General features: G+C 33.6%; 1 protein-coding gene across 1 annotated transcript; it reads right to left on the bottom strand.

Annotated features, from left to right (window-relative positions):
* Positions 1-21,620: 21,620 nt before the first annotated feature.
* On the bottom strand, positions 21,621-45,906 carry LOC110115579. Its single transcript, XM_020848842.2, has 2 exons — positions 45,635-45,906; positions 21,621-22,196 (listed from the first exon to the last, which is right to left on the bottom strand). The coding sequence occupies exons 1-2, from the start codon at positions 45,777-45,779 to the stop codon at positions 21,913-21,915; spliced, it is 429 nt and encodes a 142-aa protein (XP_020704501.1). The 5' UTR covers positions 45,780-45,906; the 3' UTR covers positions 21,621-21,912.
* Positions 45,907-72,089: the final 26,183 nt, after the last annotated feature.

Genomic DNA, 72,089 nt, shown 5'->3' with positions numbered 1-72,089 from the left:
GCCCCTATTTAACCCATCTAGTCACCTAGCTCATTCTAAACTATTTTAGCATTGATTTTCATCATTTATTAAAAAAATTAAAGGTAAATTCTACATCTCTTTGAATATTTTTAGTCAATTGAGACTTTGTCTATTAGATTTCATTTAAAAAGGGTATGCAAATTGCAGTGTTTATTGTTTTTTATTTTATTTGTTTAGATTTGAGTTTGTCTTTCACTTAGTGTGTTCTCATAAGATTGTACTCTTATTTTATATTAGATTTACATTTTTATCATTTATATAAGAAATGTGTATTTTTTAATTTGTATATTCATTTTTTATATTTATTATAAGAATATAACATTTTCATTATTGTTAGATTTACTATAGGAAGTTTGTGTTAGAAAAAAAAAAAAAATACATGTCTTAGGGGAAAAATTGTATATTCATTTAGTTTATTAGTGCATGTTTATTATATGTTTCTGAAAAAGAATTTTTCTAGTGAAAAAGAATGCATTTAGCTAATTTATGAATTTAAATTTTGACTATTTATTATGTTTCAATGTATATATTGATATTTATACTCAAATGTTTTAGTTGTATAGTAGAATATTAACTGGCCAAAATAGTCTAATAGATCAAGGGAGTCAAATATTTCAGTCACATGGCATATTAATTGCCTTCATTTTATCAGATGGAAAGTTTAGGTGCCCTTGTGCAAAAGCAGAAAAATCAAGTGTACTGTAAACCCGATGAGGTTATGCTTGATTTATACTATAGAGGCATCTAATCTAATTATTAGTTTCGGACTTCACATGGAGAGCATGAACTACATTTCAACTCTCAATATAGTCCTTCAACAAGTTATACTATAGTAAATGCAAAAATAACTAAGATGTAAGAAGAACTGGAACTCAATGCAGCTCACTTGAAATTTAAAGAACATATAGAGAAGTTGCCTAATACCAATGCACAAAAGTTCTAGGAATTACTACATATGGATTAGAAACTAATCTGAGATGGGTGCACCACTCCTTCTAAGTTAGCTATCATTGTTAGGATTCTCCGTATTAAGACAGAATATAATACTCCTTGTGATTATTTCAAATAATTTAGTAGACTACTGAAAGAAACTAAACCAATAGATAATATAGTTTTGTTAGATTTATATAAAATAATGAAGTTAGTATCAAAATTAGGCTTGACTACTAGAAAAAATAGATTATTATATTAATGGTTGCATGTTATATTACAAGGATTACTTGACAAAAACTACACGTCGCCATTATAATGCACCATAATTCAAACCAAAATATAGGAAGAATGAAAAAAAAAAAAGTTTCATTCAGCTGATTTCTTTACTTACCCATTATTCTGAGGCTTCAAAAACTTTACACATCAATGAGCTATGATGCAGACCTTATAGATTTATAATTTGTTATTGAACAACATAGATGTGTACTTATGACCACTGATTGATGACATTAATATTTTGTGGGAAGAAAGTGTGTTGCCATATGATATCTTAACTAAACAAAACTTTCAAATGTAAGTAGTGCTATTGTGGGCAATTGGCAACTTTCTATCTTAGAGAATGTTATTAGGTTGGAGTACTATTGGTAAGCTAGCTTGTCCATACTATATGAAGTTAGACATTTTATTTTTCTAAAAATAAGCACATGGACAACAACCCACTATATTGGAATTATTCACACACACACACATCAATTCCAAGAGGATCAATAATGGTTAGATAAAAAAACTATGAAAGCATATATAAGTATTACAATTTCCATTGAAATTATGTGTACAAGTTATTTATTTATTACATATGTTTTGGAAGGACTACATAAGTCTATGTGATGCACAAACATATGCTTTCTTTATTGAACATTTGCGAGATCAATATAGCATTCATATTATAATATTTTCTCCTACTCAGTTGAAGGAATGCATAGAGGGAGAGTGTATGGATTAAGCTCACACGTCTTTCAATGTTTCTTATTGTATACCTACAGGATATACTACTAAACATTGAAAAAAAAAACAAATTAAGTAAATAAATATCGACCAACAAGATAATCAAACAATAAAACTTACTTTTTTTATCAATTAAAGCTCGAATAAAACCAACAATCACATTTAAAGATAAAGAAATCTTTGAGTTACCACAAACTATTAAATATCTTAACAATTATACTGATAAAGAAAAAAAATATAAATAAACCTATCTAATCATCATCTGTCTCCTCCTCCTATCTCTCCTTAGTCTTCTAGGCATGTTGTTGGTGATGCTGCTCCATAAATGTTCGCAACTCAACTTGCATTTGAGCTTGTTACATTTGAGTTTATAACATCTTTTTTTAATTCTTCTATTAAACTAGTGACCCTTCTACTGACTATCTCCTCATGCTCATTACCCGTGAAGGATGTTGAAATTAGATGCCTTAGTCTCGTATGCATTGGTGCTTCTTTTCTTAACAAGTATGATCCTTTTTTAAATTTGCATGTATCTTTTTAAGTTATTTGATGATATCATGCATTTATTCATTAATAAAAAGTAAATGTTATAAGAATGTTCATATACCTTATTGGGGTTGTGTTGTCCTCATTTGTGTCATGAGGTTAACAAAACTCAAATTCAAACCAAATCCAATTTTTTTCAAGTAGTGGTCACCTACTGACCACCACTTGATTTCCCTTATACAATCATCAACAATCACCTAATTGATTTTCATTGATATGGATAAATCAAATTCAATCAATAATAACAAGAGTCTAGTTCAAATAAAAAATTCCAAGCCAAAATTCAAGGTTGAAGGCCCATGTCCTATAACCCTTTTTGGGTGATTTTTCAATCACCTCAAAACCCAAATTAAATGACAACCAATTCATGATATGTCAACTGCATATTGATTAGGCATGTCTTTAAGGTCAACCCTCTAATTTTGAGGCCCATCTTAGATCTCTAATCCCAAAAACTCAATTGAAATTCAAAGGCTGTAAAACATTCAAATATTTACAACTTATGCCACTTCACCTTGCATCTTGTGGAACTTAACCTTGTGACCTTCTCCAAAACCTTTGAACATATCCATATTCTTGTTATAACATGTTTAATAAAAACTACACTTTACCAGACCCTAGTTGACTCAGAGTTAACTAGGAGCCCAAATGACCAAAATGCCCCTTAAGGAGAAAATTGAAGTTATCTCCAAATTTTAACACAGATCAATCAAAGCAACCCATGAAATATATTCCAATGCATGTTAGACATCCTTATAAGCCCATTGGACTTAAACTCAAACCTTTGTCAAGCATGGTCGACCAAGCCAACCCATGTTGACCAAATGCCCCCTTAAGACTTTTAATCGGCTTTTCATACTAAATGGCCTTTACATCACTTGAGACCGCCTCTATTGCTCTAAAATCATCAATCCAAACTTATTTGATTCAACTTCAGACATTATATCAACTTGGTTGACCAAGTCAACCAAGTTTGACCAAATGCGCAAACACTTGAACCTAGCCCAAATCTATTGACCAAAGTATTGCCATGCTAACCTAGGGTCCGACGGTCACCCATTAGATCCCTAAGGGAGTGCCCTTAATGGACCAATATTTTGGTCCACTTGGGTTAGCCATATGGCTTAACCCAAGTGCCCAAAGACAGCTCTTCATGGGCTAAAACTCAATCTAGGTCAAGTCTAACCAAGCAAGCACTTGCATTGGGTCCTCCTTGACCCATTGCATTATCCCATGGGTCAACTAAATAAAATACTTAGGCTGGCCCAAAGTGTCCAAAAATTGCTTAGGTTGAGCTATTTTTAATCTTATGCACCACCAAGCCAAACTAATGCTTGAATTAGGTACACCTTGACCCAATGCATCTTCCCTAGTTAGCCCAACTCTTGGCTTGACCAGGGTTGCACCCAAATCAACCCAAACAACCCAGCTTTGAGTCAACCCAAGACATCTTGGAAAATTGGGCCTCCCTATGCCCAATTGAGCTCAACATGCCCCTAGACTTCCTTTCTACCTCACCCTGACCCGAGTAGTGGTCGGCAACAATCAGAGCGAATAAAAATGAGCTCAGGAAGTCCCCTCAATTTAGAGCCATGTCCAAATCCTTCACAGGGCTTGAGCTCCCCAATTTAGGCTCATAAGTCTCAAGGTGTTTTCCCCTTGTTGTTAGAAAGCATATAATTGTCCCCTTAAGCTGTCACAGCCGTGTAAAGCCATGTCCGAGGTCTTAATAGAGGACCCTTGTCCAAACCTCCTCATTTATACTTGGCTTTTCAAAATCATTCCAAGAGCTTCTTGAGTGTTTCACTAACTTCCCCCACTCTCCATCCCTCTCCATAGGCCATTTTGAGTGAACTTCAATAAACTCTCTCGCCTCCACTCGAAGTCATACCCTGGTGCTCCTTCAATTACGATGTCTGAAGGAGAAGTCTTTTCCACTCTTTGTGAAGTAAAATCCCAACTTGAGCACCCTGCAAAATTAGGTGAATTTCTACTAGCGGGATGTCTCAGATCACACAGAAATATGTTCACGGCTACAGGGACATACAGGAGGTAGAAGAAATAATCAAAGCCATTGATCCTAGTTAAATTCTATAGTCTCAAAGCATGGTTAATCCTGGACATTTGATCTCATATCAGATTTCCCCGATTAATACAATGTTATGAAATTTGCTACAAATGATTGGGCCCATCAATGAAAGGATTTCGTGTGTTAAATCATGCTAACTGGGTATTTGGCATAATTAAGAAATTCCAAAAATTGTAAGGAACTTCAAAAATCATAATTCCTCACACACTTGATCAAATAAGTTATTCTTAGACTCATTGGAATGGTCTTGCAGAGACCTACAAAAGCCCTATAGTCTCTGGCTATGAACCTGCATGAAACTTAGTCAATTATAGTAATAATCCTAGGGGTATTCTTGTAATTTCTCTTAGGATTGAACTCACCATGGATTGGAACCTTGGGGAATCAATCTTGGACATGTCTTTGACATGTCCACAATTTTGTTTGTTTGATTTGAATAAGGGCATGTTTGGGTTAGTTTCAGCCTAGGGTCACTATTTGACCCCTAAATTCAAATTAACCTAATGACATATCAAATGGGAATTAGGGATTTTATTTTGGTGTGCTAGTTGTGCCTAGGGTAAGGGTTAGAAATCCCCATTTCCCCTTAATCCCTAGTCTAGGAAGACTATAGTAAATTGATAAAGGTGGCCATATGGTTACTTTAAGGGATTAGGTTAATCACCTTGGAGGGTCCACCATGGGGCAACAATTTATGGTTTTGGACTATGGGATCCGATAATCCTATGGTCCAAATTTCCTTGAATTTGGAATCTAGTTGGCCCATCTTCTAGGAAACTAAAACTTCACCTTAAAAAATGAATTAAGATTTTATTTAAATCACAATTAATTCAATTTAAATCCTAAAAAAGAAAAATAAAAAATCCTAATTACTCATAATTGAATGTATAATCATAGAAAATTGAAAGCCCTAATATATGGAATTAAAATGAATTTAAAATTAATAATAGTATAAAAATATTAATTAATCAATTAAAATAATTGAAAATACTTAAAAATCCCAAAATGGTCTCAAACACTTGGAATCACCTCTAAAGTAATTATTGGCATTTGGGAGAGATTCCAAGAAGTTTGAGATTGATTTGGTACCAAAATCTCTAAACCTCTCTATTTAAGCAATTAAACAATTAAGAAAAATACACAACATTTCTAAAAATCATAATTAATTCTAGAAAAATCCAAATTGAGGAACAATAATATAATTTTGTTCATCTTAGGGCCTAATATTTATAAAAAATATCAAAATTCTAGAAATTAATTAAAATAAAAAAGTAAAAAAATGGACTCATTATCTAACAAATTAAAATAATTCTTAAAATCCAAAATTTAAACAAATGACTAAATTTATAGTGAAACATCAATCTAATTAAAAAAAATCAGATGACCAACCTCAAAATATATAATTAACACTACATTAATGAAGTTTTTAGGATGCACTACCTCGATCTACAGGGCTACGTGTTCTAAGGAGGCATGGTTCCTCAAGCCCATTGTGATAATGCCACGAACAAATTTTGGAGTGCAAAACTATATAATCAACTAATTATTAATTTGTTAACTAAAATTAAATAATTAATACAAGTACATCAATCAAGCTTTTAGGATGGACTATATCGAGCTGTAGGGTTATATGTTCTAAAGAGGCTTGGTTCTCGAGCCCGTTGTGACATCGTCATGAACCGATTAATGGAAAACAAAAAATTATTATTCTAATGAGTCAAATTAGTAACCAATTAATTAAAAGTTATCAACCATTAATTTAAACTAATTAAATTAGTTAAATAACATTGATTACTACTTGGTAACTCGGGTCTACAAGGCTATTAACTTAGCCCCAAGAAGGATGAAACAAATCTCACGTCCTTAGTATAAGCAAACATAATCACTCAATAATTAAATTTCATCCTAAAATAAACATCAAGGAACTAATACTTTAACTTGAACTAAATCCCCTTTGGCCCACAACAAATAAAAAACATTAGAAAACTTCATCAACGATTCAACATAAGACAAATCCAAGTCTCACAGCCTGATGCACACATTTTAGATTATATTTTAGAACAAATATTTCTAGTTTTAGGTTAGGACAGTGTTATTTCTTTTTTTACTACTTGTGTGTCGAGGTTTTTATTGATTTCACTGCATACTGGTTATAATGATTTAATGTCTTATGATGTATTGATTTTATTATATTATCTGTGAATTGATGTGATGTGTGTTAAATTTCTCTTAGATTAAAAATGATCTGTTTGCTAACAATGTTTTCTACAGGTGTCCATGCTTATGCATGGCTATAAAAAAAGGGGGTACTAAATTAAAATTTAATTAATACATTTTATGCAGGTGTTAAATATACCTAGCCCTCTAAAAATCTAAAGAGCATGGCCAAGTGATTATGACTGGCCCAAATATGAGTAAATTAAATTATATAACTGCTTGAGATTATTTTAATGATTTTGATTATTAATACTTAGGATAACATGCAAGTTGTCTAACGTCTTTTAAATTTTTGATATGTTATTTAAATTATTGAGTTATAAAAGTTAATTTTAAATGAGACTTTATATATCCAATCTAAAGTCCAAAGATAAGGAAAACATACCTTTGAGGAGAGCTCCTTCCATTTGGGGTTTCAAATTAAGATAATTTTAAAATCAAAAGAGGAAAGAAACACTCATTCGGATAGTTCTTTTCATTTGGATACTTGGACCCGAAGAATTCAAGGAGCTTGCAGAAGGGAGGAAGACGAAGAAATGAAGACTTAAAAAATATCCCATTTTAAAATGACTTGCATTATTCCTAGGATTAGAATTCGAGTTATTGTTAGTGGTACTAGACCACTTTTAATTTCTATAAACCTCAAGTTTTAATTAAGTGGAATTTGCCACATGAACTTTTTAATTTAGTTGACATATTTTGATTATGTGATTTGATTGATATGTTTACTTCTATGTATTAGGAGTTTCATAAATCTTTATATGTGTTTTACTCAGCATGCCATTTTTAGTTTAATTTAGTCTGGATAAAATTAGGCTCTTTAAGGATAAACTTTTCTACTCATAATTAAAAAGAAATTAGGCCAATATAGAAAGATAAATAATTCTAAAAATTAAGCTCGAGCTCGTCGATGGTCTTTTACATACATATTATAACTTCTCTTTCTTGTTAGGCACCTTCTGACTTATGGGTTGTGGAAGACCACTTTGCCTATTAAGATGTAGCTCTATTTTGAGGATGTTGTATAATCTCTAGGAATATATTTATATATATATATATATATATAAGCTAATTTTTTAAATTGCTTCATATCATTTTTGCATACAAGGTCAATCAGCATATATTACATTAAAAAATAATTAAATTATTAATATTTTAATTTCTTTCAAGCATAATCACCCTACATAAGAAAATGGGCAAGTTATAACATTCTTTAGATGCCTGCCTCAATTTCTCAAAACTTAAATAATAACTCTACCCATATTTCAAAAAGACCAGACTCATGATTTTGAAATGTTAGGAGGTTAGCTGGCTCCCCAATCCAGGCTGTGATAAGTCTATATTTATATGTCATTAGCTAGGTTCAGGTCACTATGGTTTAGTGCTCAAAATAAATTTAGGATTCGAGGTGAACCCAAAATCATAAGTCTCCAATTTTGAGAATATAATCCCAACATTCTAATAAATTTCCAACAAATTAAAATTTTCTCTAAATCAAATGTAAAGTCAAACACATAAAATAAAAAGGGGTATTTTTGAACTATTTTAGAATCCCAAGACATCTCCAACCATTCCTTTATTGTCCTCCAAAAATAAGTGTTGAAAATTTTATCCAATCACATTTTGAATTATAATATCATTCCTTTGATGTCACTCCTTGAAATCTCAAAAATAAGACTTAGGCCATTATTTTGAATAAAGAGTATTCATATGAAATTTAAATTTTCTATGGTGTAATTAAATATAAAGACTTGCCTTTGTAGAAGATTTAAAGACCCCGGATCAATTTAAAAATTAATTAACTCTCTTTAAGAAAATCAAAATCAAAGACGATCATTATTATCATATTCAAATGATTGATAATAAAATATATTTTCTTTTCTTAGGAAGATATATCATTTATTATCATGACTTTAATTTAGAATTTAATGATAAAACATCTAGATTATCATAGATAAATACTCGATTGAACATGTTTTTTATTCCTGGGTGTCATATGTAGTTCATTCGTAAATTTGAATATGATAATCATGATAAAGACTTATATTTTCCTACTCTGAACCTATTAGGAAATGATATTGTCACCTTCCAAGATGATATATCATTCATAATGATGAATTTGATTACAAAAATATAAGAAATTCAAGATTCTATTCAATTTCAAAAATTTCCAAAGAAATTACAATCTCAATTTCTTTGCATCTTTCCAAAGCTTAAAAACAAAAGTGGCGACTCTGCTGGGAGTAATCTTTCTTTCCATCTTTAATAATGGTAGAAATTTTATTACATTGATAGTTTTGAATACTTTTCTTCCATTGGTCTCTCTATCAATTTCTTCCTTAGGTGAGTGTAGCCAACATCAAAAATAAAAAATAAAAAGAAAGGTGAGTAAGGAAACTTCTAAGAAAATTCACATCTCTTCCCAAGTTAATTGGTAAAATGAGAGAGTCAAGCCCAACTCCTGAAATTTTCATGTCAATTTTGTAAACCCTCATGTTGGGTGAAAACTCAATATGTTAAGTTTTAAAATTTGAAAAAGATCCATCATGTTCAGAATTTAAAACCCCTTTCAGAAATTAATAAGATAATTCTTGGATATCATCTCCATGAGTCACTCCAAAATATCTCATTGTAGCCTAACACATTCAATGAAAATCAAAATCTCATCAAATCACAAATGAATTTTATATCTTACCCCCATATGTTAAGTTATGCTTCGTATAACTTAGTGAATGTGACAAGAGTTAAAATAATTTATGATTTTCAAATTCCATTTCAAAATCAATTAATTCAAATCATCTCTTAATCTCAAAAATATCAAACACATTGAAATAGCTAGAAAGTTAATCTTCTCATTGGACCGTGACATGTATATTGAGGAATTGATCTACAATAACTCAATCTAGTTCGAGATGGGTTCCTATAATAATTTGATTTTTTTTAGATTTATTTTAATTAAAAAATATGAATTTCAATGTCGTTCCTTGTCGAAAAGGAGTGAGATAAGAGAGAGAAGGTTGATCGAGGCTTTTTCATTTGTCAATTTTGTTCAGAGATTTCTTTTATTTATTGCAAGTAATAAATCTCATTTTAGCTTTCAATGATTTTGATTATTATATAATTTTTTTTTATTGTAAACATAATTGATTATTTCCTACTGCATTTTGATTATGACATTTGCATAAGCAAGAAAGGGTGGCTATTAACACTATAAAATGGGTTGACTATTAAAATATAATATCCTAGATAAGAGGGTTGACTGATAAACTTTCCATTAAATATGGTTTATGGTATTTTCTCGATTGTAATTTGTAACAATGATCGATTATGCCAACAGGCGTGAGTGACAACTCTTTACTGATTTAAAGAAGCCACCTATAATGATAATTGATTAATTGGATAAAAGGTAATTGCTATGATTGATAACTAATTAGGAATAAGTTGGGATAAAAAATTTTAAAAACACCACATTAAAGCTGGATGCCTTGCCTTGCTAAATCATACATTGATTAATGCATTTATTGATAGCCTTGATGATATATATAAATATAAATATATAAATATTATATATTATATATATATATATAATATATATATATATATATATATTTATATATTATATATATATATATTATATAATATATATATATATATATATAATATATATTATATATATATTATATATTATAATATATATATTTATATATATATATATATATATATCATTGACAATATTGGATGTATTGATATATACAAGGTTGTGAAAACCGGAGGACAACGAACCGGAAGAGGGAGAGGTTCAAGGATTGACCGGTTCGACCGTCGAACCGGGGTCGACCCGGATGACGTAATAAATAATTTATATTATTAAATTTAATAAATAAAAATCAGATAATATAATTATATGAGCATTTAATATATTTATAAAATTTTTATACATATAAATATCATTAATATTAATATATATTTATAAGAATAACACTAATATAATATATAAATTTATAATATAAAAAATTTATGATCATTAATATATTTAAATAATTGAATATATGACCATTTAATAATATTTATAAATTTAAAAATATATATAATAATAATATATACAAAATATAAATATAAATATCATTTAAAAATAAATATTTATTATTTATAATTTAATATATTTATAAGAATAATATTTAAATATAATATATAAATTATTAAATATTAATATTTTAACATAATTATTTATATATTATAATGCAAATTTATAATACATATTATCCAAATTGTAGCCCAACTAAGTAAAAATTTAAAGCCCAACTAAGAAAAATGAGGCCCAACTAGCCCAAATAAGCCCAAATTCACATTCTAAAGTATTCATGCAAGTATGTAACTTTTTTAGTCCCACTCATAGGGGGAGGTGGAAGATCCTTCCTTGAACCCTTTATTAAAGTGAGAAGTACACTCTATTTTGGCAAAATAAATTATGTGAGATATTTAAGATATCTTGCATGAATTATGATGAAATTATTCATCATATTTAATAAAAATATTTTAAAAAGTTTAAAAATTTTTAATAAACTAAAATATATATTTAAAATTTTAATTAAAACAAAAAAAATTATTTTTTACAAACCGGCCGGTTCTTTCCAACCCGGACCGGTTCAACGGTTCACCGGTTTAACCGCCGGTTCAATCCGGTTTGATCCGGTTCTATGCAGAGCCGATTTTGAAGTCGGACCGGCCACCGGATCAGTTCACGGTTGAACCGGCCGGTCCGGTCCGGTTTTCAAAACAGTGGATATATATAAATAGATGATGCATATGAATATATAAGAAAGATTCATTTAGTGATTTATTAATGATTTTTGCACCATTATTTTACCAATTTATTGAATTTTATACAAATTATTAATTTTTAGATTCATTATAATAATTCCCTACATTTATTATTGATCATTTTGAGTTTTATTAATAATATTTGGTGATTAATTATATTGATTGATGATTTATAAAAGCTATGAATATTCTTTAAATTATAAATAGACGATTCTTCAAAATTTAATTCTACGACATTATAAATTGTTATCAGAGCGGTTGTAAGAAGAACTAGATTGTAACTAGAGATATATGAATTGATTTATGAGTGGGATAGAAGTTGGGTAGTATAGATTTGTCATTTCGACATTTAATTGATTGAGTTTCACTACAGGTAACTCAGGCAAAACCGACAATTTTTTTCGGCGGCTTTTCTGCTAACACCGGCGGTATTAAAAAATACCGGCCACTTTTCGGCGGTTCTTAAGCCGCCGGTAAAATTGGCATAGGAAACCATTGTCCGCAGTCATTTTCTGGCGGCTTTATTAGCCGACGGCCTTCCGGCAGCCCATACCGCTGGTTATTACCGGATTGTGTACCGGCGGTGTTCCGGCCGTTGCGTCGCCGGCCATTTTATCGACGGCTAACCGGCGATCCATTCATCGACGGCTTGCCGGCGGTTGCATCGGCTGGCGTGCCCTAGATTAACCACCGGCAAGCGTTGGTACACTGTCGGTACACCGCCGGTAAAATTAACAAGCCCTCTCTCTTGCTCTCAGATACACTTGCTTGCTCTCTTTGGCTCTCTATATCTCTCTCCCTCTTTCTAGCTCTCTCTCTTGCTCTCTCTCTCTCTATCTATCTATCTCTCTTTCTCTCTCTCTCTCTCCCTCTCTCTCTCTCACTCTCTCTCTCTCTTTTCTCTCTCTCTCTCAATCTCTCTCTCTTGCTATCTTTCTCTCACCCAGTCACAATCAACCCATTAAATCTATCATTACTAAAATTAAACTTAATAAATTTAAATTTAGATCTACTTAAACGATTACAAGATTACAACATCTTGCAAATGTCTAGATTACAACCTAAAGCATACACTAAATTACAAACTCTTGCAAATGTCTAGTGAGAGCAAATAATCATAGAAAAACATTCAAGTTTACCTTCAAATCCCAGTTTTCCTTCAACTCCCATGAAGGGCGGCCGCTGTGAGATCGACGGCGGCAAGAGATCTAGCTTCGAGGGCGGTCGGTGTGGGGTCGGCGGCCGGAGAGAGGAGAGGTCGTCGGCGTTGTCAACGCGCTCGTTTGAGCGAGAGGAGGGCGGAGGCGATGGGGGAGCTCGGCAGATGAGAGAGAGCAGAAGAAGAGAAATGAAATGGGAGGCTCGGGCCTGTTAATTTTAGGGTTTTTACCGGCGGTCTAGGCCGCCGGAACGGAAATAACTTAACAACGGCGGTCTGCACCGCCGGTAATATTGATGTCCGACGGTTTATCCTGCAGTTATATGACCGCCATTAGTACCGACAGCCTAAACTTAAATAACCCCTGGTGATAGCCGGCGGCCAAACCGCCTGTGAAACCGCCGTTATTACTGGCGGCCATATAACCGCTGGTCAAGGCCGCCAATAATTGGTGATTTTCCTGTAGTGTTTGATGAGTTTTAATTCTTGATTTATTTCGATTTGTTTTGAGTTTTGATTTTACGAATTTTTTTTGTAGTGATTTTGTGCCTAAATACTTAAGGGAAAAGTTGGGAATGATATTTTTCTAAGGTGGATAGATTATAATAATCTAAATTTTTTGAAATGAGATTTTTAAAAATAAAAAATCTAAATTTCATTGTCTTACCTTGTCAAAGAGGAGAGAGTGAAGAGAGAGAAGGTTGATTGGGCCTTTTAATCCATTAATTTTGTTAAAAAAATTTCTTTTATTTATTATAAGTAATAAATCTCATATTAGTTTTTAATAATTTTGATTATTATATATATTTCTTTTAATGAATAGAATTGATTATTTTCAACTACATTTTTCTTGTGGCATTTACATAAGTAAGAAAGCTGGCTATTAACACTATTAAATGGGTTGGTTATTAAAACATAATATACTGCACAAGAGGGTGGGCCGATGCACTTTCCATTAAAGATGGTTTGTAGTGTTATCCCAGTTGTAGCTTATAATAGATGATCGGTCAGAGAGTGACAAAATTTTATTAATTTAATGAAGCTACATGCAATGATAATTGATTAATTAGATAATTGGTAATTAATATAATTGATAACCAACTAGGTTTTATTTGGGATAAAAGATGTTGAAAATGCAACATTAAAACTGGAGGCCCTACCTTGTTAAATCATACATTGATGTATACATATATTTATAACACTAATTATATTGATAGATACAATTATATCATTGACACTATTAGATGAATTGATAATACATAAACATTTGATGCATATAAATAAATAAGATATACTCATTTAGTGATTTATGAATGATTTTTGCATCGTTGTTTTACCGATTTATTGAATTTCATACCAATTATTAATTTTTAGATTCATTATAATAATTCTCTACTTTAATTATTAATCATTTTGATTTTTATATAAATTATTGATTTGGGTCATGGAATGGGTTAGGACCAGTTGGAGTGAGATTATCAGAGATCCTCATGTTTTCTTTAAATTTTAGTTCTATATTTTCTTTTATTCTTTTATAGTGTGATGTCGTCTCTAGTGTAAATGATATTTTGGGTGAATAAATAGCAAAATATCTTGATGTATATAATTTTAGTTTCTTTCATTGGTTATTATTTATATTGATGATTTATAAAAGTTATAATATACTCTTAAAATGATAAATAGACAATTCTTCCAAATTTGAATATAAGGCATTATATTTTTAGAGCCTTAAGTTGATAGTGAATGGGGGAGTGTTAGTAGACTTAGCTGCAAAGGATTAAAATGATTGCCCATATTTGAGATTGCCATTAGGTTTTGGATTAACTCCCCCGTTCCTAAAATGGAGGCTGTTGTCACCCTCATACCCACTGCATCCTCTATTGGCAGGATAATAAATAGAAATCTATAGTCATAGTTAAACCACAATATTTGTATGAGATTGGGAAAAGTTCTGGGATTCCCTTTACAAGGAAAAATCAGAGAAAGAATTATCTACGAAGAGTCAGAAACAAGATCATTAGGTCTAAGAAGATTAATGAATTAGAAGCTCTGAGTCAAGTAGACCCTGAGGATATTGAGGAGCTATCTATCTCTGCCTTCTCTCCCCTTCTAAAAGGGAGTCATTTCCACCCCATTGCTATTGCTGCTATAGGAGAGGAGAGAATTAGAAGGATAACCTACTCTCCACCATGCCCGATTAATTACTATGTTTAAAAAACCCCCTAAGGAGAAGAATCTCCAAAGGAAGAGGATGTTAAGGAACATCATTCATACCAATGCTGCACAGGTAGGTAAGACTAAAGAAGAATACATAAAACATCTAATTGGGATGATTTCAAACGTTTGAGAAGGAAATCTTAAAGAAAGAGAAAACTAAAGAGAGAATTTTGATACCTCAGTTTGTCAGAAAGAATAAGAAGTGTGTAAGGTAGCCAATTACATCCATATTAGTGGACGTCTACCATTAGGTGCCTTGCCTCCCATCTACCAAGACTCAGAAGATTATTCTTGTTGGATCGGGAAAAGGCCACCAACACAATGGTAGGCCGCTGGTCCATCCTTCAAAATCCACAAAGTTGGCCTAAGTTATAGTTAGGCCTCAAGATAAGGGAAAAGAAAAGATACTAGAAGTTTTTGCGACTTAAAACCTTCTATGTAGGAGAATGGGGTCTTAGTTCTTCGGAGTCCTATCTTAGTGCACCAAAGATTGGTGGGAAGTTTGAGCTAACATGAGAAGGACCTATTTCCATAGAGACAGTCTATGAAGGAGGTTTCTATCAACTAGTTGATTGTAAGGGAAATCACTTAATGCTTTTGATCAATGGGCATTTCCTTAAGAAATACTATGCTTGAAGTAATCCTAATTTTAAATCAATGAGAAAATCCCTAAGTTTTGAATCAAATTGAGTCAAAACTATCTAAGTCTCGAATCCCAAAATTAAATCTTTATGATTCTTAAGGTTAGGTGTGAGTCATCATCCTTTCTTCCCTTATGATTAGATCCACTAGTAGTGGAGCATGCCCTTTGTGGCAACACCCTAGTTTTAATTCAATTTTGATCCACTATGGTTAGGTGTAAGTCCCCACCTTGGGCTTCCTTTCCATATGATCATCTAGTAGTAGTGGAGCACACCCTTCATGCATCACTCTAGCTTTACAATCCTTAAGGTTAGATGTGAGTCATCGTACTTTCATTCCTTAGGATTAGATTTGCTTGTTATGGAATATGTCACTCATGACACCATCCTAGTTCCCTTATTTGGGAATTGATCTCCCATTCAAGTTTAGATCTACTAGTAGTGGAGCACGCCCTTTGTGGCACCACTCTAGCTTTAAAATTCTTATGATTATATGTGAGTCATCTTGCTTTCTTTCCATAGGATTATATCCACTAGCGGTGGAGCAAGCCCTTTATGGCACCTAGTTTAATTTCAATTTTGATCCTCCATTGTTAGGTGTGATCCCCCACCCCAGGCTTCCTTTCCATATGATCAATATCTAGTAGTGGAGAACACCCTTGTGGAACCACTATAGCTTTCCAATCCTTAGGATTAGATGTGAGTCATCATTCTTTCTTTCCTTAGGATTAGATCCACCAGTGGTGGAGCATGCCCTTCATGGCACCACTGTAGTATTAAATCAATCTTGATTCTATAAGGTTACGTGATGGGCATTGGATGGTGGTTGGGGTCAAAGAAGGAGATCGGTTGGAATACTAAATATTATTCCTGCTATTCATTAATAGAGATTAGTATGGGTGGTTAACAATGGCTCTATGTGGGATGAGGCTTGGAGAGATTAAGCTCATGGTGAGTTGGGGGACTATGAGAGGGGATAGCATGAGAGAGAGAGAGAGAGAGAGAGAGAGAGAGAGAGAAGTGAAAGATTTAACATGAGAGAAGATCAGCTTTGTTTGAGAATGAGAAGAGTGGACATTATGAGGGTGTGTTATAGTTGCCAGAGTGAAAGAGAGAGAGAGAGTGCAAGCTGGGAGAGATAGATAGGAGTGTGAAGTGTGTTTGAATGGAATATGAAAGAGAGTGAGTGTGTGACATCCAATATATATATATATATTATATATATATATATATATATTATATATATATATATATATATATATATATATATATATATGTGTGTGTGTGTGTGTGTGTGTGTGTGTGTGTGTGTGTGTGTGTGTGTGTGTGTTGTTTCAAAATAAGATATGTGGTAATATAAAGAAAACTATGCACAAGCCAAAGTAGTACACTAGTTAAGCAAAGTGATTGTATTTACTCAACTACTTAGCATATCCATAATTAATTAAGTATATCAAAAAATGAAGATGGTGGCATATGTAAATAGAAGCTCTACAAAAAAAAAAAAAAGCCGCCCTAAACGAAGCCTATGTGTAAGGAAGCCTCCACTTCTAAACAATCTAGTAGCAATAAAAATAATATGTATATATATATATATATATATATATATATATTATCAAAACTCTCTGAATTTTTGAGGTGAGTCAGTGGCAACATCTATAATTATTATGTATATAATCAAGGAGCAATATAGTTGTAAGTTATATAATAAGAGTGCAATAAAAATAATGTAAACTAAGGCTTCATTTGGGATGACTTTTGTACTGCTTCTTAAAATAGCTTTCTAGTACAAAAATTAAAATTTTTATGCTAAAAAGCTGCTTTAAGAAGTAGTAAGAAAGCCGACCCAAACAAAGTCAAAGAATGAGAAAGATCACTTTAAAAAAAAGTTGAAATTTTTTTGAGTTGATGATGCGCAATTTGAAGCTATCTCTAAATTCTAGTCATGAGATCTCATAATATGAGCAAACTTTATCATAGTTTTTGCATTTTTTTTCTTGTAAAACTCTAATGTATGCATAGTCATTAACACTATTAAAAATGTGATCAACCAACATATAAAGTTAAAGTTGTTTTTATTAATAAATATTAGTCATTACAACAAAATCATCCAACATTAATCAATTTCATATAGATCATACAATCAATTAGAAAATTAGCATATTTTAATTTGAAATAATCATCTCTCTTTAACATGTTATCTAAATATTTTCTTAAAAATATTTGAAATGAAAGTGGATATATTTGTACACTAAATTTGAAACGAACAATATTAGTAATTTGAATTTAAGTCTTCTTATAAGTACTTTTTTAGCCCATCTCGAAGTGAATTAAGCACCAAATTGGTCTGATACACAATATCATATTCATAGCACTTTTTATCAAAAGAGTTACTGATATAATCACCACATTAGATGGCACACTATATAAGATTTGTAATTATTAAATAAAGAGTAAACCAAACATGAGTCATATATTTGTGGGATCATAAATAAATAAATCGAATATCCATCCTTATGATGTTTAATTATGTTGGAATGAACCATCATTGGATTATTAAGAATATGAAAGACAAAGTTATAGGGCTTTTTTCTGTTAATCTGCTCGCTATAAAAAATATTGTGAATTATCTCTTCGTGGCGTTTGATTTAGGTATCAAGTTGGAGGATGATCATCCTTCTACTAAACCTAGGTTTGTTTACTAGCTCAACCTCCTAATAACTCTTATAAACTGAATGTGGATGGTGTTGTTATGGGTTCCAGCATGGGGTGTGGTGGGGTTATTAGGGACAGTCATGGGAGTTTTATTATGGCTTTTGCGGGTCCCTTACACAATTGTGATGTGAACCTTGCCGGCCTCTCTGCTATTCTTCGAGGGATTAGATTATGCATTTATCTTGACATTTCTAATATTGGAATTGAAGTTGATTCCAATTATATTATTCACTATTTAAATATTGTTAATGATATTGTTTGCTATCCTACTATTCGTTATCTGGTGAGGGATATTAAGCTTTGGTTGATCTTTATGAACTTCTCCTTATCTCATGTTTATAAGGAGGGGAATGCTTGTGTCGACTGGCTTGCTACCTTGGGGTGTGGTTTGGATGGTTTTACTAAATTTTCTGCTTCTAACCTCCCTGCCCCTTTAAAAGGGTAAGATTTGAAAAAATTGGTATACCCTATGTTAGAGTTTAAGGCTGGCTGGTGGCTGGTGCTTGTGGTTTTTGGTTTCTTTGGTTTAGGGGTTGCTTCCTTATTAGTGTGTTGGAGGTTATTTCTGCTGTTTTATTACTTTTTGATGTTATATTTTTGTTTGGGTGCCAACAATGTTTTTCTATGGTGCTCTATGTTGCCTGTTTATCTATGATGCTCTATGTTGCCCATAATTCACTGTTTATCTATGGTTTTTATGGGTACTTTTGGGGCTTGGATGGTGGGCATTTTCTAGAACTTCTTGGTTGGTTTGGGGGCTGCCTCTTGGTTAGTGTTATGGAGAGCTTCTCTGATATTTTATTTTTCTTTGTTGTTCTGTTTTTGTTTGGGTGCTAGGATTGTTTCTCTGTGCAGCTCTAGGAAGCCCAGTATTTTCTGTTGTTGTTTGCTTTTAATGGGGCAGGTGAACTTTTCCTAAAGCCTCTCGGTGTGTGCTGATGCTAGATTTTATGGCTTTCATTTTTGTAGCTTTATCCTTAGTATTTTTAGGGGTCTTGTTTATTCCTTGATGTTAAGCCTGACTGTCTAGATGTGTAATCTGGTTATTTTGAGCTGTATTTGGGTCAATGGATCCCTTGTGCTCTATTGGGGTTGCCTCTAACTTGGACTGCCAGGTGGGGTATCTTATATCCACCAACTTCCCTTCTAATTATTTTAGCTGGTTTGGCTTTCTTCCTACTGCTCTAATGTTTCAGACTTATTGTTGTTCTATTGGGTTTATTGGTGCATGGTATCGTTGGTTAATTGATGGTAGGGCTATCTATGCTAAGTTGGAGGTGAACATGTGTTGTGACCCTTCTAGCTTTTCTTGTGTCTTTGTTTATGAGGATTATGGAGTTGATGTTGCATATCCTGGTTGCTTAGCTGATAGTGGTTTGGCACTTGTTATAGCCTCTTTTTGCCTCCTTTTTATATGTTTTATGAATATATGCTAGAACTATCAACCAGCTAGCCTTTGTTTTTATTTTGCCTCTCTATCTTGGGCATCATCCTTTTTTGAAGAATGTTCTTAGTGCAGGTGTTCGTTGTGATGCCATTTTGGATGGGAAGCTGGTGCTAAATGCAGTTTTTTGGATTCTTTCTTCTTTTTGGGTTCTCTTTCTTGTGCACCGTAGATTGTACCTATGTTTGATTGTATTTTTCCTTAGTAGGGAACTGAGCTCTTAGAATTTTTTTGCTTTCTTTTTGTAGCTCTTCTGAGCATTAGTGAGCTTGAGTCCCCTTTAAAGACTTTGTAATTTTTTTTTCTTGAATTAACGCATAGGCCTCTCAGTGGATTTTTCCCAAGAAAAAAAAAAAAAAGAGTAGAACCATTTTTATTCAAAGGATAGAGGTTACATGCTATTAATAGAATTATATAGGAGAAAAAGGCACATAAAGGATTACTCTCTGATTTCCGGAAGTGGCATGAAATATTTTCCTTACTACTACAAAAATTTGTCCTTAGACACCATATAAAGACTTCATAGCAACCCTCAAAACAGTTTATGGCAAACAATTAGATATTACAAACCATTATTTGTTTAATGATGTCCCACAAACTTTAATCAATAAAAATTATTATTCGGCCATTCCGGCACATGGAAGCAATAATGGTAGCCCACTAGAATAAAGGTAGAGTGTTCTATAACAAATTAATTTATAATATATTTATATAATAGAATCCTAATTAGAATTTTAATTATTTGAAAATATTTTAAAATAAGTTTCCTTACGATTAAAAAAATGATTAATGAATAACAAATAGTTTTTTATATTTGAAATTTATGTTTATCATCCTTCACAACTTTGGGATAAACCCCACTCAATCAAACAATAATTATCAAAGACAACATAATTCACTTAACATAATTTCAACTAAGTTTATCTCCATAAAAGATGAGAAGATTCAATGCATAATCAACGGATGCACATATTGATATACACAATTAAATAACTCATTAGCATTTCTATATTTTAAGCACAGGTGCACTATTTTAAAGAAGAACCCTAAGAAAACTCACAAAAACTACCTCATCATCTTCTATTCAAATGCACTTAATGCACATTAAGTAACTGTTTGCAATAAATTTTTGACTGCTTTGTTTTTCAAATAGTAATCATAATTTAATTTAGTTACTGCTTTCTATTTGTTTTTTAAAAATTTATATAATTGAAAGCTGTTTTTTATAATCATAATAATTAAGTTGCTTGCTCCACATCAACTTCACATTCAAATTTAAAAAACGTTATAACTGTCCCAAATATATCCTAAAACCAACATCAAAAGTAATTTTAACACCTAAAGGGCACTTCCAAATCCTTAAAGAAACAAATGGCTTAACAAACATTCTGAAAGAATCCCTCTTACAGTGCAAGAAGAAAAATGCCCAAAGGAGGGGATGTCCAAATCCTTGAGGCCTGATTCCTAAGGAAACCTAACCCTTTATGCATGTAATCCTTGACTACAGCCCTAAAATAGATGAGAGATTATTCTGTGCTGTCACCGGACGATTCAGAGACGAATCAAGATGCGCCACATCACTCGGCACACAGCTAAAAAATGGCGTGGCACACTCTGATTCGCCTCCGAACAACATCCGGTGACCGCACAAAATAATTTCACAAAATAGAGACATCCATCCCAAAGCATCCCAATTTCTAACATATTGTATCACATCTGAATTTGCAAATTTCAAAATAATAATCTCAATCGTCTGATTTCTTGATTTATAAACAAAAAATATTCATGGCAATATAATTCTCACTTAGTCAATAATCAACAAAAGAGTTGCTCGTCTCCATCCTTTTTCATTTTTCAAAGCTCACAATCAGACGCATTACAATATGATAAAAACATCAGTGAATAATATCATAAAATATGTACAAGCAGTACAGTGAAAGATATCATTAACATTCTCATGTATCATATAAATGTCTTTGCCAGTCACCATTCTCAGTCAAATAGTTTACTATTTGAAGCATGCAATTATAAATTTTATATAAATATATATATATTGATGTGGGATCCATTTTTGAATATAATACCGTTGTAGAAGGTGGATGCATTAGATGCAGTAAGCAGGAGCAGAGACGGGCTTGTAAAGAAAGGTCTTGACGGCATGAGAATTTCCAGAAGGTTGATTGTAGGTGAACTTGAGCCCAGAATAGGTATCACCCCTCCGAGTACAGTGCTGATGGAAGCTGCTGATGGGCCTCGCTAAACAAGAATCCCAACGATCACTCTCAGGCATCGTCTCAGCCACCTTGTAAACACCTTTAGAGTTGGTAAAAGCCTGATAATTCAATACTTCCTTCGACTTAGTTATGCAAAGCACAGCCACCTCCGCTCCTGGACATAAAAAATATTATGACTTATGAGTTTGGAAATATATGAAGTTAAGATCAACAACAGAGCGCATCGGTTTTGTTACAGAGAACCACGCAAAATGGATGACTTGATCTTGCAAGCTCTCTAATTACATAACTTCTACTCAAGCTATTAAAAAGCCTGGAGCAAAAATGTTGCAACAATTTCTCCAACATTGCCACTTTCAAAACGACAAGTATTTAATTTGCTCTTATGATTGGAGTTTCTTCTTGTTTTAGGGTCGAACGAATCTACAAAACTTCTGCCTTAAATGCTAGGTTTGAAATTGAATTAGAGACAACCTTGAGAATAATAGTGACGGTGACTCTAACGCAAATGGATGTTTTCTGCTCCGAGGGGGAGATATAATCTTGCGAACTCAACTTGTTTCCTTATTATATTTACTTTCATTATTCATACCTTTTGATTCGCTATATGTGTTGATTCCATTTATATGGAAATTTTTTATTTCTAATTATCTTTGAGCAGAGAAATTTCAAATCATGCAAAATTAAATTTCATACTTGTATGAATCTTAGAGATAGGAAGATTAGGTATTTAATACAAGTGAAGGTGAAGTACATTAAGTATGAAGATCAAAAAGGGATTTTATTAAAAGAGGATATTCAATATAAATGAATAAGATATTTTGATAAACCTTATACGACCGACTTTAGTGATCTTAGCATCCTAAATAAAATAAAATAAAATAAAAGATTTTTATTTTTATCGTCGTATTAATAAAACTGAAATTGGAGAGACTTTAAATAAAATTAACTATAGAAAAATAGCAAGACCTAATGATATTTTAATAGAAGTGTGGAAATGCTTAGGAGAACCAAGAATTTCTTATCTTACTAAAATATTTTATATTATTTTCAAGAAAAAAAAAAGCAAAATAAGTAGAGAAAAATTATGTTGATTCCTAGTTTTATGAACAAAGGTAATGCATAAGAGTGTGAATTATAAAGAAATTAAGTTAATATGTCATACATTAAAATTATGGGACAAAGTAATTGAGCATAGCTTACAACGTGGCACAACTGTTTATTAATATCAGTTTGGATTCATGCCAAGTAGTCTACTATGAAAGCTATAAATTTGCTGAGAGATTTAATGGAGAATTACAAAGAGAGTAAGGAGGATCTATATATGATATTTATTGATTTAGAGAAAGCATATGATAAAGTTCCAAAAAGAAGAGCTCTGGAGAGTTCAAGTAAAGAAAGGAGTTAATTATACTTATATTTAAGTTATCAAGGACCCATTACTAGTGTTCAAACACAAGATGATTTGACCAAGTATTTTCCTATTTCAGTTGGATTACATCAATGATCAGCGTTAAGCCAAAATCTTTTCTTTTAATCGAGTATGTTCTTACTAAACATTTGCAAGATGTACCTTGCTGTATGTTTTTTGCTGATGTTATTATTCTTGTGATAAGGCTGGATAGCGAGTTGATGAAAAACTTGAGTCAATCATAAAGTTTAAAGGTTTTCATTTGATTGAATCTAAAACCGAATACATGAAATGTAATTTTAATAATAATATATCTAGTGGTGGGATAGTTACATTGGGTGATTAAAAAGAGAGCACATTTTAGATATCTTGGATCTATTGCTCAAAGCGATGGAGAAATAGATGGGGATATTATTAGTAGAATTCAAGTTGGATCGTTGAACTAGAGGAATGCAACGGGTCTATTTTGTGATAGAAAAATACCCCTCAAATTTAAGGAAAAAAATTATAAGATCGTAGTGAGACTTGCAATGCTTTATGGCGCAAAATATTGGTCATTAAAAGAGAAGCATAAAATTAAGTTTAGTGTTGTTTAATGAGGATGCTTAGGTAGATGAGTGACTTTATACTTTGAGACAAAATGTGAAATGATTATAGGCATATAAGATTAGAGAGAGTCACCTTAGATGATTTGGTCGCATAAAACATTGGCCTTTGGATGACCAAGTTAGGAGAATAAATGTATTAGATCTGGCCAATATCAAGAAAGATAGAGGCAGACCTAAAAAGACTAGATTATAAAGTATTAAAAATAATTTATTTTTTAAATTTAAATGAGAATTTGATTTATAATAATACAATGAATAAAAAGGATTCATATAGTCGATACCACGTAGTGGAATAAAAACTTCTTCTTCTTCTTCTTGTATGAATTTTAGAAAATTTGTTTATTTACTAGGGAATAATACTTCTTTATTTGAAGATCATTTCTACAGGCTTCTATAAAAAGTTATTTGAATTCATATGAAATAAATTGTTCACAAAAATAATTTTTTAATTATTATATTAAGAAAATATAATATTCTCATGAATGCTGACATTTAAATCATGTTCATGTTGCTGTACTAATTATTTCAGCGGTTGATATTTCGATGATTATGGAGCAAATCAGTGGACATCAAATAAAGCTAAGTAATTAATAAGGTAATGCTTCAATATTCTTCTGAACTAGCATGGTTAAACTTCCATACTAGGCTCATGGAGATTGTTTTAGCCCATATATTGCTTTTTTTGACTTTACACACCTTTTGTTCTATATTTGAATCAAATCATAGTGATACCTCTACATACACTTCCTCCTATAGGCTATTATGTAAGAAGGCATTCTTAACATCCAATTCTTATATGGTTTTAGTCCATAGTAGCTGCTAATGAAAAAAAAAAACTCTAATAATGTTTATTTGTTATTTTAAGAACCAGAGTAAGAGTTACAAGACAATCAATCAAATACACTTGACTGCAGCCTTAAGCAACTAATTTTATTTTATATCTTTCTAATAAACCATCAGATTTGTACTGTAAAGTAAAAATACATCTACATCCCAATAGATCCTTTTATTTAAATAATTATACAAAATCATATATATTAATTATTTTAAAGAACTAAGATTTCCTCTTTCATAGCATTATTCCAACTTTTATTTCTTAATGCATCAATGGGGAAGATTGATGATTAATAAGAATGATTTTTTAATGGTTAGTAGTATTTGTATCCTTTTTTATAGAAGAATAGCTAATTAAGACATTTAATTGCGCATGGATCAAATTATTCTATGTTTTGGAAATGTATTTGAACAAAAGAATATTCCAAATATTTTGGTAACAAAAATGTTTGAGGGGCTGAATTGAAAAAAAAAAAAAGTTAGAACTAGTATATAGATCCCTTGAACCCAAATACTTTTGTAGGTAACCATATTATCATGAAAGCATTAATTAATATAACCATCTAATTAATTATAATGGGAAATATATAAAAATCACGGATTGCTTCTCACATGAGTGATCCACACTGGAGCTACTCCCCTTTAAAAAAAATTGATATTGTTATGTTTCATGCATTAAGCAAACTCATTCACGTGGAGATAGTGTGTGAATTAACCACTTGAGCTTTGCTAGAGCATGATGGAAATAGGGATGCAAGTGAACCGAGCGTTCGTTGAGCTACTCGTGGCTCGGCTTGATAAGATCTCGTTTATGTTCGTTTGATAAGGTAAATGAACAAGCTTGAACAAATTTTACAATACTCAATAGCTAAATAAACAATCTTGAACAACCTAGCGTTCGGCTCGTTTATGTTCACGAACAGTATCGTTTAAATTTCGTGAATATGCTCGTTAATAAGCTCGATTAGATTTTAAAAAATAATAATTATTAATTTAATAAGTTATATTTACTAATTTAATTAATTGAATTTACTAATTTTAAAACAAAAAATATAATTAAAAAAACCTGCTTACATCTCCAATAGCTCGGCTCACATTTAAAAATAAATATTAATTGGTTTGTTTATGCTTACATTTCCAAAATAGTTCTCCCGCTCCCACATTTTCCAAAAAAAAAATTCCCGCTCACGTTATCCTGCCCACGCCTATTCTACCGCCCGCTCCTATTCATACGTTAGTCCCACACCGCAAAAATATTATTTATTTCACTCTATAAAATGGAACAACAAAACATCCATTTGAGCTGGAGCGGAGGCGGGAGGGCGGGGGAGTGGGAAGGTTCAACAGCTTCTTGTTCGCGAGCCTGCTCGAGTTATCCATTGGAGGTGGAGCGGAGGCGGGAGGGCGGGGGAGTGGGAAGGTTCAACAGCTTCTTGTTCGCGAGCCTGCTCGAGTTATCCTTAATGAGCGGCTCGATAAGGTTTAGTAAATGAGCCAAATTATTAACATGAACCGAGCTTGAGCATGATTTTTTTAAATGAGCTCGAGTTCGAACAAATGTTCAAAATGTTCGTTGCTTACCGAACCGAGCTCGAACACGTGCCTAGCAAGTGAGCTTGAAATCGAACAAGCTAAAGCTCGGCTCGGCTTGGTTCATTTGCAGCCCTAGATGGAAACAACCAAGACCTTTGAGACCCATACACTACATGAAAAACCTCACAACCAAAACATCAGCTCTAATGCCAAATCTGAAGAGGATGGAACAACCTAAGTTAAGCACAATCTGTTCATAGATGGGCACCTATGAATCTAAAAACTTAAGCCAATGCACGAGGACAGTTATAAGTATATATAAGAAACTCAATTATTTTCATTACTAATATGCTACTATTTTTCCACGCTCACGTAGATCTCAATGCATATTTGAGGATTTTTATTTTATAAATTAATCTCTCAAAAAAGTACTTAACATATGATTATTTAGGACAACTACGCTAGACAAGTTTTCCTTTCGAACGCTCAACTGATCCTTATTTTTTGAATTTACATTTCCTTTTGCATGATAAAGAACGAAATTATTTTGGTTTTGCCACTTCATTGTGGATTATCGAAGATCTAAGAACTCTGTTGTAATTGATGTAGAACAAAGGAGATCTCTCACTTGATTAATTTCAAAGGCTCGTTGTCTTGATAGTTATTATGTACTATTAATATTTTATTTTATTTTTATTAAGAAATAAAGGGGCCAACCATGTGAGATTTTGACGGAATTTTTTAAATGATCCAAGTTATTAATTCCTAATAACAATTGAAGAATTTAATGAAACCTTCATATTTGGGGTGATTTATTAATTTCTAAAATATGAGCCATTGTGGTGGCTGCCATTATAGTCATTATAGCCCAAATTAAGCAAAAATATGAGTTCAATAATGCATCACACTAGGTGGATTAAGATACATTAAACCTATGATAATTGATGATCATATGACATCGAAGATCAAATATTAGAATGAAATATCTAAAAATAAAGGCCTTGATTGATCCTTAAACTGATTTTAATATATCAAGTAAAGCTTTCATTAATTTGTATTAACCTCTATTTTCATTAAATCTATTGAGGATTTAGCTCAAATCCAATAAATATATCCTCAAGTCACTCTAACCAAGGTGATTTATCAAATGATTTTATGAAAAAATAGACCCCACAAGGAGTACAATGAAAAATTAATAAGTAACTAAACACACCACCATTTGGATAAAGTAATCATCTAACTTCTAATAACTTTTGGTCCTCACTACACCAATCATATTTATTTTTATCCTTTGAACCCACTAATCTAAGGAACGCAAAAGGAAGGATGCACATCACCATAAGGATGGATAATATCATCATGGAACTTCTAATAACTTTTGGTCCTCACTGCACCAAATCATATTCATATTATCCTTTGAACCCACTAATCCAAGGACCGCAAAGGTAAGAATACACCTTTTAGTGGTTTTCATATAGCATTCCATGTAGTGATCCACTTTATCACTTCTATTAATACACGCATTAGAGCTCAAGTTAGTGGAGTTATATCAAGCAAATCTGGACTGTTCACCTCTAACAAACTAGCTTACACACACCTTACACCTGTAAAGCCATGAGTGGCTGTATGCACTCACTGTACACTCTACACGCCTTTATATACAGCCAAGGTACTATGTAATAGCAGACCTTTTCTACTTTATCTTCTAATTTCCTCTCACCGATGAACACTACAGGTTTTCGCCATGTATTTTCTTCTGCATAAGTAAAGCCGAAAGTTCTCTTGGTTGTTTCTTCATTGTCCTGTATTTTACATGGTATCAGAGCAGTAGAATACCTCACGGTATACCATGTATCGAGCAATCAGATACTCATGCCGAATCTTTCCCTAACCCTCAAATTTCCTCCTCTTTGAAATTTGTCATCTCCAACATCAAAACCATCATTCTCACCCAACTCTCCAATGATACATATCCTACTTGGAAATCACAAATCCTTAAGCTCTTCTCTGCAAATGGTTTTTCTGGTTTTATCTATGGCACTAATTCCATTCCTCCTCCCAACATCACCACCTCTAATTCAACCATTACTAAAAAACCCATGTACAAACAATGGCTCCTGATAGATCAAAATCTAGCGGCAGCACTATGCTCTACCCTCACCACCTCAGTTCTTCCCTATGTCAACAATCTTCACACCTGCAGCGAAATTTGGAGTATTCTTGAGCGACGCCTCCAAGCCACAAATTGCTCACGAGTTATCTAGCTCAAGAATGTGATGCATAGCATTAGTATGAAGAACTCTTCTACGAGCCAATACCTCACTGAGGTTAAAACTCTTGTGGATCACATCTCCGCCTCCGGATCCACTGTAGACCATGAGGATATTATTTATAAATTCTCAATGGCTTGCCACCACAATATCAATCCTTCAAAACTTCTATCCGAACTAATCTCAACCCAATGAGTCAAGACAATTTCTATTCATTACTCATCAGTGAAGAAATCAAACTATTGGCAGATTCCACCAAAGCCCAACTTACTACAAACCCCTCCTAAGCTCTCTACAGTACTCGTGGACGTGTATCTCGCGGATGAAGACGAGGACGATTCCAAAATAACACCCAATCTCATCCTCAATCACCGCATTCCTTATCATCTCCACTAATATGCAAAATCTGCAATAAACGAGGTCATTCAGTGTTCAAATGTTGGCATCGTCTCAATGCCAATTATGTTCCTCAACTCCCCAATCAGCCATCCTCTTCCAAAGCCACAATAGCCCTCCTTACTTCTTCTCCTACTCCCATTGAATGGATCCTCGACTCTGGAGCTACATCTCATCTAACACCCCATCTTGACAATCTCAACCAACCTACAAAATACTATGGATCCGATCAGGTCACCGTCGGCAATGGAACCAGCATGCCCATTACTCACTCCGGGCAGGGCTTACTTCCACTTTCAACTGGTAACGTACTACTCTTACAAATATTTCATACTCCTCAGATTTCTCATAACCTCTTATCCATTCACAAATCAACTCAAGACAATAATGTTTCTATCCACTTTGACACTTATGGCTATAAAATTCTGGATCAGTTCCACCACTGCATTTACTAGGGACCAGTCCGTAATGGTCTCTACCCGCTCCATCATCCGCATCAATCCACTCCCACAACCCTCTCCACCACCGTCACACCCAAGCTATGTTGGCACCGACGCCTCGACCATCCCCACAAAAGAGTTCTTAGTACCATATCAAGCTAGCATCTAGATCTTAACAAACCGCCTATGTTATCTTCTTGTTTATCTTGTATGGCCTCTAAGAGCCACAAGTTAGCTTTCTCTTCTTATAACAACCACAAATGTAATCCTCTTGCTTTACTACACTCAAATGTATGAGGACCGTCTCCTACAATTTCAAATCAAGGTTATCTTTACTATCTATTGCTCATAGATGATTTCTCAAGATATGTATGGTTGTTCCAAATGAAAGCTAAATCAGAAGTTACATATCTTATTATCAATTTCAAATTAAATAGTGAAAATCAACTCAAAACCAAAATACAATGTATTTGAATTGATTGTGGAAAAGAAAACATGAATCATGCTATTCAAACTTTCCTTCAATCCAATTGAATTCTTCACTAGGCGAGTTGTCCATATATGACGAAGCAAAATGGTCTTGCTAAACTCAAGCACCATCACATTATAGAGATTGCTTGCACTTTGCTCAACGAGGCTCACATTCCTCATCAATAATGGTCAGACGCCGTTCTCACCTCAGTTTACCTCATCAATCACATGCTCTCGTCAAACACCCACCACAAATCCCCATACCAACTTCTCTTCAATCAACAACCCACTTAAAACCATCTTCGCATTTTTGGCTGTGCCTGCTTTCCATGGTTCCCTCCATCCGCTCGAACAAAATTACAATCCAAATCTTCAATGTGTATTTTCCTCGGCTACTCTGATACTCACAAAGGCTACAAGTGCCTTAAACCATCCTTCGACAAGCTCATCATCTCTCATCATGTACAGTTTGACAAATCCATATTCCCTTATCAACATCATCCGCCCGAACCCTCTTCAGATCCTCCTCCCTCTAACCCATTTCTACTTACGCCAATATCTACCTTATCGATACCACCCTCCACCACTCCCAATCAAACAACCATTCCCACCCAACCTCCATCAATTCCTGTAGAAACCACCCCCAATTCCCCTTCTTCCTCGTCCACACAATCTATCCCCACAATATCACCTCCTCCAACTACTCACCCAATGCTGACCCGGTTCAAAATCGGTCATCTAAAGCCTCGACAATCATTAAATCTTCTAACTTCTCTCCAACCACTCACTGAACCTACATCTTTCCATGAGGCCTTTACCAATCCTGATTGGAAGAAAGCCATGGAAGCATAATTTACTTCTCTCCAACGGAACAATGCTCTCCAACGGAACAACACATGGACGTTAGTTCCCAAACCGCCCTCTACTCAAGTACTAAGTTGCAAATGTACATTTCGCCTCAAAAAGCATCCAATCCACTCCTCTCCCACTTACAAAACTAGATTGGTTGCTCTAGGAAATTGTCGAGAGCTTGGCCTCCACTTTGCCGAGACGTTTAGTCCGGTAGCAAAGATGTCGTCCATCTGCATCCTCCTCACCCTTGCTCTTAACAAAGGCTGGCCAATACATCAGTTAGACATAGCAAATGCCTTTCTTCACGGCCCTCTTGACGATATCATCTACATGAATCAACCAAAAGGTTTTGAAGATTCGTGTTTTCCTCATCACGTATGCCTCCTCCAGAAGGCCATTTATGGCCTTAAACAGGCTCCACGATAGTGGTTCACCACATTTTCTCATCATCTGCTTTCTCTCGATTTTCAGCCCGGCAAAGTCGACCCCTCCTTGTTTATCATCAACTACTCTACCCATTCCACATACCTTCTTATATACATCGATGATATTCTCATCAGCAGTTCATCCTCCATTTGCATTCACCAAATCATTCAAAATCTTAGCTCCACCTTCTCTATGAAACACATCGGAACTCTCTCTACCTTTCTAGGCATCCAAATCAATCACAAGTCCAACACCTTATTCCTCTCCCAAGAAACATACACCCTATCTATCCTCACTAAAGCTGGCTTCATCTCTTGCAAACCAGTCTCCAATCCCAGCTCTTCTCACCGTCTCACATCCTCCACTCCCACTACAATCTTCATCTCTCCTAAGATGTATCGTCACTTGACAGGATCGCTCCAATACCTCACTATAACCCGACCAGATATTGCATATGCTGTAAATCAATTGTGCCAACATATGCACAATCCTCATGTCGAGCACTCTACATGGATGAAGCATCTCCTTTGCTATCTCAAAGGAACAACTACATATGGTCTACCCATCACCAAAAGTTCGCTTCAATTTCACTCCTTCGCCGACTCTGATTGGCCAAGTGATCCCACCACTCGTCATTCCACCATCGGTCACATCTCCTACCTTGGATCTACTATCATCTCCTGGGTCGTCAAGAAACAACCCACCGTCGCCAGATCATCCACTGAGTTAGACTATCGTGCTCTTGCATCCATAGCTGCTGACATAGTCTGGCTCCAACGACTTCTACAGGATTTTAATATACAGGTAACTCAACCAACTCCACTTTATTGCGACATTATTCCCCGTCTTTCACGCCATAACAAAACATATAGAGATCGCTTACCACTTCATCCGAGAAAAGGTTCAAGCTCGTTGCGTTCATCTTCTTCTGATCTCTTCCCAGGATCAGCCGACAGATATTCTCACCAAACACTTACCCATCACAAAGTTTCAACAATTGAGAACCAAACTCAAAGTTCAACCACCATGAGTTTACGGGGGGATTAATACACACATTACAGCTCAAGTTAGTGGAATTATATCAAGCAAATTTGGACCTTTCACCTCTAACAAACTAGCTTACACACACCTTACACCTATAAAACCACGAGTGGTTGTATGCACTCACCGTACACTCTACATGCCTTTATATACAGCCAAGGCATTGTGTAATAACATACCTTTCTACTTTATCTTTTGATTTCCTCTCACCGTTGGACACTACATGTTTTCGACATGTATATTCTTCTGCATAGGAAAAGCCAAAAGTTCTCTTGGCTATTTCTTCGTTGTCATGTATTTTACAGCTTCTATAGAGACACATATATGTGTATAAGAAAAATAATTTACAAAATATATATGCATTTCAAACTCCCATGTAACAAGGATATCAAAGCAATTTGATTTCCCTTTCCATCCAACTCTTGCTACATTTCTTTATTCTCCAATATTCACACGACTATAAGCTAAGGACCAAAATTAAGATGTCTCCATGATATCTTTACCTTTAAATGGATAGTTTCGTCTTTATCTTCATTTTATCTTAAATTATGTTTTTGCCTTTTATATATTAATCAGGACATTCCTTGTGATTCTTTTGAGTATTTTTTCCTTATATGATTATACTATAATGATTTTTTATATTAGAACCCTTCCACAAAATCCCCAACTTTTAATGTCGACATATTGTGACAAATCTGCATATAAAATTCATAACTTCTAAATACACATCAATTAACCTACAATCATCATCATTTGTTAGCTAAAATGTCAAAACTTTGATCTAGAGATTCACGTCATTTTTCATTAAAGAAAACCCAACTTACTCTTAATAACATATTAATCAAAAATATGTCAAAAAATCGTAACTTTTTACCTTAGCCTTCCACAAACCTTAAACCATCTACTGCCAGTCCAAAAGTCCTGGGAACAACTTAACCACATCCCCATTATTTGATAATTAGGGCCAAAAAAATACAAAAACCCAAATGTTTTTTTACTAGAGGGAGAAATCTATCCTAAACTATATGTGGTAGATTTTCACTATCGTAAACAAGCAGCTACTAGTATAAGCTCAATATTTAGCAACCAAGTAGCATCAAACAAATGTTCTATCTTGTGATCGGGATGGGCTTAAGCCTATGGGAACCTCAATCCAGAATATAAAGTCCTCACAATAATGAGTGGTTCCTTCTATCTTCATAACATTTGAATTGGAACACACAAGTATCATAGGAGAGTCTGGTGCAAAGTTTCAAAGCCCACTTGGGTCAACTCATCAAAATTCACAAAAATTGGTTTAGACTTTGATCTTGTGATTTGCCAAACTTAACACCATAACGTTAAAAAGTTGACAGCATGCATTCTTTTTTCATTTTACCACCGCTAGTAGTCCTACTGAACCCTATCAATACTGTTGCTTCGACTTCTACATCTTCTACATCGTATAATTCAACACACCACCAGAATGCAATAACCTTTGATGGCTATAGAGAAGATTTTTTTAGCTTCCAATAAACTTAAATATTTACCATACCACAGGATTCAAAACAACAAAAGAATAGCGACCCAAGCTATATAATGAAACACTAGAAGCAGATTGAAGGGCAGATAATTAGGGAAAATAGTATATAACAAAGTAAAGGCGGACAATACAGGAGAAGAACGGCTGATGAAGTCTTATAAAAAGGGAAAAAAAAATACCGGAGAGAATAGATGAAGGTGAAACTTAGAAGAGGTGGAGAAAAAGAGGCTAGGTTTAAAGAGAAGCGGATGGAGGGCAACAAACTAATTTTAGGTACAACACTTTCATAAATGTGGTATCCGTATATCAAGACCGCTAAAACTCAGAGCCAACATAGTTTGACACAAGGATTTATCTTTATTACCTACATATAATAACTAAATAAAAAACAATCATTTCAATAAATAACCATGTCCATTATAAAATGGTGGGATAACATCCACTTGATCAGGCTTCGGATATCCTAATAGTTATTAAACTTGTCAATAAAATGAAGGGCAACATAACCCCCAACACTTCATCATGCTAGGTGTAGTTTTCTATGGGTTTATCCAACAATCGTTGTAAAATAAATACCTACAAAATCACCAAATTCTCTTGGTTTAGTTTTGTCCAGAAAACTTTCAGTTTGCTTGTAATCTAGTTTAATACGTACAACAATTGAAACCGACAAAAGAAAACTAACAAGGGGTAGAATGCCATGCTTTACTGGCACCAACATGAACCCCTTGCTTCCGCATCAACCTTCGAACACTTCTGGGATAATGCCTAGGCATCCATGTAGGAATTCTCTCTCTATAATCAATAAACTCGACAAGCCAATCAAAATCCTCTTCTTGACATTCTCCGAATTTGTAGAATAAACTCCCTGGTCTAGTATTTCTACTTAGAGGAGGTGCATAAAATGTTTTGAGTTCTTCAACATTGTGCACCTAGTGAGGAATAATTTCTTTAAAATGTCAGAGAGGGAGAGACGTAACCAAGAATATGTTTTCTAAAATCGACAAGTCACTCATTCTAGGATACACTGCACCTTGCTCGCATAGATAGACTCATAGTCATAATTAGAATCCAGTCATCTTATTTCACTTGACTAAAGGCTAACAGGCTTTCTTGTATTCAACAGGGGTAACGCCTTCTTCTTCTGTGTCATTCCTCGGGTGAGGCATAATTCTACTTGATTTGGGCATAAGAGCTGGTTTAGGACGAGTCGATGTTGCCTTCCTTCTCCCTACCTGCTTCTTCATAACTTATTGTTTGGGCCGCTTTGTAACTTTTGAGTTTGATGCCTTGGCTTCAAAAGAGTTTGATTGTTTTGACTCCTTTGGAATGAAATATTTTGCATCTTCATATAATTTTACCTGATGAACTGTAATGGTTGTATAACACCAAAGACCCTAAACTCCTCTCCATCTCGAAGATACTTCATGCATTGGTGTAAGGTTGATGGGATAATGTCATACTCATGCAACTAAGGTCGACCCAGAAGCGCCTTGAATGAGGTGTATGCATTAATCACATGAAATTAGCTGATGTATAAAGTTCACCAAATACGAGAGAAAACATGAATGACCCCAAAATCTTTTGTCCCTTCTCGTTAAAATCATGCACCATCAACTTATCTTGCTCAAGGTGTTGCATGTTCAAGGTTTAATGATCTTAGTGCCCTCAAGCTCATGAGATTTATGGAGGATCTGGGATCAACCAATATCCAGCTAATTATGATGTCATTACTCTCTGCACTAACATACAGAAAGTGATTGTGAAATACCATTCCGAGCATCAGATCATTTTTAACAAAAGTGATGATTGGTTCATTTCGAGCCTATAGAACTTCAGTCATGCAATGCTCAACAAAGAATGCTTCATATCTTTTAGGATTTTTGAGAGCCTAAATCAAAGTTTCTCGAAGATCTTCAGACATCAAGAGAGCCTCATATATGTTGTGTTGCGCGGGGATCTTTCTCAAATGGGATAAAATATTATAATCTATCCCTTTGTTCCGGAGAAAATTTTTTATTGGGGCCTTTAGGATTGATTTCTTCATTAATGACTATTTCTTTCCATTTGTCTTTATTAGAAATCTCCTTCTTCGGTAGAGAAGGCGGTATCTTATCACTTCTTAACTGTACTTGGGCCACCTCATATGATTTAAATTCACATGATAAAGTGTCTCCTATAGAATTAGCCCTCATAGCCTCCGAAGATTCATTTGTAGATTAAGTATCACCATCAAGCTTCATATGGTACAACTGTGATGCTATGTCAAGCTCTTATTCCTTTTCGTTTGGAAAGTACAAATCCTCTTATGAATTATAGTCCATCAGTAATACCATCAAACAAGACTCAAAAGTTGCTTCCTCAGTATGCCCTTCTTTTGTTGGTCTATCTGATGTCACTGAAATAATCCAGCATGTCTCCATAGGATGTGAATCTTCATCTGTTTCTTCTATTTTAATAATTTTAAGTTATGTCATAAAGTCAGCGAGCTTGACGGGTCGTCTCACAGTTGTATAATAATTGTCCAAACTGTCTATAACCCTTTGGGTTACAATCTTTTTTTTTTTTCAACTTTTTCAATTTGGTCTTTCTTTTAGGAAGATTTGATTTTCTTTCACCAGGCTTTGGCGAACTAGTTTGGTTAGGATGCAATTTGGAAGTAGATGCGCTTATAATTGGAAGCCCTTTTAAATCTAATACCAGTTCAGTAGAAGATTTTCACTTGACACCAGGAACTCCTTCAAGTTGTTTCTGCATTTTCAATGTCTTCCTCGAGAGCACAATCTCCCATCGTTCATCTTGAACCGATTCTTTTTTTGCTTTCTCTTTAACCGGGGAGACGGAAGAGGACATGACCACCTATGTTGATTCTCTCTTGAGTTGAATTAAAACACTATTTTATAGTGTAAATTCTCATTTTCGATATTTTCTTTCTAGTCAATCCTTAAGTATATAACAATCTTCAATAGGATTACTAATAACCCTTTGATACACACAATAATTAGGGTTATTTGTCTGATTAGCTTCTTCCGATCTTTTACACTAGTAATTAAAGACCTTCTTTAAGTGCATGCTTAAATAACTTAGCTACACTTTCCCTTTTAAATAAGTATTCTTTAATCAATCTCTCTCTAAGGATTTGAAGGGCTTGATCACATGCTCCCACAGCTTGCTTTGGACGATCCGCTCCACCCATAAAGGGCAAGTCTTATCATTTCCTCGTAACACCAACTTCTATTGGGTATTAGGGTTATAAACATGTTTTGGTTTATTTTCATCCTGCATTGACTACTTTCCTTTATCTATATTATAAATTGTTCCAGATTTTTTCTATATTATAAAAGTGAAATGGACGGCTGAAGGTGATTGCAATTCTAGATTTTTTCAAACTTTTGCAAGTGCTAGAAGGAATTTCAATTTTATCTACAGTATAAAAGATGAATATGGATGCAATGTGGAGAACCAACATCAGATTGAGAATGTTTTGCTAAGGTTCTTCGATGGAAAATGGGGAGAAAGAACCTGTTCACTGGACGGTTGGCCAAAACCAAGAAGGATTCTGGATGAGGATAAAATCCTATTGAACAAAAACTTCTCAGTTGAAGAAGTGGACATGGTGATAAAAGAATATATGGGATTCATTACACCGAAAAATGATGGAATATCATACACCTTTTTCAAAAGCTGTTGGTCTATCATAAAAGATGATGTTTGGAATGCATTAAAACAGCTTTTCATATCTGCCGAAATGTGTGAGAGCTTGAAAGAAACTATCATTGTACTGATTCCTAAAGTAAGTAATCCTTCGACTCCATCCAACTATAGACCTATAAGCTTGTGCAAAACGATTTACAAAATTGCGGCCAAAGTTTTGTTGAATAGAATGTCTTGTATTATTCCAAAGTTAATTTCTAATGAGCAAGTTGCCTTCTTAAAAGGGAGATCAATTTCGGATAAAATTCTTATAGCCCAAGAAATTTTTCATAAATTTATATTTTCTAAATCTTCTAATGGGTTAGTGTCATTCAAAATCGACATGGAGCAAGCATATGATTCCATGGGTTGGCCGGCTCTAAACAAGTTTTTAGAGTACTTTGGATTTCCTACTTTTTTCTCCAATCTTATCATGGATTGAGTTTTAAATCCCTCATTTTCTTTGATAATTAATGGGAATCAAACTGATTGGATAAAGGCTAAATGTGGATTTCGGCAGGGATGCCCATTGTCCCATATCTTTTTATTCTATGCTCTGAGTTATTGTCTAATGCTCTCTTTGAAGATGACTCAATTGGTATCAAGGTTAGCTCAAACGGGCCAATGATCTCTCATTTGCTTTATGCGGACGACATAGTAATATTCTCGGATGCAAATGTAACAAATGTCAAGAAGATCAAAGGTATCTTGAAGGATTTCTGTGGGTGGACTGGCCAGAAAGTAAATGAAAGAAAATCAGTGATTTTGTTTGGTAAAACGGTGAGGAGGAAGGCTATTACACATATCATGGGATTCAAATCAGTCAAAGAGTTTTATTATCTTGGAGTTAAGGTGGCTTTGAGAAGACTCGAGAAGATGATTTCCAATTTGTTATTGACAAAGTGTTAAAAATGTTAAATACTTGTGGTGCCAAGTTCATCTCTTTGGTGGGGAAGATCACACTTGTCAAAACGGTATTGCTCTCTTACCCATCATTCTACTCCACTCATTCTATGATTCCAATGAGTACTTTAAATGAAATTGATAAGCTATGTAGAAGTTTTATTTGGAGAAAGATGAATGGTGGTCTAGGCCTTCATTATATGAGTTGGAGGAATATGTGTAAACCTTTGGAAAGTGGTGGATGTGGGTTGCATTCAAGTTCTACCAAAGTGGGCCCTTTAAGAGCAAAGCTTGCATGGAAATATGTTCAAGACAAAGATTCAATGTTGCACAAATGCTTATTTTCGAAATATGGTCCGATCTGGAATCAAAATGCTGGGAGGAGATCTTGTTCGCCGGCTTGGAAGTTAATCAAGGATGGACGTAGGTGTCTTAAAATATAGTGAGATGGAAGATAGCAAATTGGGAGTCAATTGATATCTTTAGCGATATATGGATCATGGATAAGAGCTTAAACATGTGGCAAATATTTGTAGTGCACAGAGATTGCAGTATGGAAAATATGAAGTTAAGTGATTTAATTTCGGAAGGAAGATGGAATGCTGCTAAAGTGAAGAAATATTTTGGAGGCGAGCTGGTGGAAAGGATTTATAACGTTCCAATTTTTTCAAATAATCAAGAAGACAAGCTGGAGCTCATTCAAGGATTATCTGGGAAATCAATTTCAGCAATGGCTGGTTCAGCGGCAAAACAAGAATTTGAGGAGTATAAGTATTGGAGGTGTTTGAAGAAAGAAAAGCTGAATGCAAGGGCGGAAATATTCTTGTAGAGGTTATTGAATAACTCTTTACCAACATTTCATTTCTTATCTTATAGAAGATTGCAGCAAAATAGCTTGTGTCCTAGAGGATGTAATGAAGTTGAAGATATAAAGCATTTGACGGCGAGCTGTAAGAAAATGAAGGAGGTTATCATTGTTCCGAATCAAAGGGGGGGATTCATGATACCAATTGCCTCTTGCTTTGAAGATCGCTCGAATTGGATGAGGAAAATAAATCCTTTTATGCTGAATCTTTTCTACAATATTGCTTATTTTATTTGGAAGGGAAGGAATGAGTTGGTCCATGGGAAAGTTGAAAGATCTGCAGTCTTTATAGCAACCGAATCTGTCAATTATGCGGCTGTGAACAAAACTATGAATAGGAACACTTCGGGATGGTTGGATGCCAATCAGCTCTTGCTGGTAGATAAAGCTTGGCACCCTCCACCCGATTGGATCAAGGTGAATGTAGATGCGGCATTGTTACCTTCCTACAAAGGAGGAATCGGCGGTGTATTCAGATATCACAAAGGGAGGTTCCTTTTGGCTTTTGGTAAATCATGTGAATATTGGGATATAGCTTACTTGGAGCTTCTAGCTATGAAGACAATTAAAGCGATGATAAAAGATTGGATGTGGAATATAAAGGAATCATTATTGAAGGAGACAATACCAACATTATCAAATTCATTCAGGATTCATACAGAAGAAATGGGGAAGAGCTTGAAGAATTTTCTTTCACTAAAGATTTTAGTTATGTGATTTTTAATTATATAGAAAGGGGTGGTAATAATGCTATTTTTGCTTCTTTTTGTTGGGATGATATAGGGCTCAATAAGGTTCCTCCTTCTTTATGGAATTATTAGAGGAATCAGTAGGTAACATTGTGTAGTTGGTTCTCCTTTTTAGTTTCAATGCATTTATTGCTTCTTCAAAAAAATATATTATAAACTGTTTGTTTTCCTTTATCAACATTAAATGAAGTGACATGTTCTTTACCTCTTCTCTGATATGTTGCTTTACTTTTCTTGAATTTATCAAGATGGCATTTAGATTTTGACAAATTTAACTTTTCAACTCTATCTAGTAGGTCCTGAAATATAGTGATATAAGTTATACATAAGAATTGTAGCATCTTATCATCAATGTTTCCGATTAGCTGTTGAATAGCATGCTCATCTTCTAATTATTGCTCACATTTCATGCTCAAATTACGCCAGCAGGTATGTATTTGTTCACTGACTTGTCTAATTTTTATTTCCTCAAAGGCAAGATCAGCAATAGTGGTTTTTTCGGTTACTCTGGAAAATTTCTTCACAAACAATGTTTCTAATGTTGCAAATGTCATAACATAATCATTCAGGAGTTCAGCATACCACTCGAAAACAATCAAAGTTAAACTGCTAACGAATTATCCAAAGAGTAGAGCATCAACACCTCCTGTATTGCCACAGGTGGCCTTAAACTAGGCAAAGTGTTGTTTGGGGTTACTGTTACCACTATATGTGTTAAATTTTAGGATAGAATACACCTTTGGGTACGACACCTGGTCATATTTGATGGGATATGGATGATATTTGTTCACTATTTTTTGGCCTGATTCGAAGATATGACAGCCTTAATTTTTTCATTGATGATTGTCTCCAATTGTGCCACTGTCACAGGCTCTAACATACTTGCCACATTTTGAGGAGTAGGCTGGCGAAACAAACGATCATTCTCAATTCCTCCTTCATCTGAACCTCCTTCATGTGAACCTTGCACTCCCGACACTTAGCATATTGGATGAGCAGGCGGATTAGCGAGACAACTACTTGTCGCCTGATGATTGGTTTGTTGGATAGGTACATGATTGGTAGTGACATTTCTCTACATCATCTGCATCATTTGCGCCATCAACACAGCCATTTTGGCATTTAACTGAGCTATTTCTTTAGTCAGCGCAGTATCCTCAGACGTTACGTGTAAGTGTCATGCTCATCAAGGCCCATGCAATAATGTATTTTTGAGTGTATTTTTCATTATGCATCTACATGTTTGTAAAATTTGCATTATACATTTGCATGAAGATAATGTATTTGTATTATGTAGGATAAATGCATACTTCATTTGCACGTGTATTTACATTTATATGCTCGTATATGCATTTTCATGTTTGTATGTATGATTGTATATGTGTATATGCATTTGCATGTTTAACATATGTGCAAAATATACATACATTTGAATAATACACTCGTGCAATGCACTCACACATTTTACTCAGTGCATTTGTGTGATGCACTCGTACAGATCTCAATGCACTTGCATAGTGACATGATCATTAGCGTATGTACAAAGTGACTTGTGTGATCAATAGTATGGATGTTATGTAGTGTGCCTATATGATTGGTAGTATATATGTGCATGCCACTTGATGCATTTGTATGTCTTTAGTACGCGTGCATTATACAATAGGGACTTGTAGGCAACACCCTTCGATGATTTTGGTGTGTCACGAGCACTTTAATGAAGGGTCGTGCAACCTGTGACACGTAACAGTCTGTTATTTTATTTCATTTCAAGAATAAGTGATCACGGGGTATATGACACTCATAGGGCGCGTATGAGTCTACTGACTTTAATAACTGGCATGCACGCTATATGGGGAAACTGTGCACCTATGAAACTTTCCATGTCATTTTGTGTTTGGAGTTTGGCTCAACGGGTCCCACAAAGGAATTAATTTTCTAGGTTACAACCCAGCCCTAATTCATTCCTTTGCACATTTCAGTCTACAGAGTGTGTGTTGCAAAGGGGTTTGAGTGTGTACTAGCTAAGAGCTAAGAGACGAAAGTTTTGTTCCTACTTGTTAGTGAACACTAGTTCTTCTACTAGTTCACTATAAGTTCCTTTATTATGCTTATTTTTCATCCAAATTTTCTTTCAATGTTTAGAATCTAGGATGTCATGCACTTTATATCATGTTGACTTAAGAATTTAGGTTATATTTCAATTTCTCTAACCTTTTTCAAAGTCATATAATTTGCTGTAAATTTTGGCAACTCTTTGGCGTCGTCCCCGCATAGCAGACTACATTGGGTGTGTAAAATCTTCCAGCTTGCCGAGAAAATAAATCACAGTAGGTGTCAGGTGACACCACGACCAAAACTTCATTCCCTACATGCTAATAAAAGCAGTCATGGGTTCTTGAAGTATCAATTTAAAATACAACATTTACCCTTCTGCTAAGAAAAGCAGTCGCATATACATAGTTTTCTTTTCATATAACAAATTTTCTCACTCGTTGATAAAAACAGTCATGAGTACATATCTTATGCAAACAAATTTTTCTGTTCGCTAATAAAACGATTATGGGTACTTACATTTCATGTATACGAATTTTCTCACTCGCTAATAAAAGTAGTCACAGATACTTATATTTCAAGCATACAAATTTTCCTGCTCACAAATAAAAATGGTTACAAGTACTTATATTTCATGTATACGAATTTTTCCGCTCGCTAAAAAAAGCGGTCATTGGTACTGATGTTTCCCCCGCTCTATAATAAAATTGATCACGGGTACTTATATCATATATATACAAATTATGAAATACTAGTGTCGGGTATATATCTTAAGTTGCACGGCAGAAGCGACGACGGCTAACGGCGATGATTACGATGACACACAAAACCTGTGATGCACAGTTACATTTTTCTTATTATGATTAATAATTATTACATCTAATTATATGCATATTATATTTATTTATTTATTTTAGTTGGGGCTAGAGAGAGAAAGAGAGTGTGCAAGCTTTCTTTCTAGAAAGAGAAAGAGATGGAAGGAGTGGATTTGGTGGAAATGGTATAGGAAGTTGTTTATGGAGAGGAGGGTGATGTTTAGAGAGAGAAAATTCCTCTCTCTAGGAAGGAGGATAGGAGAAATTGATAGTGAAGGGAGGTGTTTGAGATTGAGATTGATGTATTTAGGAAGAAAGTTATGGAATCTCTCTCTTTCTAGAGAGAAAAAATTCTCTCTCTAGACCTAGAGAGAAAATGGGACTTTTTTGGTGGAGATGTAGGTGTCGGGGAGTATTTTTTTTAAGAGATGTGGAATTTCAGGGAGAAATGGAGAAATAAAAAAAATTAGGGTTACGGTTAGGTTAGGTTTGGGAAGAAACTCATGGAAGATGAAGAAGGTGAAAGGGAAGAAGAAGAGTGGAAGAAGAAGAGAAAATGGGAGGAAATGGGGGAGGAAGAAAGGAAGTGGAAGGAGGAGGAGGAGGAAGATAGTTATCTTGGTGGCCAGCGGAGGCATGGAGAGGAAGCCGAGAGGTGAGGGGGCATTCGGCCTTGTGCGTGAGAGTGAATCGTGAGGGGGCCAATTAGGGTGAGTGAGGGTGAGTGTTATGTGAGGAATGAAGGGCTAAGAGTTTAAGGGGAGGTACTTTAGGGAATTTTTATTTAGATTTTTTTAATCTCCCTTTCTCTCCCTCTTATTGTTATTTTTAAAAATATATATGATATAAAAAAATTTATAATCGTGCCTTGACATTGCAGTCAAATCACCAACATCGTCGTTATTATTCATGCACGTTGATGCCCTGATTCACGCACGCGAAATATAAATGTTCGCCGATCGACGTCCCCAATCAATATAGGCAACGATTTTAGCTATTTTTGTTGCTTCAGACAAGCTAGCATTGTCCGTTTCACGAACAGAGGCCATTTCGGCAACTTAAATTTTTAGTCGATGTCGGGTGATTTACGCGCTACGTCACGCTCTTTTGCATTCGAAACTCACCTTGCATGATCGACTCAACCTCGACACTAGTATTGAGGTCAACAAAATAATCAAGCAATCATTCATCCACAAGATGAATCAAACAGTGAGCAGAAAGACGAAGCTTACTACTTGATGTTGTGTCATATTTGAATTTATTTTAATTTTGCATATGATGAAGTCTATATTTAAAGTAACAAATGAGTTATCTCAAGTTTTACAAAAAAAAAAAGATCAACATATCATAAATACTATGACATTGATAAAAACTTCGAAGCAAAGACTACAAAATATGAGAGATGAATGATGAAATATTTTATTAGTAGAAGTCAATATTTTTTGTAAGAAGAATAATTTAAGCGTTTCAAATATGACTGATAATTTTGTAATGCGAGCGAGATCGACAAGTCATTCTCAAGTAATCACAAAAGAACATTATTATAAAATTGAGTTAGTTATTTAGTTATAGATATGTAACTTCAAGACCTCAATAATAGATTTTATGAGATAAACATTGGTTTGCTTATGTGTATGATATGGTTCAATCCATGTGACCCATTTATCTTTTGAAAAATAAAAATTGGTATATGTAGTCAAATTTTATCCGTCAGATTTTTCAAATATAAATCTCATTATATTAGATAGCCAATTTGATACTTCTATAATTAATATGAGATGTAGTGATGCACTCAACAATTTAATAGAAATTAGAGAACTTGCACGAAAATGGTGAAAACAAAGAAAAATGATATTTACACTTTAGTGTTCTTACTTATAAAGTTTACTTTGAAATTGCCAATTACTACAACAACGATGAGAATTTTCTACTAAGAAAATTGTAAAGCAACATTTGTGCAATCATATGGGAGACTCGTGGATGAATGATTTTTTTATTACTTATATTAAAAATATATGTTTTTAATATTATTGATCATAAAGTGATTGTACAAAGATTTCAAAATATGAAGACTAGGAGGGAGAAATTGTAAGTGTCATATAAGATTAATATGAATAGCATGTGCTCTGGATTGTAAGACTTTTATTATATAGTTTATCTTTTTTTTATAATAAGTCTAATAAAAAAAGTTTTAAAACCGTCTATCAGTTTCAAGCTTGGATGAAAAAGAATGAGGGTATTTTTAGTATTCATAATTAGTGCACCCACATGAAAAAAATCATTGCTCCACCAGTGACAACTCCATGCCACTTTCATGGGCATTTTTCTTACCGTAGTGAGCATTATATTGCAAAACTAAACTAAATTATTGCAGTCCAAAAAAGGCCTAGATTACCAAAGATTTGAAACAGCAAACTTAAAAAAAAAAAGGACATAGAATTTAAGAAAATATAAGCATGTCAAATTCAACAGCAACCAACCAAAGCATACGAGAACTGATGCCTTACAATTATTTTAAGAAGAATAGGATGAGAAAACCATTCACAATCGAGCTATAAAGCTAGTATGCAAGTAATATCCAGCAACCAAGGCCCCAACCGAAAAGGGAAATATCACACAGAGTATCAAGATAGAGATCATGCTTTACAATTCGGAAGCGAATCATTAAAACTAAATCAAATATCACGAAGAGATGCAAAAGGTAAATCTACCTTCGAGAGGGTGGTCCTCTGGCCCTACCGATGAATCTCCGCAAACATCACAGACGACCCTTCCATGGATCTCCCCCGTCCAAGCCTCCGCAGCACATGCAAGCAACAAGATAACAAGGCCACCAATCAGCCTGGAAAACTTCATCCTAGAAGTGGAGATTCGCCACGGGTGATTTCTTCGGCAATTCTAATGGAGCGAGACTGGCCTCCGGAGGAAAGAAAAATAAATCCACCTAAAAAGAATCAGCTCCAGCTGTAGTGGGCCTGTGGGCTACGCCGACAAGTTGCACCCATGCCACGCGTGAGATCATAATTTTTCTAAATTTTGAGAAAATAGAGAATTGAAAAGGTTAGATGAGGTACTTGAGTTTATATGCTTTTAGAGGATTATTTTTGTTATTTTATTTTTAAAATATATTTATAATTTTATTTTGGAATGAATTATTCTTTTTCTATATATAGAAGGTATTTATTGAAGTCTGTCTCATGCTACTTTAGCTCAAATTTGTTTGAATTTGAACTTTATTTGAATTAGATTTGAATATGGTTCAATCTAAGTTGATAAAATCTTATTTCTCCAATTTAGAACATTACGGGGCACATAAAATCAAATTTTCCCATATAATAGAGGTGTGATAAGAATTTTTTTTATTAACTCTTAATAGTTGTACTAGAAAAAATTGATCAAGGGTCAACATTTATTCTAAATGACTAAAATATGAGTTTGGGCTAATTAGAACCGATGAAAAGGTTACTTGGTTAGGTTTGGATCATTGAGGTATGCTTAGGAGCATTTTGATCATTTTAAACTTTATTAGTCAAATAGATTCACCATGGGTAAAATATGAATCTAAATGACTTTAAAAGGGTTTTAGAATAATTTAGAGTCAAAGTCAACTTATAGTCCAAGGTTTGGCCTTATGGGTACCTCGATAGGTCTTATAGTAACATTTTGATAATTTTATCATTTTTGGTCAACGAGGATTGACCAAGGATGGAAATGGGTTCAAATAATTCTAAAATAAATTAGAAATCATTTGAAGCCAATTTTAGGACCAAATTACAAGGTTTGGGTATTTGGGTTATCTTTAGTATTTTCTAAAGTGTTTAGGATTTAGACCTAAGGTTTGAGTTTTGGACTAGCCTACTACCTTCCTAAAGACACTAAGAATATCATGAAACATGCATGGGCTACTCAATGCTACGTCTTTGGATATCTATATATGGGAAATTCTAGAGGCTATTTCAACTCTAAGGTATGAAAGCTTAGGTTTTAAGAGTATCCTAGAGATGAAAGAATTGACCTCATCAAAAATGAGAATAATAAATAGACCATCAATAGATGTGTTAAACTCATAAAAGTATACCATAGATATTGGTGTTTGTCATGATAATCAATAGGATCCATTAAGAGACAGGATATAGCTTCAATTGAAAATTTTGAATGTTTGATATTTTTTTTTTTGTTTAGTTGGATGTGAAGAATTTAAAATTGATTTGCTTGGGTAATTTTAGATAGGTGATTATTTTCATTCAAGATGCTAGGTTCATTTCTAAATTGAAGAAAGGAATTTAAGAAGGTTTAGGGATAGTTAAATTTTAGCATAGATTTTCATCCCCAAATAGATGGTCATTCTAAACAGGTCATCCATATTTTGGAAGATTCATTAAGATTATGTGTATTGGATTTTAGCGGCAGCTAGGAAGATTACATTTTCTTGATTGAATTTGCTTATTATAATAATTATCAATCAAGTATAGGATTGACTCTGTATGAGATTTTATATGGGAAAAAGTGTAGCACTCCATTATCTTAGATTGAGTTGGGAGGGAATAGACTAATTAGACTTTAATTAGTTAATGATGCCATAGAGAAAATCAGGTAGATCAAAAGAGACTAGAAGTAGCTCAGGGTAGGTAAAAGAAGTACCATGATTTAAGATATAATTCAATCGAATTTCAAATCGGTGATTTTATTTTCCTAAAGGTTAGATCGGTAAAAGGAGTTAGTATATTTGGAAGAAATAATAAACTCAACCCAATGTTTACTGGCCCTTAGAAAATTATTGAGAAAATAGGAAAGTTTTCTTATAGTTTAATGTTTCTTGATTGTATGTCTAATATTCATAATGTGTTTCATGTTTCTATTTTGATGAATTTGGAGTCTAATTCTTAGTAGAAGAATCTAGAGGGAGAAGCAGAGGTTCAACTAAATCTAACATATAAGGAAGAACCATAATGTGTCCTTGCTTTTGATGTCAAGCAATTGAGGAATAAATTAATACCTTTGGTTAAGGTGTACTGGAAACATAGGTCTAAGCAAGAAGCCTCCTAGGAGAAAGAATTAGAGATGAGAAAATCATATCCAGAAAAATTCTAGTAATTTGAATTTAAAATTTTTGGGGATGACATTTTTATTAGGAGGGGAGAATGTAACAATCGTCATTCCAAAACTCAGGTAATTAACTTAATTTTTGTTTAGTTTTTTCCTTATAAATAATATAGTGATAAATTAACTTTAGAGAAGTCCATACCAAAAGTTCATCTAAAAATGAGAGAATGCAAGTCACCAAAATATTATGAGTGCAGTACTACAATATTGAGCTCCCTATTTAGGGGCTAGTTTTAAGGTGGAGTTGTGGTGCTAGGGGGCACTGCCGTGGAGCCCAACTTATTGTTCATGAGATACTAGGATTCCTAGAAACTTAAAGATTATATGAGAATATGAAAGATTCTTTAGGATTGTTATAATTCTAGGGCGGTGGGTGCCATAGTGCTGAGTCAAAATGAGTGTTTTTAAATAATAAATATCTGGATCCATTTACTAAAACCCCTCACCCCTGCCATCCTTGCCATAAAACAGAACGAGAAGAGGAGAAGAGATTTTGGAAGCCAGAACTTGGCAATCATTTGTTCAGCAAGTTAAGGAAATTATTCGGCATGAGGCAGGAAATCTACGCTCTATTTTCAATTTTGATTCCAAAATTTCTATAAATATATATGCTTAAAATATATATTTCTAAAATTTGAGGAAAATTTTATTTTGTAACTTTTAGTATAACTCTTTACACTCTATTCTGAATAATATGACTATAATAATACAAATTTTTAATAGCTGGTTTATTTCTAAAAAAAATTAAAAACATGTCACTTCCGAACTTCTGTCCAGCTGCTAAAACATGTTAAATTATCATTTTATGCAGTCTCTATAAATTTAATAATATTCTAGAATATTTGAGTATGTACCTAATATTTAGGAGGAATTTATAAACCTATACAACTTTATCATGTTCTATTTTAATTCTTTAATTATATACTGCCTATACATAAATATGTATTTCATGATATTCTATATCTCTATTATTAAAAAGGCAGCACATTGTGAATTCTATGCTTAGGCACCATTGTAAATTCTATACTACTATGTTTTATTATGACCTCTGAATTGGCTCTATGTAGGAAGTAACTACTCTACTCTCCACTTGCCTAGAGTTGGTAGGAGGTGGTAAAACGGAGTTATAAGAAGGCCTTGAATCATGTGCATTTTTGCATCTATATTAGCATGTGAGTCTAACTTATCCCATTACTACACTCTATAAAGTATAAGCCTTTTTCTATTATAAGTTAGAATAAAAACATTAATCTTCTTTATTCTTGCATATTTTAATTACAAATTCTGAATTAAATTCATGTTATGAAGATAGGTTGGCATACTGAGTTTTGTACTCATACTCTTGAAAGTTCTTTAATACCACTTGAAAGTTCTCCGATACCACTTGAAAGTGTTATGGTGAACTAAGAGGGGGAGGAAGTTGAATTGGTTATTTAAAAACTTCTATTTTACTTAAAAATCAAATATGAGAAACGTGCAGAATCTTCATGAAAAATTTTCAAAAAAAAAGGAAGAAAAATATCTTTATTCTTTTAACTTTTAGAATATATTCTTTATCAAAAAATCCCCGATCACAACTTTTCCAAAAATAAACCAAATAGCCTAAGTGCGAAAGTAGATGCAAGAAAGTAAGTGTAAGAAGCAATGAATACATAAATCATATTTAAAGTGGTTCGATTGAATTTACCTATGTTCACTCTTCAAAGGTCCTCCTCTTTGGTTATTTTACTAACTCGCATTCCTTTGACCTTCAACCTAGTGGAGAAACCCTTCTCCCTTTGTAGATGGAGAATGACCTCTACATGCTCTTTTGAGCTCAAAACATCTCCCTCCTTCAACTCCTTGCTATGATAGAGATACCATCATCTAACCTCCTTAACTAGTAAGTCTTTCACCTAAGAACAATTCATATATCTCTTCTCTAAAATCTGAACAACATTAATATAGAGGACCCAAGGTGTAGGTTGACTGACAACCATGTGAATCCCCTTAACCCCTTGACTCCCTTAAGGAAAAACTCCCTCAACTTCACCTTCTCTCTCCCCTTAAGTGGTTTGGACTCTCACATAAGCAAGGAGACTCCCCTCTCCTTTTCTCAAGCTCTCTCCCAGGATTATGTCATATGCTACTCAACTTTAAACCCTCAATCCTCTGTTGAAAGTATTAAAAGAAGGCAATTTAATATAAAACTCTAATTTTAAATTTAATTATTCTTATAATACAGTATGATATTATGATAGTATTGTTAGATTAATTCAATTTCGTCACTAATCATCATGTATAATGTATAGTCATATAGTACAATTAGTTATATCAAATTAGGCTTTATACAGGATGAACCAAGGATTTACTGCCAAGTTCTTAGGTTAAACGAACTGTACGATTTGGAACATATCATATGATCACTAATTAGGATTTGATCTTAATTCAATCCCTTGATCTACAAGATTAAATTAGGCGATGTTCATTAATATTCATAAAATAATTATTTTGTACATTATGATCAATTCAAATTTTAAAATTTAAATTATCCAAATTTTGATTATATAGATTCAATGACTTATCAAAATAACTATTCATCGTGTATGATTATAGGCCAATTCAAATTTAATTATTTTATGTAATTAAATATTTGAATTAATTTCTGATTTAATAGATCGTATAGTATGATGTAGATCACACAATATGATGTAGATCATATAATACAAAAAATAAAAAAATTCTAGTACTTATTTTTATCCCCCTTATGTGTATGTGCATGATTATCTTGCTAGTATTTACCTAATATATAAAATGACTCATGAAAAGAGAAAAGTATAGACTCTATCATGCATAGATTGACTTGGGTCTTGATGATGCACTATCTTTAATCTTAATTCTTCAATTTGACTTAATGTACAATGTCTCTGAAATGGTTAGTAAAGCATAAGAAAAACATGCAATGTATAAAATAGGAATAAGTAAATGATCATCTATTAATATTTGTAATAATCAAAACATAAGGTTGAGCTCCCAAGTTTCAACAAATGTTGTTTAGAATATGTCAAAAAAAGGAAATCACCTTACTGAGTGGGTTGATTCTAATAGAAAGTAGAAGTTCTGAGTTTGTAAGGTGCATACATCATTTTTTTAATTCAAAATTTATTTATGTATTTTCTTAGAATCATTATATTCTGAACTTTTATTTTTATTATTTGGACGAGTAAAATTTTGAAGAAGAGTTAATAAATTATTTATGTATATTTTATTTTATTTATAACTTGTTTATGATTAGATTTCTCTAATAGCAAAAAGTATAATTGGCGGTTGAGAAGTTTGTAAGTAAGGTAGGTTAAAGTCTTCCCAGTATGTTACAAATAGTACCTAAAATCCATTCTCTAACACTAGCTAGTCTAGTACTACAGAAAAGATGCACTTTACTTAACCTTAAAAGACTAAGACATTTGAGTGCCAAAACTAAGGTGTCGAAAAGACATTTTCCAACACTAACAAGTCTAATCCTAATTAAAGGAGAAGTTTTTCCTAGCCTTAAAATAATTATGAATAAACTAGGAAAGTGCCATAAAGGAGTGCTCCTACACTATCTAGCCTATTCTAAATTAATAAATGAGTTTCACATATCCTTATGTGACTAAGAATTTTGGGTGACTAAACTAAGGGATCTTAAATAGCATGTTCCAATGTTAGCTAGTCTATTCTTTAGGGAATGATGAATTTCCTGTATCCTTAAAGGACTAAACAATTTGGGTGATAAAATTAGAAAGGTGTCTTAAAAGGAGTTCCCCAACACTAACAAATCTAGTCCTAAGGGAATGATGATTTTTCCTAAAATTAGAAGTTTAAGAATTTTGGGTGACTAAACTAGTAAAATTCCTATAAGGTGTTATCCAATACTAGCTAGTTTAGTCCTATGAAAAGAATTATTTATGTCTAACCATTAGAGATGAAAATTTTTTGGTCACAAAACTAGGATGGTTCCCAAAACGCATTCCCCAATACTAGCAAGTATTTAATTTTATTATATTTATTTAATTATTTAAATTCCTTCTTATATAAAGAATTTGAGGTTGAGTTTTAATTAATTAAATTAACCCAAATGTTTAGGCGATTGAAGTAATTGGTTAGGTTTAACCAATAGACCAATTCCTACAAATTTGGGATCAATATGATTAATATTTAATTTATATATGATTTTATTTAATCATTATTTAATTAGTGATTAATTTTAAATTAGTTTAATTTTAGTTAAAATGGAAGTTTGATTTTGAATTTTACTAATTGTAGGATTGATTTAGAGTTGATTGAAATTTATTTAGATTTTTATGATATTTTTTTGTGATTTATTATGAATTATATATATATAGAATATATTCTTTATCAAAAAATCCCCGATCACAACTTTTCCAAAAATAAACCAAATAGCCTAAGTGCGAAAGTAGATGCAAGAAAGTAAGTGTAAGAAGCAATGAATACATAAATCATATTTAAAGTGGTTCGATTGAATTTACCTATGTTCACTCTTCAAAGGTCCTCCTCTTTGGTTATTTTACTAACTCGCATTCCTTTGACCTTCAACCTAGTGGAGAAACCCTTCTCCCTTTGTAGATGGAGAATGACCTCTACATGCTCTTTTGAGCTCAAAACATCTCCCTCCTTCAACTCCTTGCTATGATAGAGATACCATCATCTAACCTCCTTAACTAGTAAGTCTTTCACCTAAGAACAATTCATATATCTCTTCTCTAAAATCTGAACAACATTAATATAGAGGACCCAAGGTGTAGGTTGACTGACAACCATGTGAATCCCCTTAACCCCTTGACTCCCTTAAGGAAAAACTCCCTCAACTTCACCTTCTCTCTCCCCTTAAGTGGTTTGGACTCTCACATAAGCAAGGAGACTCCCCTCTCCTTTTCTCAAGCTCTCTCCCAGGATTATGTCATATGCTACTCAACTTTAGACCCTCATTCCTCTGTTGAAAGTATTAAAAGAGGGCAATTTAATATAAAACTCTAATTTTAAATTTAATTATTCTTATCATACAGTATGATATTATGATAGTATTGTCATATTAGTTCAATTTCATCACTAATCATCATGTATAATGTATAGTCATATAGTATAATTAGTTATATCAAATTAGGCTTTATACAGGATGAACCAAGGATTTACTGCCAAGTTCTTAAGTTAATCGAACTGTACGATTTAGAACATATAATATGATCACTAATTAGGTTTTGATCTTAATTCAATCCCTTGATCTATAAGATTAAATTAGGTGATGTTCATTAATATTCGTATAATAATTATTTTGTACATTATGATCTATTCAAATTTTAAAATTTAAATTATCCAAATTTTGATCATATAGATTCAATGACTTATCAAAATAACTATTCATCATGTATGATTATAGGCCAATTCAAATTTAATTATTTTATGTAATTAAATATTTGACTTAATTTCTGATTTAATAGATTGTACAATATGATGTAAATCATATAATATGATGTATATCACATAATACAACAAATAAAAAATTCAAGTATTTATTTTTATCCCCCTTACGTGTATGTGCATGATTATCTTGCTTGTATTTACCTAATATATAAAATGACTCAAGAAAAGAGAAAAATATAGACTCTATCATGCATAGATTGACTTGGGTCTTGATGATGCACTATCTTTAATCTTGATTCTTCAATTTGGCTTAATGTACAATGTCCCTGAAATGGTTAGTAACTCATAAGAAAAACATACATTGTATAACACAGGATTAAGTAAATGATCATCTATTAATATTTGTAATAATCAAGACATAAGGTTGAGCTCTCGAGTTTCAACAAATGTTGTTTAGAATATGTCAAAAAAAGGGAATCACCTTACTGAGTAGGTTGATTCTAATAGAAAGCAAAAGTTTTGAGTTTGTAAGGCGCATACATCATTTTTTTAATTTAGAATTTATTTATGTATTTTCTTAGAATCATTATATTCTGAACTTTTATTTTGATTATTTGGACGAATAAAATTATGAAAAAGAGTTAATAAATTCTTTATGTATATTTTGTTTTATTTATAATTTGTTTATGATTAGATTGCTCTAATAGCAAAAAGTATAATTGGTGGTTGAGAAGTTTGTAAGTAAGGTAGGCTAAAGTCTTTCTAGGATGTTACAAATAGTACCTAAAATCCATTCTCTAACACTAGCTAGTCTAGTACTATAGAAAAGATGCACTTTACTGAACTTTAAAAGACTAAGACATTTGAGTGTCAAAACTAAGGTGCCGAAAATACAGTTACCAACACTAACAAGTCTAATCCTAATTAAAGGATAAGTTTTGCCTAGCCTTAAAATAATTATGAATACTAGGAAAGTGCCATAAAGGAGTGCTCCTACACTATCTAGCCTATTCTAAATGAATGGATGAGTTTCACCTATCCTTATATGACTAAGAATTTTGGGTGACTAAACTAAGGGATCTTAAATAGCATGTTCCAATGTTAGCTAGTCTATTCTTTAGGGAAGGATGGATTTCATGTATCTTTAAAGGACTAAAAAATTTGGGTGATAAAACTAGAAAGGTGCCTTAAAAGGAGTTCCCCAACACTAACAAATCTAGTCCCAAGGGAATGATGATTTTTCCTAAACTTAGAAGTTTAAGAATTTTGGGTGACTAAACTAGTAAAGTTCCTATAAGGTGTTATCAAATACTAGCCAGTTTAGTCATAAGAAAAGAATTATATATATATATATATATATATATATGAACGAGTTCAACAACTAAGTGGTGTAACAGGAACATCAAATTCCTTTGAACACTCAATTTCATCCGTTCAAAATCAATTACAAGCCTTAAACCTTGGGGGAGAACGAAAAACACCAAAACTACAAAACAAAGGACAAGTATTTGTTTTTAAAGATCCTAAAAAGATCTTCCTTGAGGAACAAAAATAAGCAAAATGAGTTCTTCAAGAACTACAACATCCACTTTACCAGATCGTGCCACTTCCATACAAAGAACACCTATACTGCCAAAAACAGTCGAAGATCAGATCCGCGGATATCGACTACGATCAAGGATGGCGTACGAGCTACAAAGAAGATTCACCCGACGACATCACTACCAGACAACGCTTGAAAGCCAACTAGATCCTGATGTTGAATTACAACTTTCACAACGAAAACGTGCCAACCTTGTTCCTGCAGAAATTTTATATGAGGACGGATGGACTGCACAACACCATCGCGTCTACCAGCATTACACATAAGAATGAGTTCTTGCCCTCGATGAACTACTAGAGCTGTAGTTCCTGCGTCTCGTCGGTGCAGTGTTTGAACACGAACCATAATCAATCCCAGATGTATATGCTGCATACCTTCATGAAGGAGCCTTTGATAGGATTGTTGGCGTATGAATTACATGACACAGAAAGAAAACAGAATGATGCTGAAGACGATGAAGCAACCACTATGCAAGAAACACGAATCATGACGAAAATCGCCAAAGAAAGTGCTGAAAAACCCTAAAAAAAGGTACTAAATCGGCTTTACAATATTGTAATTCATTTTGAAATACCAGATGTTCCTGGTTTCAACATCTGTGCCATTGTGGACACGGGAGCTACGTCATGTTGCGCAAATACAAATGACATACCTGAAGCAGCACGAGAACCACTGACATACGATGCCTCGTTCAGTGGGGTAAACTCCGTCAATCTTTCCAGAATGAAGGTAAAAAATGGGTCGATAATAATTTGGGACAATAAATTCTGAATTCCGCAAATCTATTGCTTTGACATGAGTACCCGGGATGGTATAATCGATCAAAAGTACTGTTCATCGAAAATCTGCTAGGCGAAATTGAGAAGAAAACATGGATACAATGGCGAATGGCATTTGAATTAGATTACGAGGCTCTGGTTAATATTGCGGATGACCCACAAAATGTTTTATCTCAGATCCGAAGAATTATTACTCTGGAAGATCCATATCAAGGATCAACAGAAGAGCAAAATAGAGCATACTTAGATCTGGAACGCCTTTCGTGTGACCAGATCAAGAACATGTTTGAATACATGAATGATTATAAAGTTCTGGCTGCAAAATCTGGAAGGATGTATATCAGTTCAGAATTGTCTGAAAAATTCTTTAAGAAAATGCCACCTCTACTCGGAGAGGAGGTGGAAAAGGCGTTCAAAGAACGCCACCCAGGCAATACCGTTGGGGTTTTACCAAGAATTAAATTCATGTATCAATATTTAGCTGATCTATGTAAAAAGGCTGCTATTCAGAGAGGAATCAAAGACCTCTCTATTTGTCAAAAAATACCAATGCCTGGATATTACAATACCGGGTAGTGAATATTGATCCTTGTAAGTATTGTCATTGACTGATTTGTAGTTGAATACCATGCATTCTTTACCTTTTACTTGTTGTCCGGTTGTTGGGTCAATGGATGTGCCTGAATTTACAATCATAGCCATTGTGCAATGTCTGCTAGAACTTGGTCGGATAACTTTGAGTTTGAGTAGCTCTACAACATGCCGCTTGAATTGAGTTTGCATCAATGGTGTTACATGCTTCAAGGGTTTGTCCTGGATAGTTAAACCAGGATTAATAATATCAAGTTTGCAGGTTACCTAATTCTTTGACTAGTGTCGTAATGGGTCGTCTCCAATAAACCCATTGTCTTTTAGCCTTTGCAGTAATGGTTGGAATTTAGTTAGGAATGAGTTTGACTCAATGGTCTTACATGCCCATTCCTGACAAAGCAAGCCGAGGAATTGGAAGTGACTTATGATGTCTTCATGTCACCTTGTGTGTATTGTAGTTGTCACCAACAAAGCAAATAAAAGATCACTCCATACGAGGCCCAACAACAATCTCATTTGAATTCAACAGCCACTATAATACACACAAGAAGACTTACATTGGTCAATTGAAGTGAACAAATCCCATCCCAGCAACTACTTAGTTGCTTTTTTCCTCTTTCTTGGGGCAGAGGTGACATGCCCTAGATGCTGTAATTCTTTTTGTAAAGGACCATGAGATGGTATAGGTTTTTTCTTGGAGAGAATCAGACTTTTGTTGGAGCAATCCTTCTACTGAGAGTTTTGAGCAGTGAAGACTCTAGGCTTTGAGATGGACACGAGGGACCTCGAAAAGGGGCACCTCTGTTCATGATCATGTCCTATAGAAAGTGAAGTGGGAAGTTAGTATTTCCTCTTAGGTTTTTTCTTTTTAGTGATTATGTTCCATGTTCCTAATTTGTCCACATCAGAAGATTACCAGTTAAGTAGACACGAATGGAATTATTCTGCTTTCCATAATAGTAGATGGATGATTGCTATCAATATGGTTATCAGGCTGAAACTTAGCCTTGCAAGGACAAGAATTGACTTTATAGCCAATCATTCCATAATTAAAACATAAATTAGAAAGGCCTTCACTCAACTCTTTTAAAAAATCTTCCATTAAGCCCCTTAATCCAAAATCTAAGGGGCAGTTTCTATGTCAAATCAATGCAGACACAAACTCTAACATAAGAGCTCTGACCCCAAGAGGATGGTTGCTCATCCATCTAAAGAGGTTCAATAATCTTAGCAGCCATAAGTGTGATATTTGAAGGGTCCAAATACATAAGAGGAAGCCATGGAAACCAAACCTAAATAGGTGAGGCAAAAATCATCAAGAGAGAAGTAAGGTGACCACTTGTCTTTGCCAATAATGCTACTAACCACAATCTAAGGTATATCCCTAAGGATGATATCATGAGCGTCAAGGCTTTGAAAAATATAAATGAAGAAATTTGGATCAATGGTGATCAATTGGAATTCCCCAACATGTGACCATCTTCTTGAGAGTTAACCATGAAGTAAAGTATAATAGATTCAATATCCTAGAAGCTTCCCACTATAGCACAATCCAATTTAGAAATATTTTCTTAAACTTTGTCATTGTTAAGGCCCAAGGAAATTTCATCCTCATAAAGCATCTCATCTTTAATGGTCATGTCTAATGGCATATAAGAAGGCATCCTCTAAGCAAAAAGGCCTGGGTTTCAATCACCAAAAATACAAGACTGCTTAATGGAATTCTTTTTGGTAGACTGTGGCTGACATTCTGAACTAATAGCTCTCAAGTTAACTAAGAAATCCTTAGAAGCATTAATACAAACATCTGATGTGTATTGTCCTGTAGCAGTGGGCTCTTGAGCTGATGCATTATAACTTTTTATGCACCTGCATGAAGACAAGCCATCCAAGTTCCCATCCAAAACATTCAATCCATAAACGTCATTCAATTCCATACCTTCGGACAAAGGAGGGATGTATGGTATAAGAATAACAACCTTTGACATGAGCATGCACACAGTGGTGTCACGGTCTTAAGGAGTGGATAGAGCAACCAGTCTCAGACCATAGTCTTTAACCAAGACCTGCATGATGCCCCTAATTAAACATTCAGATCAAACAAAAGGGAGAAGGTCTAGATCCTCATTTAGCTTTTTGTGATCCAAAATTTGTGCTACCAAAATGTCCTCACCCACAAAACCATCCTTCAAAAGCTACTTGCATAGGTCGATTCCTTTCATTTTGACCAAAATATGGGCTAAATTAAGGGTTGGTTAATTAATTACCTTATGGATGTCCAATTGAGGTGAAATTAAATCCCAGGGTTCATCATGTCACTAAGTATGCTAGGTTTGGGTTTCACCCTTATTAGATGTGAGGAGAATTTCCTAGAATTTTTCTAAGTTATCTATACTAAACCCTAAGTTTAATTCCTTAGGTGTCTCTACTATTCCAATGGGTTTGAAATTCATGTGATCCAACCCTTGCACATAAATAAACAAACCATAGAAATTTGGTTCCCTAATTATCTATGGATTAGGAGAAATTAATTCCTAGGTTCTAGGTCAAATCATGACACATAACTTTAGAAATTCCATTACATAACATAGAATACTCATCAAGGCCCAAGAAAAGTAAGGTGCATAGGAGATTTGCCCTAGTTTACCATGTCCAAAAAGGAGCTCTAAATAATCATTGGTTATGGAGAATTAAATGAAATTGATGGGCATTTAAACCCTAATTATTCCCTACAAATTTATCAGCAGTCCTTAAAATTATTTTTAAATTAAAATTAGCTTTATTTTGGTTCCATAGAACCAAAGAATATAAAATTTGGCTAGGAAATGGTTCTTTGATGATTTTCCAAGGTTTTAACATTTTTTAATTAAAATATGCATTTAAATGAAATTTAACTGACAACATAATGATTTCCAATCATTGGTGGTAGCATCTTAATGGCCATCATGCATGGGGCGTTCCACTTTACCACATATGCATCAATCTTGATCATTATTCTCACACGATTTGGAATCAACTGTCTTGATCTAGCCGGATGAATTCAGAACAACACTCACACAATTTGGAATGGATTAGATAATCCATCTTACACAATCCTAGCCATTCATGTGAGATGATCAATCTATATTGCATTAAAACCATGTAGAAGGAAATTTTAGCTTGAAGAAGAAGTTATCAAACTCCTTGTACCCTCAACCAAATTGAATGAAATTTTAAATGTAGCTTCCTTATTCAAAGGAAGAATGGGGAAGTGGTTGGAAGGCCTAAAAAGTACTTTATGGAAAATTATTTAAATCTAAAGATCCTAAGATAAGGTTTGAGTTTTTCCTCAATTGGATGAATCTTGTAAGCTATTTAAAGTTTTTTTTACTCCTTGAGACTTTTAGAACAACTTCATTGAAAGGGTCATGGCTAGAGGAACTTTGGATTACAAGCTATTTGAGTTGGATGTATTTTGAACTAGGGAGGCCAAAATCTCATCCACTTTGACCTTTGACTTTTGGGGTTTCACTTAGGAAGTGTAGAGGAGACTGAGATAGCTAAAACAAAAAGCATTTGGGTTTAGAGGTACTCTAAGTGAGGAGAAATACTTAAATGGACATTTTGGCTAGTTTACCATAATTCAAACCATGGAGTATTACCAAGGGTTAAGATTTATTAGGGAGGCCCCTTAGATGCTTGCCTCATCTCCCCAGGCAGTTATGGAGGTAAAGAATGGCCAAAGAAGGACAAGATAATGTGGACAAGGAATTTTGTCCTTTTTTCGCACGTAAGGCTACATGAGTCTAATTTTGGATGAGCTAGAGCTTGAATTGGGTTAAAAAGGGTCCTAAGAATAACATAGAAGGGGCTGGAGGGGTTTGAACTAACCAATTTAATAAAATTGATGCAATTTAAGGAGGCTTGACCAAAATGGGTTTTTGCATGATTTTGACCAGTTTGACTAGTCAAAGTAGGTTAAACCACTTAATGTAGACTTCAAGAAATGTTTGTAAGCTATTCATATATAATTTACTGGATTGGGTTCATTTCATATAATGTTTGAATTTAGAATACAAGTATGTGATAGGTTTGACCAATTTAGACGTGTTGTCCAAGTCAATCCACCATGAGTTGTGTCAATCATGACTTGGATCCACTTGAGGAATAAGATGTAATTAGGTTGGGAAGTTGGAGAGTTTGATTAGATTGTAATTAGGAGTTTGACCCATATTAACCTATTTTGACCAGATTTAGGTTCAGTTGAAAATGTTAACTATTGTCCTTCTTAGGTTGACTAATCATAATTCATGAAGAGAAAAGTTTAAAGTGGTTTGGTGAAGGTCATATATGAATTGGGATTTGATATTGGGTGGATCAGGTGCTTGATCAATTCAGCTAGGTTGGGTTAGCTCAACTGGGTTTAATGGGTCCATGACTAGCATAGAGAACGAATGATGATGATTTTGATATATGAAGCTCCAAATGAGATGATTTGAACAATATTTGAAATCAAGGAGTGAGTATATTGTAAGGAGAAGTGTATTGTGTCAATTGATTTTAATTCAATGTTATGTTAAGTTAGTTAATTATGATTTTGGCTTTTTTGTGCTTAAGTGACCTCAGGTAAAAATGAGGTCAATAACCCCTACTATTTTTTATTATTAGATTTTAATGATGGACTTCACCACCCGATGTCGCTTCACCATTTTCTTTACCTAAGAAATTTTAACAACAGATTGAGCAACTAGAACTAGCCACTAGATGCTGCTCAAAGCATTTGTCCTCTCTCAATAGAAGATCTGAGAGTGCTGGTCTACCCTTGGGCATTGTGAGTTTTCTTTTAAAAATTTTAAATGATCCATATAGAAATTATTTTGTAAAACATTTTTTTTTTATTTTTAACAAATGTTTATGTGAGTTCAATAATAATTTTGTATTGATTAAATAATATTTTTAATAACATTTTTATGTGAGTTCAATTTTTTTTGGATTCTAAGTATATTAAATAATAAAACATTATGGTTATGTAAACTTAAAATGACTATGAAATTATAAAAAAATATCTAACTTTAAATTATTAGCGGTTTGAATTTACATTGTGAGTTACAAAATAGTTAAGAATTAATTTTATTATGAATTGTCAATATATAAGTTGTAGTGATTTGAATTAAGATGTAAAAATGGATTAAGCCTTGTTATCATTTTGCGTTGCACATATACGACGAGTAATGAATAGATGCTCGACATTACTAACACGCTTCATTACAAGTCTTAAAAAACACAAATCTAGAGCATCTTAAAGTACAAGTGCTCATAGCTCTTAAGTATGACTCATCAAGATTTATAGTGAACTTGGTCTATCACATACCTATGAGAAATGTTTTTTTTTTTTTATCTCATGTTCATGACAATAAAGGTTGTGAAGCTATCTTAGATCTTGCTTCTAGAAAATTTCTTATTGTGTATGTTGAACTTGATAGGATAAGCAATGCAATATGTAATGATGATAATTTGAATATCTACATTAGAGATTCATGCAACTTCAATCACCCGCTTGAGAAACATATAACCAATAAGATACATATGATTGAGGTTGTTCCATTTATGCAGTACATATCCAAATAACATTAAGTTCAATTATTCTACCTTAGCTATGTCTAATTCAATAAATATTTTACTGAACTCTCATTACTTGAATAGGTTAAACCAAAATCAAACTAATAAAAATGTGTCAGCTCCCTCAGCATAATTCTCCTGTACAAACTTGTGTCACGCCACATGATGAAATTTGGAAGAATGAACTATTTTAACAATTAATTAATCTACCATAGCTTCTATTAATTCATTAATAATAATCAATCCAGTGGAAGAAACTATAAATTATTTTTATCAAATCATAAAATTGTATTTATTTCTCAAAATTCATGTACAATAGTCAAGAGATTAATCAGTGCATCATTCTCTTTTTCTACTCTAACTACAAAAGAATAAAATTAAATACAAAAAAAAAAAAAGAATTCTTGATCTGTCTCACTCTATTGGACCATGCCTTTCCTAAAAACATCAAAAATAATTAAATGAGCTGATAGCTTAGTAGGTTACCAGAACTTGCATCTGAAATCAATAAAAGGCAATATAAATAGTATGCACGTAATCATTCAATCCAGAGCAGTGTAAACATGTGACTGCAACAACATATTGTAATCAATTTGAATAATAAGAGGTCATGTGAATAGTAAATATCTTCATAGTTTTATTTCTATTTGCTTCTTTTTAGATGGATTGAATCAATGTAGGTGTACTTTTGGGGGAAATAAATGTAGACTTGAGGGGTTTATATTTTTGTAATTGAAAATGGCAGTATGAATAATATATTACCTCAAGAGGTAAGTATATTATTCTCTAATGGATTTAGATTAAAGAAATATAATTTATATCTTGATTATTATAGTCAAATTTAAGGGAGAATTACACATGACCCTATAGGGTTAAAATAATTTTCAATCATATATTTGGCTACAATAATTAGGATACTTCATCATTAATTTCAAAACTAAATTACAATGAGAAAAGATATATTATCCTAGAGGATAAAAATATCATTTGCCAAAAAGAATTTGATCATAATGATTATGATGTTAAATCTTTTTTTAATCTTTTAATTTTTCCCAAGATAATAATTTCCCTCATTTTTATTTAGTAAACAAATAACAATGTAATTTATTTTAATATGGGATCTTGAGTCTCCCATAAAGGAAAGCTTTTTTGGTTAATTATATTATTTGAAAATTAAATTTCTTACAAATACTCTCGATTAGAATAGTCGTAGACATTTCATTGGAATTCTTTTAAGAGGGTTATGTAAGGAGAGAAGTTGGATTTTTATTTGGGATTGGATCAATTCTTGAGCACTTATTCAGTAGGGTAAAGGATGAGAAATAGGAAGCACTTGGGAATTCTAAAATAATTCAGAAATATTTCAATCTATCCTATATTGAGATTTAAAGTTTTGGATGATGAAGCTTTATGTTTGAGTTGACATTTTACAAGAAATTTGAGATTATTTTTTTGATAGTGAGGACTTATGATTTTCTTCCTCATAGCCTAAATCTAAGTTCGATCAGTACATAATAACAACCCAAACCTATTCTAATACACTTTAGACTTACATCGACCTAGATTAGAAAGCTAACTAAACCACCTAAAAGCTTTAAAACCATGATTTAGATGTCATTAAGACGGTTAAAGGGTTATTTAAGATTTTGAAATTTTTGAACTGACATCTAGAAAAATTCCTAAGCTGCCCTTTTACTTATGAGTGGCTTGGTTATGCTTGATGCTATTAAGTTTTAATTAACATTTTTTAGTTTCTAATGCAATGAATGCAAGTTGATCTTTTATGAAAAAATGGTATTTTGTGAACTATAAAAAATGCATAAAAACTAAGTTTTTCCTTATAGAGCTCACCATCCTCTAAATAGATCTACATGCTAATAGGTTAGGTAGTCTATTATGACAAGTAGGTGGGGAGGTGCCTAGTAAGGAGAGATAAGGTACGAATGCATGAAAACTATAGATGTGTTGTGGCTTACTTCTTTGGAATATTTATCTTTCTTTAAGAGCTAAATCTAGGCTAAAATAGAGTATGCAAGAAATAAACCCGTAAAAGCAAATAATTTCTAATTCATAAAAATAATTTAAGGAGAACTCTTAAAACCAAATCAAATCATATAAGAATAGAGGCTATAAGGAAAGTGCCATTTAATTATAAATCGAGGTATGTAGGAAAATAAAGGTGGTCAGGCTCCACCTACAACTTAGATTCTATTCCTTCAAAAGGATGCAAGTCTATTTTAAAGAAAAACGACCCTTTTGTCCTAGAATTTCCTTAGCTTCTTTATTTAGTCTTTCTATATTCATTCGATTTCGAATATCCAAAATTTAAGAACTCTCCCCTCAAAGGATGTTTCTTTCCTCTTTAGATTCAAAATCTTTGAGGGAATGATTTCCTTTATGAACTTTCATAACTCTTAAATCATATCACATATGGAAATTTAAAATCGACTCTACACTCCCTACATGTTAGCTAAAAAAATAATTCATATAAAAAATTATCCATATAAAACCAAAATATAACAATCATTTGCTCATTTTTAGCAAATACATCAACTTGGCCACACATTTAATCTTTAGGGGGCTAGGTAATAAAGAGCACCTGCAAAAACATCATTAATTTAAATTTAAATTATTATTAGCCCCCATTTTTATAGCCCTATATAACCATGTCCACTTGTAGAAAATATATTAACATCCAGATCCTTCCTAAATTAGAGAAATATGAACACCCATTATGGACCTTCGAAAGGACACCGCTATGCTGCAGAGTGTAGATGGGTATACGACCGCACCATCCCGAGGGATAGAGACGATCGCATCGCAGGCCTCCGCGCTCCTCGCAAATTGGCCAATGGAAGGGCAGATTAGACCATACATACGATTAATCATGGAGGATAACGACTCTCTCCTACGCTTCCCGATGGGTAATAATATATACGGCCTGATCAAAGTAACAGATTTCCCCCACCCGATACATCAACTCGAACTGGGATTTATTGATGGTGGAATTCAATTTCCCACGGGCACAAGCCCTTGTGGTTAATTACATCTTAAGCCGGAGCCTAAGAAGACTCTCGATTAAGTATCCTACATTATCCTTCAAATGGGATTAGCACAAGAGTAGAGACTACAAAATCCCACTCAAAAGGAAAAAAGGGCTCAAATGGCTTAGTCAAAATACACGGTTCATACCAGTATTCAGAGGGACTAAAGCTCTAAGAAGAAACTGGAGAAAAGAAAGTCATGCACTCCAAGCATACATGAGAGAAAGATAGAAGTGGTGTCATCCATGTGACGTGGATAAGTCGAATTTATAGTCCCTGAAGAATAGAAAACTTACCCACCATTGAGGCATACTATGAGATCGAATATAGTAGCCTTGAATCTTAATATCTAAATTAGGTTTAGTGTTCTATACACAACACTAACACTAGTATCCTAACTAATGCAGTGCAAAACCTGAATTTACCCCGGCCTGGATTGGGGAGCCAACTAACCATCTAATCGATTTAAAATCAATATGTCCGGTCATTTATAAAATATAGATAGATGGTTTAGTTTTTGGAAGTTAAGGTTGACAGCTAGAAAGCTCCTAAGTGGCCTTGTACTTATATAGGGTAAATACTCTTAAACCTAATACAATTAAAATTTTAATTTTATTAGTTTCTAATGCAATGCATGCTAGTTGAAAAGTTTGAATCATGTATGCTTTAGATTTTAAAAAATAGGCTTATATAAAAATAGTTTTTAGAATGAAACTAGACTTTCCCAGGTCCGACACCTCATCCATATAGGCCAGATTATCCGGACTCTAACCGCATGCGGGGAAGTGTCTCATAGTAAGGGGGGAGAAGAAATACAGTAATATGCATACAACCCTAAATGATTCCGATAGTTCTTAGGTCGTTAGGTTTCTATGTTATTTAATTCTTAAAATTTTAGAATTTAATTACGAGCAGAATAGTTTTTTTTTCCTTAAAAAGCCTAACAAAATCTAGGCTAAAATAAAAGCGACATGCAAGTCGTCAATAAACTAAGAAAAGCAAGCAACCCTAGAGGTAATCATTTATAAATAAACAGATCAAAATAATTAAATAAATTAATAAATATCCATGGGCCAACTACCCTTAATTACAAAGAAGGATTTGCATAAAATAAAGTGGCCGGGCACCACTGCCAACATCCCAGATTTCTAAAACTAGGAATGACGCAAATGACTTTGAGTGGGATATTGGGTCTACAGTTCTTCAGCCTTCTTGGATTACTTCTCCTTGGACTTCTTGCATCTCTCCTCCTTGGACTCATTAGATTCGTCGTGGCTTGAATATCCAACTGAGGAGATAATTCCCCCCTTAAAAGGGTATTGTCTTTTCTCTTTGGATACCTAAAAACTATCCAAACTCGATCTTCCAAATGGAAGAAGACACTCCCTCTTGAGAATGCACTCTTCTTTTAGAATTCAAGTTGGATAATGATATCCCAACTCAAAGGACATTTTTATAACTTAAACCAATATTACAAACAATTACATTAATAGAAAACAGTAAATTTTAAACTCTCCTATAGAGGTTATCCTAAAAAAAATATCCCAAGCAGTTATAACTTCCAAAGCAGTTTATATAGAAATAAAAATAACTCATTACAACTACACTTGTCCATACTCTTAATTATTTTGAGGGCTAAGCAGTCTCTGTAGCACCTGTAGTAGTTATTATTTATTATTTTATTTTAACCCTTATTTATTTAGGGGGTTGAGCAATTTTTGAAGCGCATGCATAAAATATCATCAGTATTTAAATCATGACTATTTCCCCCCTTTTATTTAGTGTTGTATGAGCATAACAACATGCAGAAAATATCATTAGTATCAAATTATTGATCCTAACCTATGGGTAAATCTAATGCACAATCAAATCAATTTCCAAAGTATAGTAAATGTAAGCAAACACATCATCAATTTTGCTCACAATATGCAATAAAATCTTAGAAAGCCTGGCACACAACCGAAAAGTAAACACCGGCCTAGCCAAAGTCTAGAAGTGGTACCCTAACAAATAATTCTACGTGCGTGTAAAGGCCTGTGTGGCTAGGATAGTTCCTAAGCTGGGTAGTTAATTCAAATTACTTAAAGTTCAGGTTTGTTGAAGGTCTGAAAGAAAATTTTATTTAAAGTTTAAATATTAATGGTTTGAGGTTTATTTTAGTTAATTTAATTTTTTGATCCATTTTAATGCTTAGGGTTGTGGTAATTAAAGTTTAAGTTGTATTAGCTAATTTTGGAAAGTACCGAGTCCTCCTAAGTGCTAGGATGAGGGGTCCAAAAAGTCACTATAAAAAATGGGCTAAGTTTTGGGGATCTAGCATTTTAGTTAAATATTAGACCCTAGGATGAGTAGTTAGGATTTTAGTTTGCTGGTTTTGGAGTTTCCTATACAAAGATATAAAATTTCAAAGTTTTGGGCATTTAATGAATTATTACAATTGCTTAATTAGGGGTATTTTATGATTTTGATCTAAATCAGCTCCAAACTAATTGGAATCACCCCCAAAGGTCATAAATGACCTAATAAAGTATTCTTGAGTGTTTGGTGAAAATTATAATTTTTAATAATTTTTAATTATCTAAGAAGTGCAAAAAGATAAATTTCAATTAAAGTTGGATTAAGGGTCAGATTGAGGTCCAACTAAGAGGCCCTACTTATTTAAGGTTAAGGGTCAAATTCTGGAGAGTTTAATCTATTGTAGGAAATTTTCTGAGTTGAAATTGATTTATTCGAATTTTTAGAAGTTATTAGGGCCTAATTAATGGGTAAATTAGGGTTTATTAATTAAGGGGTTTAAAGAGTCCTAAACATTCCTTAAAAATTTTAAGAGGTACCGGTTTAGGATATCACTAGATTTAAATATTGAAGTTTTCATACTAATCAGGATTTACCCTAACTCCTAGAATTTTTCAAAGTTTGCTAGAGATGTCTTTAATTATTGTCCTTAGGGTGTCATTATGTTGAATAGGTTTAAATCAAGTTTGGAACTAACCCTTGGGGTAACAAAGCAGGGAGTTCAAAAAGCTAAAAAGCCCTAAGTTTTGTGACCTATTCTAAGGTTTTAAGGAGTTTTTATGATTAGATCTTTAAATATTTGGCCTAGTTGAGCTTGTAGACTTTCATCGTATGTTTTCCTAGTTGAGCGCAAGCTTTGATACGCCTTGGATCAAAGGGAATTAATCTAGGAAGCTATCTCGCCTCAGCTCACCGGAGATCTCGCCACCGACATCTTGGAATGGTGGTGTTCGACTTGGAAAAGGTAGAGGGGGGTCATGGGAGCTCTCTCACAAAATTCCAGGGGCTAGGCAAGTCTAGGGAGAGAATAAGACAATAGTCCTCTAAAAGCCCTATATTTTTCTATTTAAAGGTTCGAATCCATGATGGATGGTTAAGATCAATCCTAGGGCTAATTAGGAGGGAAAAATACCTCCCTTGGCTGTGATTTTGAATTAGGGAGGATTTGGAAAGAAATTAACACATTGAAAGGGTTTAAATTGATTTAAAGAGGTCAATTAGACCTATTTAAGACTTCAGTTGACCAAGTCAATGGTTCACCTAGTCAACCCACTCAAATAGGTCCAAAGTATGGGAGCTTGAGCCTAGGAGAATTTGAAATGGGTTTGGAATTGATTTAGGCTCAAAATTGGCCAACTTGAGTTGACCTGGTCAACCAGGTGGACCTAGGGTAGGGGTGTCAATTTTTGACACGACACGAAACACGACCCGAATCCGACCCGGAAAAATCCGGGTTCGGGTCAACCCAAACCCGAAACGGGTCGGGTTCGGGTTGAAGAAATCATCCCGTTTTAAAAATCGGGTCGGGTTCGGGTTGACACGCAAACACGAAATTGACCCGAAAATCCGAGTTTGACCCGATTTTGACCCGAAAAACGAAGATTGACCCGATTTTGACCCGAAAATTAGAAATTTTGGGTCAATTCCGGGTCATTCATGTCGGGTCGGGTTGACCCGGACCCGAATCGGGTCGGGTTCGGGTCCGGAAACCTGACCCGTTTTTAAAAACGGGTCGGGTTCGGGTTGACCCGAACAGTGCCGGGTCAGTTCCGGGTTCGACCCGAACCTGACCCGTTGACCCGAATTGACACCCCTAACCTAGGGGAGGTGAGAGGTTGAGCCTAGAAGGTTTAAATTGAATTTGAAATCAAGTATGAAGGGTTTGGGTCAACCTAGGTCAACCCAGGTTGACCTGGTCAACTAGGTTGACCCAAGACCTGGGTCTAGGCTCAACAGACTTTGCTTGACTCCCTAAACCCATTGGGAAGGGTCTTGGGGTCTGTCCTGGTCAAATTTGACCAGGTCAACTCTTAGACCTAGGTCTGGGAGAAAAATAAGTCAACACCCATCACTGGTCACATCAAAATCACTTCAATGCATATGAAAAGAAAGGGCGATAAAGAATATGACATTCATTCATCAAAACTAGAAATCCATACCACATTCAAAATAAAATTCATAAAAGAACAATGGACTAGGATATAGCAAAAGTTGGTTTCCTAACAAGCAATCTATAATGTGTTAAAGGGGGTTGTGTAGTTTGGATATTTTCTAAACTTGATATTGATTTGATTTATCTAACATTTAGATTCATTTATTTAAGATTAAGAGATTTAGTTTCAAATATAAGTCTTAATGTTTTAATATTTGTCGTTGGGTGAAATTTTAAGTGTTAAAGTTTATTAACATTTAAGTTTTTAAGCTCCAGTATTATAATTAGTTGTTAGATCCTAAATGCCTTAGAAATCTAATGCACTTTGTTCTCCAAATTGAATCTAACATAAGGTAGGAAGGCTCCCATTACTGGTACTTTATTGTTATTTATTTATGTTAAATAATAATTACCTTTATTTACATCAGGGCTGTGAGATGTATTTCACCATTTTTTTTTTTTTTTGAGAAAATGCATATAGCATAAAATTTAAAGGAAACTATTACAAAAAAGGAAACTACTAGACACTCCCTTTAAAACAAGGTAGAAAGAGGTCTTATTAGCAAGCAATTTAAGCCTAATGGAAATATTAGAAAAAGAGGATATTTCATAATGAAAGTAAGAGCCTTTAGTTATCATTTTAAACTCATAGGGGTGGCGGGAAACCAAAAATTAAACAACAACCAAAAAGGTTGATTAGTATCCCATATTTCCCAATTGAGTAAAAAATAATAGATAGAGTAGATCTTAACTTCCATTATTCTAATTCCTTTGTCCAAATACCACCTTATGCTTAAAATAAAGAAAGAAATAACAAGTTTGCTAAACAAAGTAAAAGAAATGGAACACAGGAAAAAGAAATTCGTCAAGACATAGCCAATGATCTTGACGCCTCCACAAGGCATGTCTTTAAGAAGCTCCACCAACATCAACCAATCCACCAACCACTCTTGAACTTCCCTTTCACCACTCATATCACTAATTAAATAATGTAGTGGCTCCAATGCTGCCACAAAGAATGTCCATCTTCCTTCCTCTATGGCTTCCTTTAATAGGACCAAACAACCTTGTATCTTTATTAAGTTTTTTCTTAATAAGAAATGACTTAGAAGGGAGTTGGAATTTCCCATCTTCAAACAAATCTTTTCTAGTATTTATTTTACCAAATTTGGACAAAGGAGTACTTACCTTTTCACTAAAATCATCTTTGAATTTAGATTCAGATTTTAGAGTTTTTTTCATTACTATCATCCGGTATTGATGAATCCACATTGTCTTCCTGGAGCTCCCCTTGATGAATGGTATCAAAACCTTTATCCACAACACAACCTTCAACATCTTGAACAATCTCACCATCTCTTAGTTGAATAGGAACTTTATCAGCAACAACGGCAACTTTACACAATCCTGACTCAGAATTTCTATTTCTCCCAGAATTATGAATTCCAGTTTGATCATCTATTAAACATTTTGAAATCTGAGCCATTTTTTCCACACCATTCCCTTCATTGTTTGCATCCACATAATGTAATAACATCTGCTCAACCAAAATAGGATTTTTTGAATTTTCCACTTCCATTCTATCATCAACCTCAAAGTTAATTATTTCACAATATTTGGAGCTAACTTAAAAAAAATTTGTAAGCTTGGGTTACCAAACAATCATCTCTTAATTTATGTTTGGTTGAATTTATTGATTTAGATTAATTCAATTTCTTAATTAAAAAATTTATTGACTAATTATTTAATTTGAATGGTAGTTGTTTTTGTTTAAATAAGGGCTATGAAATTATTTCTCCCTCTTTAGAGATTAGGGCTAACTTAATAGCATCGTAGGTCTGGGTGAAAGTTCAAGTGAGGTTATTAAACCTTACTGAAATGCCCAACACACAACAAGAGGTGGTGGGGGAATTAGTTATTTAAAAATTCATTCAATGAAACCTTTTAATTATTTAAACTAATCACAAATGCAAGTGGAAGAACTTAATAAAAACAACATAATCTTACTCCTTTGATGTTCACAACAAAAATAAATGACAAAATGTTTTTCTTTATTTTACTTTTGAATTTTTATTTTTTCCCAACAATAATCAAATCAAATAAACCTTGATAATCTAATCACAAATTTTCATAATAAAAAATATGCAATAAATAAAATTGTAGGAAAAATAAAGTAGAATGACTTCACCTAATTTTATAGTGGTTCGGTCAAAATATGACCTACGTCCACTCCTCGAAGTACTCATCTCTAGGTATTACAATAAACCTTTAGTGATACTCCTTTAGTACCCACAATAAGATAAAAAAGTCTTACATAATCTCTTCCACCAACCCAATGTGGCGGGGTACCGAAATCCTTCTCACACTCCTAGTGAGGTAAAAAGCCTATGAATCCTTTTTTATGCTGCTGGTGAAGGCAAAGAATTTTAGAATCCTTTTTTATCTTCTTGGTGAAGGCATAGAACCATATAATTTTTAGCCTTTAAAATTAATTTTATCCCTAGAGAAACCCCATGAGATCAACAAAACCATTGGAAGAATGAAGTTGCAAGCCTGTTTGGAGTAACCGTATGGAATCCCCTTGCATTACTTCGCCCTCTG

This window comes from Dendrobium catenatum, unplaced genomic scaffold (genome assembly GCF_001605985.2).
Source record: "Dendrobium catenatum unplaced genomic scaffold, ASM160598v2 fragScaff_scaffold_1338, whole genome shotgun sequence".
Lineage (NCBI taxonomy): Eukaryota > Viridiplantae > Streptophyta > Magnoliopsida > Asparagales > Orchidaceae > Dendrobium > Dendrobium catenatum.
Note: the sequence above shows the minus strand (reverse complement) of the source record. Positions and strands in the feature narration are given on the sequence as shown.

Excerpts from the sequence above, each read along its gene's own strand:
- LOC110115579 (XM_020848842.2), bottom strand. The coding sequence starts at position 45,779 with ATGAAGTTTTCCAGGCTGATTGGTGGCCTTGTTATCTTGTTGCTTGCA. Across the intron at positions 22,197-45,634 it reads AGAGGACCACCCTCTCGAAG|GAGCGGAGGTGGCTGTGCTT; the intron begins GTAGATTTACCT and ends TTTTATGTCCAG.